Here is a 72,089-nt window from a genome sequence, read left to right as displayed (position 1 = left end):
ACAAAGGTTTATGCAAAAACATTTTCTGTTCTTGTTCAATTGTTTCTTGCAAAATGAGGCACCAACAGCCGTTATACGTTTGCTAAAGGTCCTATATTTTCGCCCTATATTCCGATACACGTCTTCATGAGAGTTTTGAGCACCGCGCATTTTCGTCAGAAAGAGCTTGGTAATTGGAACAGATCGACCCCAGTATTTGTGTGATACACGATGTCCATTTGACATGTCGCGTAGTTGTGGCACCATTGAAGGGTTAGCAGCTTGGTTGATGGTTGTTATTTCAGGCTTCCACTAAATGCACGGCACATTCATCGTGCATCACATGATATTGATCTACATTTCGTGTTTTTTTTTTCGCAGCACTTCACATTATGGTTCGGGCAGAGTTTAAACCATGGCACCAGATATTTAAAAAAAAATCTGTTGGGGGATTTGAGCATGTCTTGGAAAACGGGATATATGTATTGCTGCGACAAATACACGCACTTGGTTCCCCCGCTGCGATTGTAATCTGGATAATATACGAGCGTGATTTACCGAAATTTTTGGATAAATATAGTAATGCTTTTACTGCCACTAATGTAAACAGGATATCTGTTCAGGCCTGCCAAAGTCATTGACGGCGTGAAGGAAAAAGATCAGAAGGAGAGTATATGCCATCACTGCGAGGATATCTAAGATGTAACACGCAGTGTATACGCTACCTGCGTTACATTCTGGCATATACCAGGTGTCCCAGCTAAATGTAACCAAGCTTTTAAAAAACACGGGGTGTCCTAGCCGTCTGAAACCAAATTATGGTTGTTTAGAGTCGCGTGACCTAGTCTGCAGTATTTTTTTCGTTCTTCAAGGTTGACTAATTAGTCGAGCTTAATTAACTAACTGTTTAATTATTGACTTGAGGAACAAAGTGTCAATGGAAAAGTTGTAGATCGCTTTGAGAAACAGCTTACTGAGACATTTGCAGCAAATTAATATTTACGTAGCTTTTTTACCGACCTTTAACCATAACCCCCACAATAAGAAAAAGCTTCCACCTGACAACTGTGCCACTTCAACGTCCCAAGACGCGCCTTAAAGAATAAAATCCGTTTCTTCTGAAGTCCTCTCCTCGATGAGATTTTGGGTGCACATTGGGGCAGAGAAGTGAGCGAGTATCTGGTCACGTGACAACTTTCTTTTAAGGCCAATAAATGAAGCTACGTAAATCGTAACTTGACGGAAACAGCACCACCAGCGGATTTTCGAGGTGATCTAAAACTTTTGCATTGACACTTTCTTCCTGAAGTCAATAATTAAAAAGTTAGCTAATTAAACTTAACTAATGAATTAACTTTGAAGAGCGAAAAAAAACATACTCAAGACTAGGCCACGCGACTATGAACAACCCTCAGTTGGTTTCACTGGACTAGGACACTTCGCCTTTTTTAAAAGTTTGGTTACATTTAGCTGGGACACCCGGTATATAAAACATCCTTTCTTTTTTTCTTGGGAGTCGGAAGCTAGCTTAAATGAAAAGTGCTCTCAAGATACGTCACATATCGAAGATGATACTGAAGACGACAAATGCGCGTTTTATGTCGCTGAGAAGGCTCATGTTGTTGGCAAATAACATGCCCACGCGATCGGTTCCGTCGGCTTTCAACGACAGCAAATATTTGACAACCATAGTCATTTTGTCATTTTTTTCTAAGATATCATACAAAGAAAAATAACTACATTTTAAGCTCTCATGTAAAACGCGATATGAGGCCCCATCTGCAGCCGGTGTGACGTCATCACGTGACGTCATGTCACGTGACCCCACTTCAGGGTCAATGGTGGCCACCGCCGGGCGTCGCGCGAAGGCCCGAAACCTACGTTAATATGCTTCGCATAATAATTAAGGTGTTCTGAAGACATGCTGCCTGCTAACACATGTAGCATATCAGTACCTTACTACTGAGAAGCTTTCCTACATAATTTCTTTTCTTGTCGCGTACCTCTCCGCAGCGTCGTCATTGGTCAGAAGCGCTGATGTCGCTTGCGCTGCCGCTGGGATGAAATTACAATCACTCTGGTCGCTCGAGCCACCGTGACTGCTCGGAACAGGTTTTTGCATTGCTGCAGCAGAAATCGGCAGCGATTTCATTTGCTGTGATACGAACACGGGTATGCAGCGTTTCAAAGGAAGTTTTTTTTTTTTTTTTTTAACCATAATGCATGAGGAAATGGACCGACACAAGATATCTTCGAAGATGTCACTGAAAAAGCGAAATCGAGCAGGGAATTCGTGGAATTTCTTGGAATCTGTTTTAGAATAAGTCAGTTCAATACTGATTGTACCGATGCGGCCGAACGTCATTCTTGTTCCCTATTATATAACACGCTGAATTGTTAATTCTAATTCGTTCAAACTAAGCATATTATGATTTTAATGTGAGGAGATGGGTCCACACAAAATATCTTCGAAGATGACAATAAAGGGTGAGAACACGAGAGAATTCAGAAGAATTCATCTGGAAATAGCACAATTCGAGATAAATTGCACAGACGCGAACGAACGTCGAACATGTTCCCTGGAATTCACAAAATGTTGAGTTCCTAATGCTGATGCGCTCAAACTGTGCATATTATGTGCGGCAACATTAGTGCCGTACGGGTGCAGCTTTCTAGGTCGTTTATTAATTTATGTGTCTGTTAGAAGGTTTCGCATTACTCTGATCGTATTTTCTGTACCAGTAAGACTTAACTGTAATATGTATCGATAAAACAGTACACGTGAAAACGGGAACCACGGCATTAGCCTGCGTCAGGCCTAGAAGCCCCTTTTTCGTGTTTTAATTTTTCTTCAACAGGAACGTAGATAAGTCATCCAGAAAATAAAGAATCGACCTTGCCATCTGTTCGTCGTACATGCACCCAAATTTAATGGAACTTTCTGCTTGTTCCGGCTATTATCCTAGTTTATTGTCTATTAACGGGCGATGTCGTCGCAGCATCATACCTATAGTAGTGTTTATTCAAGTTTCAGCTGTGCCCATCAGAGCTGCTTCCTGTTTTTATAAGCTTAGCCGAAGAGTCCTTAAAATTATTATTCCAATTAATTGCAGTAAAAACCAGGGGCATTGCTCGCATCAGTATTTTGTAGAAAAATAACGTGGTATATTCGCTGACGACGATTACAATTCCACGTGGCATTATAATCATAATCGTGGAATGCGAACTACGTCGGGCAGGAGCAAAGACATCGACCTTGGGCAACTTGGGATTATTCAGTCAGCACTGAAGCCTCTCACAAGGCTTTTGATTTCCACCAGTCGGTGATTGGGAATTTTATAGCACTTGCTGTGCGCGGGATGTGGGACTGTTTTACGATGCTCATGGTTCGCACATGTGCTCCCCGGCAGGATAACCTCACGTGCAACGAAGTCGTTGTGCTTCCCGCGCGATTCACGCTATCCCTTGATACAGAGCCGATCAATGGCTTCATGACAGCACTGGCATAATACCCAAGGCTGTAATGAACTAGCGGTGATTTTGCAATAATTTTAGTGGCTCTATCGGAGCCATTTTGAAGCGAGAAGCTGTCAGTGTCGTCAGTTCGCTAAGGGGCCGAGGAAGGAGAGAAACGTTATGAAGCACTGATTGTGTGATGCACTGAGCAGTGAAAAGGGAAAGAATCAAAGCAATGTCACCACTCACCACAACAACAAACTTTGTGCGTGCCGGTGTCTTTCCTGTCCGTGTACAGATTTCTCATCTGACACAAAAACCCAACAGCCAAAGCAGGCAACAAACTTTTTTAGCATTGGCATGGCCACTCAGTGTCATGCTTTTCCATTAAGCGGCAGCGGCACTGACGTACTGATTGTAAAACATTTTATTCGTTGAATAGAGCTTAGTGCTAAGAGGTCGCGTTAAGTGTTCGAGAGTGCATAGCCCTCGACGACTTTGTTCGCCCACTCCACTGCCAGAACTTGCGTTCTGCTCGAACTTGCGCTCGAGCGAAGGAGCGGTAACTACGTCACTCGGAGGTGGCTCTATTTTGCAATCCCATAGGATATAATCGTAGTTGACTCGCTGGTCGCAGTGTTTACAGTTCGGGTTTTATAGCTCAGGATAAATGTGCGTGAGGAGTGATGAGGTGCGTATCGATCTCGTCTGTAGACGACGCCACGTAAACTCTTATTCGTTAGTCAGGCTTTTGTGCGGAGGGGGAAAAGTTCTCCTCTCTAGTTTAAAGTGGTTGGTTAGATCATGATATGTGACCAAAGAGTCCTTCGTGAAATTCAGGGAGCCAGACCACTGCCCAGTCGACGAAACCTCGGGCTTTATTGTGGGCTGCCTCGTTCCCTGGACTCCCCATGTGGGCTGTGGCCCATATCAGTTCAGAAACACCTATCTTAGAATCCTTAACGCCACCAAATTCTCACCAAATTAATCCGAACTGCCGCACTGGACTTCGCTGTGGCAGTAGTTTCAAAAGTTCCGCTGCGAAAGACCTTGTTTCGCTACCGCGACAGCCACAGAGAGCGCAGCGGTAGGCTGATGACGGTGGTTTCTGTTAGATGGCGACACCATAAATTAAGTTCTTCTTGACGAACGCTAGATGGCAGCACCATCGGCTTTCCTGCCCCGTTTCGGCGGTGGATGCGCATGGTGACTAGAAATTCAGTGAAGTTTGCTGCGTTGAGGCCGACCCGCAGCAGTTGGCTTGCAATTGTGCGGATGATCGTGCGGAACGCTACGCGTGAGATGCTCTGGAGTACACGCCGGGACAGCATGCGAGCAGCGCCGGTGTCGTCCCACTGAGGAGCACAGCGGCCGCCGTGGGGATTTCGCCCGTCGCTTCACGGTGAGCAGCACTCGTGGTTTGCTGTTTTGACACATGATCGGCGAGCCCCCGCTACTGCCGGCGCGGGGGGGGAGGAAGTGTCTTGCGGGTGACCTCCATTTGCGAAATGCCACCGTACGCTTTCACCTGCGTGCACTGTCCCCTTTGGGCTGCGCCGCAGCGCAGGGCGCGCTGTTGAAATCCGCTGGTTTTACCTTCAGCACAAGAGTTTCCTTAAGCCTACAGGCCCTGCTCCTGCGAGGAACGTTGCTGGGTCGCTGGCTAGCGAGGGCGCTCGTATGATTATCTCGCTCGGGGTATCGCCGCTTGCTGAGTGAATTTTGTCTGATCGCGCAGGATAGTTTCGCTTGGGACGTCGCCGTGATTATCATGTCGTCGTAGTGTGTGATGCGTCTTCGCATACGAACCGGTGCATAATGCTTAGTATCGCTCTCCGTACACCGTTATAAGTAGCCGTTTTACTTTGCCAGCAGGGATGGTGATTTTTGTCAGTCACTAGGTCATTTTACTTTCGTTTCGTGCATTCATCTGCTGTAAAATATGCGCAGGAATGAAACTTTTCCTTACATCTTTCAGTACATATCTCACAGCATTTCTAAAGCTCGTTACAGCTTGTACGACGCTTAACTTTTTTTCCATACCCTGTGTGAAGCCGCCAACAACTTTCGTTTTCGATGACCCGTCGCACGTCGCAGTCCAGTGTTCGGCGGCGAGCAGGTCGTTTTATAGCGTGAATCTTTCAGATTTTCCAGTCGTTAAAATCTGCTGGCTTCAACGAATACAGATGACTTGCCGGTGAGAACTTTCCATACACGAATAATCTTGAAGCCGCGCTGGAGTCCGCCTGGCAAGTTAAGTGCTCGGTTCTGTGCACGGCCGTAAGAATCGGGCACTGTTGCTTCATTTCAATCTCAGAATTCGAAGCCGCAGTCGTTGCTTAATATCGCTGGCGAGTTGCTCTCGTGCTCGTAACATGGTTGTCTGGACGGTCTTTGCCCGCATAGTCTACGTAATCTGCCCGTTCGAACCGATAGGACAGAGAGGGAGAAAAAAAAAAACTGTCCGCAGAAAGAATTGTGGCGAAAACATGCCCCGACTGCACCGGAGTTGGCTACTTTCGGTTATTCTGCCTTCTCTCACTCTCGCCCCCCCCCCCCCCCCCTTCGTTTTTTTTTTGTTTACGTGTATGTCCTGTCTGGGGAACTGGTTCTTCTCCTTGGCGAGCTTTTCTGTCTTCATTGATCGCGTTGGCCTAGAAAAGGGGCTGGTTCTGTGGCTTTTGCGGGACGAGCTTTTCGAGAGAGTGGCGGCGACGGGAGTATTGCTGCTGGTGTCTACTAACTCGTGGCCCTCTTTTGTGTCGGCGCCGCAGTGGCATGTCGGTACTTTCACATAACCCCGCCATCCACCCGGCACTTTTTTCCCTTCTGCTTTTCTTTCTTTTTTTTTTTTTCGGAAGCCAGTGCGCGATTGCCCGAGTCGTCAACCATTTTCCAACTGTGGGAAGAAGGTCTCAACTGAAGGCGCTGGCGAAGAAAATCTCCCCGTTTTTTGGTGTCTCTACCGACGTGATAAATGGGTTCTGTGCTCGTCTTTACAATTGCCACGCCGTGGAAAAAGCTCGTTGTCGGAAGCTTTGGGATTGCTCTTCCCAGTGTCACAACTTTCGGATTGGGATGGGCTTTATGCATGCGTTGTAGCGGTTAAAAGGGGAAAAGGACCCCTCTGTGTTCATTGTGCTGGGCTGCAGTGCAGCTTGTAGGTCTATTTTAAGGGTTTCTGGACTGTCGCCGTTGTTGTGCTGCCTGGCGGGAATGACACTTTTGCTGATGGCAAGACTGTCATCACGGTTGGCACTTCGCAAAAACGAAATCCTGGCGATTGTTGTGCGCTGCAGAAACCGCAACCGCAGCGACAGCAATTTTGTACTATGATGTAAGGACAACAGAAAAAAACGAGAAAAGTTAACAGAAGACGGCCAAGATTTGTGTCAATCTGAGCATAACAACGGTCTTACGCTTCTGTAGTTGTGTGACCGTGCTCGACTAACTGGCGCGGTGGCGGTTTCTTTCCCCTCTTTGTCGCTTATCGCTGTATGTCAGATGCGCCTTGGAGTAGTTTTCAAAAGTTTGTCGTGGGAATGAGGGAATTGTTATCCGCGTGGAAATCAACAGTATAATTAAAGCGAATTCTGGGCACGGCCTCTTTGTAGACCTGCACGAAGAAAAAAAGCAGTAGAGTGACAATGCCCTCAGTTTGCGTATGCCGTTAGGTCATAAGGATATGGTCAGTGTTCGAAAAGGATTTGCGGTAACCGGATTTGCTTACTGGTCTGAAAGACTGCTTGCCGTGATCGCCTGAAGTGTCTAGCCAGTAACTTCCTTCTGTACAGTTTCATAAGTTACTGACCACTGCCATTGGAAAAATTGCCGTTTCGGGAGCGTTGCGGCTCCCTTGTTCACAGTGATGTTCAATGTGAATATCAAACGTGGAGGCTTAGAACTGCTGAAACGTAAGTCATTCATTTATGACGCTGGTCAGTGACGTACGAAAGTCTGCTGTTTCCAGACAGGGCGCTCAGCAGTCAGTCCGTCAGCTACAACTTTCTTCTATGAATGTCATCGGGTGGGCCGGTAACTGTAAAAGCGCCACGTTGTTTTAGTGTCTAATAGCGTTCGCATACCTACACGACAAGGTGGTCTGACTTTGTGCCAAAACAAAGTTCAACAAAATAGCACCTGCTATAAGTGAAAGAAAACTTCAAATGTTTGTAGTCGGATGCAATACTGAGAGGGGACTATCTCGACCATGGATAGAGGGGTCTGTCCCCTTTCATCTTCCACTTCCTGCAGTGTCAGTACTCTAGCAGGTTCATAAGAACCGGCCGACGCCTTTGGCTGGAAGGGTGGCCATTGACGGGTAAAAGCGGCTTCGTTCTTCAGTTGTATCCGACTATAGTAGATGCGCACTCCAACAGCAGAACGCAGCATTCATTCCGGCAATGCAGCTGATTTGTTAGGCATCGTTTTGTCCGAATTTCATCTTTTCTCGCTACACTGACTCGCCGCCGGCAGGTGCAAGTGCCAACTTTGGTACGATCGTTTTTTAACTGCCGGCACACCATTTGACGGGCACGAAATCCTCCCTGTCGCGTACATAAGTTTCTATATGCGCTGCATCAGCATCAGCTTTGTTGGACATAAATAGAACGGTATCAACATAGCGCGTTTAGGCGTTCGTTGACCTCCTACCTCCGTCTATCGTACGTCGACCTCGCACCCAATCTCTCCACTTCTTTCTAATCTCTTTTCCCCCTTGTTTTCGTTAGTTGATTTGGTTCCGGGCAGGATAATTGGCATCCTCTTTCATAGCATCGCATGATTTCAGCTGCAGGAATTGTGTGAAAGAGCCGCTTTATAAGTTGCGCTTGTCGTTCAAAGAGTAATAGTCGAAAGAGAAGTTGTTTTGCCGTCTGTTCGTACCCTTTGTAAAGGTCTATACTACAGAGTGTAGGTTGAGGTCGATAGAAGACCTCGCCCGCACCACTTATGTATCGTAGGCTGTAAATGTCTGCAGTCGGATGCTACTCAGGAAAGAAGCGGCAAGCGCCTCTCAAAAGAGGCCCTGCAGCCAGTGGCGTCCACCTGTGGTAATGACGTCACAATCAACCGCCTTGCACCAGTAGACATGAACGCTTGCGGGCATGGCGTATATGCACGGCTGTTGACCGCTGCTTTGTGAGCACACATGTCGACGGCATTGGTTGCTGGACCTCTTTTGAAGGGCGCTTGCCGATTTGGTCTTAGAGTAGTGTCCGACTATAACGCTGCAGCGTATATGGAACGCAAAACATCAAGAAAATAGCTTTCTTTCAGCTGTGTGCACTACTCGCTTCCTCGGCTTCACCAGTTTCTTTCGATACAGTGCTTCTCATGAGCGAAAACAAAAAATTGAATTCTGGAATCGAATCTAAAGTACCGCAGGAGCTTGAGCCCGGCGTCGCATTCTATATATGTCACGCCGATGGCATATTTCTCTTCTGTTTGGGTGTTCCTTTCGTACAGCAAAATGAAAATAAAAATAACGCGTTCCCGACGCAGAAATTCTTCTGGTCTGTTAGCAGCACTGTTTCACCGCTGTCGTTTCTGTTGTCATCGCATCCAGCGGTCTTGGTCTTGGCGGCGCGTGGCTGGAACTCTTAACTGCCTGGCTACGCGTCTCACGTAATTGCGTCACGCATAATGCTTTTACTACTGACTGACTTTAATAGCGATATGCTGCGGAGTGCAGTTGCTCTCTAGGAACGATAAACTCGTTTAAAAGTACGTGGCCTCATTCGTCGCAGGTTTCTAAATGTCTTTATAAAAGCCTTAGCGTTACAAAACACGTGCCTGTACGTATTTATTGTTGCTTTCGCGCCATGGGAAGCCGCGTCGTTATAACTCAGTGTGTTAATCCTATTTGAGTGCCCGAAGAATTGCTCGACAGGAATGTCGTAAAGACTCCTGCCGGTTCCGCGGTGTCTTTGTTCGCTGAGTGGTTTAAACTCCTTTTGACACCTTTCAGCATGTACACTTTTGTGAAGGCACGCTACACGCTCTAATTAAACTGTCGTGTTTTTCCGTTGCACGTTTTGAGAAGGTATAACAAGTCAGGCACGCGCCGCAAATCTGTTTATCACTGCAGCGGTTAATGAATTTAAATCACTGCTTTGTTACCGGTTGTCGTGAGCTGTGTCCCTTTCAAACGCCGCTCGTCGTACCTGTTAAAAAATAATAATTTTCCTGCCTGTATAGTAGTCTATGAGCGGGTCTAAGTGTAGAAGGCAGTTAGTTGCAACACGAGACAGCATGCTGTTAATTTTATAGTAGCCTATGCGAACTTTTCTGAGCGGTGCAGTGCTTTTAAATCGTGACATTGGAGTGGCAGGATTTGTCGGGTAAGCGTTTGTGGATCATGATATCGCCTTTTTATTTCCTCTTACGCACGTAACGTTACAAGTCCAGAAGGAAGTGGTTCTATGACAGCCACATTTGTCATAATCTACCTGCGTGACTACTTCCCTCATTTGCGCCGAGCCGCAACGCATACGATTTAAACAAGCGAGGGTTAAGTATCACTAACCCGTTTTTCATTTTCTTCTCCGGTGAAAAGAGTACCTTCTCAGCCTTCGCGTCGTTCACCATTTTTTATTAGAGAGGGCCGGGTAAACACTCCACTCGACGTTACCGAATGTCTATCTCGTCTTGCATCTTACTTTCGAAGCGCCGAGTCCGGGACGTCTGTCGTTCGTTCGCGTGATGTGCGAGATTACGTGCCAGCCGGTTGTCCCCGCTTTGAAGTGTTTGGGTCGGTCACTATTTCAATCGGCGGCACGCGCATGCGCAGTGTGTTTCATCCACGGGCTACAATACATGTACTACGGTTTGACTCCGCTACGCACCAAGATGCATGGAATACGTCCGGTAGCGGGTGAGTGTCTTAGGTGTTCTGACAGAGGAACGAGAGGGTCTGATCACATTTTTTTTACAGCTTTTGTCTCTTAGAACATTTAGCCTGAAATGATCCGTACGGGCGAACGCGATTTCGCGCCTACCAAATCTCTGGCAGTTTCTCTTCCACGCATGCACCGTCTCGTGAACTAAGCGGCAACCCTTCGAAGCAGGCCCTGTATCTAGTAGCGTCGACAGCTTGTCGTGGTGTCCCGGTTGATCCGGTTATTTTATGGTTAATCCGCTCGCTCCTGTAACCCCTTCCCCTGCAAACCACCTGTGATACCACCCTATAGCATGCGCTAGCAGATTAACCACGGCGTCATGAGAATTGGTTCGACGCCATTGACTCCGCTACTTCGTTGTTGAGCTGTACCCGACTGTACTATATAGGGATTGCTGGGACACATTTTTTCTTTTTTCTAGTCCCAATATAATCTATGTACTATATAGGGCAGGACAGTTTCGAGGACTCCGTCTACGTGTGTTCAGTCACATCGCCGCTTTGAATTCGATTGTATGCTACAAACCGAGTCTCCGGTGAGTACCTCTTATGATCCTATTTCCTTAACTCTTTATCTTGCTGCTAGTTCCATAGTTTTCTAGTGATTTATAACTATTTTGGGACGCCTACACTAATTAAATTTGCATAAATTACGCCGTACCGATCCATTTGATGCTCCTATGTTTTAGCAGTGCACTTAAAGGTGCTAAATTTTGTTTCTATTTTTCACTCATTCTGTTCTTTGTCCCGTGAATTCGCTCATGAGTGTGCTCATTCATCCGCTGCTCTTCCTTTTTTTTTTTCATTGCCGTTTTCTCTTAGCATAGAGTTGCTCAAACTATGTAACAAAAGGGACGACACAAGACGACAAGCGCAAACTTTCAACTAAAACTTATATTCACCGCTGCGTGTGTTTATAAGCTACCTACCTCTTCTCTAGCTCTAACAGTCTCAATTAGGCCTTGACGTTAAAGTACCAACGTGCGGTAGTACTTTGTTGGCCTTACAGCGCGTGTCACATGACTACTTTTAATTTAGCCCGCGATAAGCTGCAGTGACGCTATTAACACAAATCTTTGCCTGTCAGCGAAGCTAAGCGTCTCGTCACGCTTACGAACAGCCGCAGACGGGAGCCAAATAGGGGAAAAGAAATGTAATTTATTTGCCATTCTTTGTTTTATACATGCGATAAGATGAAGCGACAGCGCGATCCGCAATGTTATTTTTAATGAACTTACCGACAAACTCACTTACAGGATGAATTCAATTCGAAGCGCGAGACCCGTGCCTCAGATAGCGTCGCTAAGTTGGCAGCTTTGATTTATGCTTGTGTCCGCACGAACCCGTAAACTAACTTAACTAGGTATCAAATAACGCATTGTGCAAGCGGGCATGCGAAGCGCGGTTTTATTTAGAGCGCGCGCAACAGCTTTGCGCGGCAAATGGTCTGGAAAATCGAATGACATGCGAAGCTTGTGTGAATGGCGTTGCAAAACAGCTTTGCATTATAGGCGCTGACATATGTTCAGCCATCGTTCAGCGCGCCGCGCTAGTTTTCACTATGTGTCCGTGTGTGCGTGCGTGCGTGTGAGAGAGAGAGTCAAGAAGATGCGCTTCGACATTGACGGGCGCTAAAGCTCTTCGCTGTATACACCGCTTGCAAACGCGCGTGGAATAATTCAATTGAGCGGCAGTAAGATTCTATTGAACGACTTCCGCTTATGGTTGTCAGGTTTTTGAGTAACAGGTGGCAGCCAGTTTTCGTGAAATGTGCCGTGATTTCCAGCATACAGTCCGCACGCGGTGTACATACAGACCGCAGGCGTCATTTTCTCGTTCCAAAACAATTTTTGTTTTACCAGACGGCCCGTACCCGGTACATATATTCTGGAGGGACCGAGCGCAGTCCACGTAGTTCATAAGGGCCGCGGAGTGTCAGTGTTACCTTTTTTTTTTATCGTGTGCGTCCTTTGTTCTCTGGTAATCCCTACAAAAAAAAAAAAAAAAAATTACGTGGTCTCAGAATCCTTCATGGTCAGCATTGCAAAATGTAGTGCTGCTCAAAGGTCTATCACTTTTATATAAACTTTATATCACTTTCATAGCGCAACAAACTCGCCGCCAAGTGAAGCGCGAACCACGGTGGTCACGCTGATTGAAAATGGCGCCTTTTCTGACGAAGCACTGAAAGCGCCCCTGGCGAGCAGTGATGGTAGCGGCGCGGCTTCGCTGGACCCGACAATAAGGCGAGCATCAGATCATCGAGATGGGTCAGCCGGGATGTGTCGACGCACCCTCGCTCTTTGCTGGACATCTGCTGATAAAGCGCGCTGGCATGCAGTTTTGGCAAGTTTGGCCACCGCTCGCGTTTTCCGTTTTACTTTTGGTGCACCTGTATACGTTTGTGGCCCGAGCTGTCAGCTGGGCTGCGGTGATCAGCTTTCCAAGTCCGAGCTGTACAATGCGTCTCTAACTCGCTGCTATTTGCGTTTGGTATGGAGATGGCCGTACCATTAAACGTGCACTGAAGAGGAATCTGAACTCGTCTTTTTGCCTCGGAAACGCGGTGTACACGTTCCAAGCATTCTTAGAAACTTCGATTTATTGCCCTGTGCGGCCGATTTTCCTAATTTAAATTGGATTAACGTCCGGCTGCCGCCTTTTATTTTTTATTTTTTTTTAATTCCCCGCAGACGGTGGGAGAAGTCAACCAACGCATAAAGTGCCTTTCAGGCAGTCGCGTGGCGGCTTTGCTTTCGCTTTTATTTTTTCTTTAAGGTTTCCGTGAATAGACAGATACAGTCAGAGGCTACATAGCTGCAAATTAGGTCCACGGAAAAAAAATACGCGTGGACTCTTTGCTTTCGCCGATCGCCACGTATCATTCCGCCGATGGCAGGGCGGCAAGCCGCCACGGGACTGGCTGAAAGGTTGGTTCACTTCTTTCGCCGTCTACGGGGAATTAAAAAAAAAGGCGGGAGCCGGGACGTTAATTGGATTTAAATGAGGGAAATCGGCCACACAGGGCCATAATTCTACGTTTCTAAGAACGCTTGTAACGTGTAGATCGAGTTCCGGCGGTAAAAAGTACGATTTCAGATTCCTATTCAGTGCATCTTTAACTTCAGAACCTTCTTTCCAAGCCGCCGCGGTGGCTCAGTGGTTATGGTGCTCGGCTGCTGACCCGAAAGACGCGGGTTTGATCCCGGCCGCGGCGGCTGGAATTTCTTCGGAGGAAAAATTCTAGAGGCCCGTGTACTGTGCGACGTCAGTGCACGTTAAAGAACCCCAGGTGGTCGAAATTTCCGGAGCCCTTCACTACGGCGTCTCTCATAGCCTGAGTCGCTTTGGGACGTTAGACACCATAAACCAAACCAAACCAGAACCTTCTTTCCTGTGCTGTGACGCACATGGCGGCCCATTCCTTTGACCTCTGGTTATACGGATAGCGAGCCAACGCGCATTCCTTATGAAGCGAGGCGCTGATATCAGCCACGCGATCTTTATTTATTCTCTTTCAGTGTTGGTTATCGGAAGAGGACCTGCAATGTTCTTCGATTGGCAGCTGCTGGTACCAGTAATCACGCCTAGAACTAGTAAACTTCGCGATGCCAGGAATTAAACGTGAGCACAACGCAAGCGTGACAGCGAAGAACATCACGCAGGCGGTGCGTTGGACATGACAGGTTGTAACAGGCGATTTTGAAAAGTAAACAGTGGTCTGAGCAGCATAAAATGTTAATGTTTAAGCATGTTTAGTCGGCGGACTGTATCCTATGGAGGTAACGGTATGTGCTGCGCAGTTTGTGTCGCCGGAAGTTGTGCCGCTCGTAACAGTCGACGTTGATTTCGCGGGCGTCAGCGAGGGGAACAGACGAAGTGCATGATTAATTTCTGCGTGGTTGATGTACTGACTCACGTATGTGTGGCGCCGTATCGCGCGCCTTTTTTTTCTTTCTGTTTTTTTTTTTTTTTTTACGCTTTAACGAAATGTTAGTTCGACTAGCCAGCGTTTCCAGGTCTCATCGGCAGCGGTTGCTCAGCAGAGCATTTTTCCCTTGCTGACATATATATATATTTTTTTTCACTCTTTGCGCACACTGACAGCTCGCACTTACTCCCAATGCGTGAGTCACAAGTTGATTACAGTTTGCTGGTCGCACGTCTAGCTCTTGAGAAAAGAGAGAACAGAGCTCGCTCCCCGGCGATTACAAAAGTCCGCGGATGCTTGTGGACGGACACTGTGAGTGCTGCTTAAGGCACTATCTATCATTAAGACGTTTTGTGCAACTATCGCATGAGGAGCTAACTTCGAGTTTTGTGCAAAGTTCTAGTAAAAAAAAAGAAAAAAAAAACGTGTTGTGTAATGACGTCTACAATATAACCAACGCATTTGTCGCCTCTGCGTCACGCTGAACTTATCGCAGTTCTCCAACTCACGTACTGTTCCCCGTCGTTTCTCTCAGATGATTGCATTTTTTTTGTCCTGTTGCTGCCAAATTCCTTTACCTTTTCCTTATAGTGTGGCTTAGTGAATTTGCTTAGTAAATAACTAAGCAAATAAATCTGCGTGGCTTCATTAATTAATGAGTACAGTTTTCTCGAGTTAAGCCTAAGAACACTGCCTCCAGAAATAAAAGGGACAGTCTGTTTCTGGAAACAATTAAGTGCTGCACATTCTTCTGGATGCTTTTGTATATATGGAGGACAATAAGAAGCTTACAGCTCGCGGTTTTGGCTGGAATTTATATTTGAAATTCGCAAGGAAAATCAGGTCAGAGACAGTGGTAGTGTCATGCTGTGATCATACTTTGGGTGCTATGCCTGGATTTGCGTGGTAGTCGGTCTTGAGTTGATATATACTACATTTTATGAATAGCAGCTGACAGAAGGCTTATTTTTATTGAAAGAAGCTCCAAGCGCCTTGATTTTTTTTTCTCTTACGCCAAGTCATCGTTTCTATGACAGTTTAACTCTGTTTTATGATCACCCCTGGAATTGGTTTGAAAAAGCAGACTTACAATAAGCGAGCAGTGGAGCCGCCATCGGCAACGCTTCGAGGGGCAAAAAGGCGTTTGCGGGTATATGCGATTGATATCGTCACTCTTCTTTTATGACCCCACCATGGTGGCTCTGGCTTTAGCGTTAGTTCAGCTGCTCATCTCAAGGTCGCTGGTTCGATCCGAGCCAATGTGGCCGTATTTCGATGGAGGCGAAATAGTCAAACGTCCGGCCATTTGCTGTGGGTTGCCAGCGCACGTTAAAGAACTCCAGGTGGTCTAAATTAATCAGGAGCCCTCCACTGCTGCGTTCCTCATATAGCCCGTGTGTCGCTTCGGGACTTCGAACCCCACAACTCGCATATCTGATTTTATGGGTTGTTTTTAAATTGCCGCAGTGCCTTCAAGTATGTATTTAATGAAGCCTATGCTGCTCAGTTAATTTGTAGCGATGCAACACTAGGCTAGCCCAAGCGCATTTCGCGGTGCCTGTCAAAGGTCACTACTGCGCATGCGCCGTTACCAAGGCAACCAGTACCATGGCGCCGCCGCGCCGCACTGCGCATGCCCAGAGTCGCGCCGCGCAGCTGGGATAAAAAAAGGTTGCGGGTCGTCTTTCACGCGTCTGTAACGACGGAGTTTAAGCGACATTATCATACGTTTACACTTTAATTCGTTCTTTCCTATTTATCAGCCCGACAGCCGAGGTATGCGTTTATTCTGCTAAAGGGCTGACGCGCGCCGCTCCCCGAGTGAAGTGCGGCGCATTCTTGCCATGTAGGGTACAGGACGCAACAGGGGTTACAAGGTGCTCGACACAAGCCCCCCCGCCTCCCCACCGCATCGCGTTTGTCGGCGTTTTCGCTACTTTCGAAATGTCAGGTCTGCAACAGCTGCTAGACACACCGATCGGGGGCGAAAACTGCTGCCTGTGTGTTGCCTTGGCAAGAATCGCTACTGCTGCTGCTGCTGCAGCTGCAGCCGTTCTGCGAAGCGGCACATTTGAACGGTGCCACGAAGGGTGGAAACACGAAAATGGTTTTTGGGTGTACGTGTAAAAGAGAGGCCAGCCCTCCGGAGATTTTGCTCTGAAAGCCTTTCGGTGTATCCTGGGATTATCAGCTGCCGGGCTTGCTGTCTGTTCGTGTCGCGTGATTGTTTCAAGACAGAGTGGCTCCAATCGTTTGGAAAGCGATTTCCGAGTCTGTCGTCTAACGGTTCCTTTATACTGTGACTGCATTGCTAAACTACCAGTTGGTTACACACTGTGCTGCTGGCATGGCCCGTCCTTTTTTCATAACCAGAAGGCTTCCACCTCCTCTTGTCTCGTATACGTTACGGTAGACCCAGGTTCTTTCTTGCACCGGCCTCCTCTGTATGTTTTTTTTTTTTTTTTTTGAGGCACTCTAAGCTCACACGTTTCTCGCGGCGTAAAGCTCGCGCAAATTGCATATCGGTGCGAAGCGTTTCGCGTTGCTGGCGGTTCGCCTACTTCTTTCGTTATGCGTTTTTTTTTTTTTTGCATTCTCCTCTCGATCCGCGACTGTCATGGTGGCCCGTTTTCCGGTAGAAAAACCAGTTTTCCTGTCGCAACGCAGCGCTCTTTCTCCGTCCTTCTCGTCCGCGCCACCACGAAGCGGGCGGCATGAGCAGCTTGCCTTTTTATTTTTTTGTTTTACTCTCACCGTGTTTCTTCATTCCGGGCGCGCGCGCGCACGCGTTCGCTGTCTGTCCGACGGCGAAATATTTTAACCGCGCGGCGCTACTTGCCTTTGTGTAATCTGTGCGCAGCGTTGAATACGTGCCCGCAGCGAGGGCACGCAAGAGTACGGCGCATGATGTCCCCCTCCCCCTCTCTCCAGTCGTTGCTTTGGCGGGCCCACGACTGTGCCGCCCCCTGTGACGCACGTCGTACCCGCTCCTGCGCCATTGTTTGCCCTCTGGCCTTCCCGTAGTGGTAGTGCACGGCAGCGCGGAAGAGCGCCCGCTTGGCCGACCGTCGTCCGCATGTTTACGTCGATTCCCCGTTGCCCGGCGTGCGTGCCTGTCTTACGCCCTTCGTGCTCAGCTACTGCAGCTGCCTGATCAACGGTGCAGTGCCGATGTTAGAAGTGCGCGCATCGCGGTTGTGATGTAGAATTTGTAGGCCGGGCGCGGCATGTAACCCTCGAGAACGTCACGCATTTCTAAAGTCTGGCGTCCGCGCTGACCTTGTGTTTGGCGCATCATAACCTCAGCTGCTTGTGTGCCATTTAACCCAGCACAGCACAGTCCAACGCAACTCTACACGCTTCACGGCCTTCATTTGTGCGTTGCGTCCGTGGCTGAGGTTGAGCTGCACGGGGCTACGCCGCGGTGGCTCAGTGGAAGCGCCCCTTCTGGTCTTTTGGTATCCGGGAACAGTATATGGGACTAAATTTTCTCCCCATTCACCCCCCCCCCCCTACACACACACACGCACACACACATTTTTGCATGCCTGTGGTAAGCAGAGAAAGTTTTAATCGGCGGTTAAAAGTGTGCACCGTTTTAATCTAACCGCAAGAGTTTTACTTTCGAAATTAATGAAATGGTGCTCTCTTTCTTTGTTCCTGATGATGATGATGAAAACTTTATTTGTAACAAGGGAGTTTTGGACACGTCGGTCCTTGGGCCCCCGCACGGCCCCACTGCACTCAAACGTTCATGTCCCGGAGGCTCATGACGCTGGCAGCCCGGCCGGTGGCGATGGCTTGCTTGGCCGGGTCCTCGGAGCGCAGTAGGGTCTCCCAAGCCTCCCATGAGGTAAGGTGCTCCAGGCCCCGCGGGGGAGGATCCGCCGGGCAGAGGAAAAGAATATGGTCGAGGGTGGCTTTGGGGTGGTGGCAGAGGGTACAGGAAGGGTTCGTGTGGACTGGGTGATATCGCGAGCGTATATAAGGGGAGGGCAAAGTGCGTGTTTGGAGCCGCCTCCAAAGTGTCTGATGGTAATTGTCGAGGGAAGGATGAGGTGGGGGGTAGAGCCGACGCTCGGCTTTGTAGGCCTGCGTCATTTCACTGAATGAGTGCATGCGCTCCCGCGAGAACCCCAGGTCGGAGGCCGCCGGTGCCCGGTTGAGAGAAGCTCGGGCTAAAGCGTTGGCGGCCTCGTTTCCGGGATTCCCGGAGTGGGCAGGCACCCATATCAGCTCCACATGGCGGGGCGGGTGCGCGGCGAGGGAGTCCAGTATGCGAAATGCAGGGACGTGAACTCTCCCGCGAGCAAAATTTAGTATGGCAGTTTTGGAATCTGACAGTATATATCGCGCCTCCGTGCGGGTGATGGCCAGGGCAATGGCGGCCTCTTCGGCCTCTTCCGAAGTGGCAGTAGGGGTTATGTGAAGTGTGGCAATGGGTTGGAGGGAGGGGTTCGTGATGGCGACAACCGCGTCCTCGCCCGTGCATGCGGCATCCACCCAAACGGCATACGGTTCCGTGCCATAGTATTTGTGGAGTGCCCGTGCGCGAGCTCTGCGGCGGGGTTCGTGGTAGGTGGGATGCATGTTTTTGGGGGGAGGTTTAATAAATAAATCGCGGTGAATGAGGCGGGGTACCTGGAGCTGTGTGGGATCGGTAGCTGGTAGGCGTATACCGAGGGTGTGTAGGATGTGTCTCCCGGTGGTGGTTCTCGCGAGACGTATGTATTGTGTCTGTCGGTGGGCCTCAATAAGCTCCCCTATCGTATTGTGCAGGCCTAGTTGAAAGAGTTTTTCGGTTGAGGTATTTTGGGGTAGGTGTAATGCTGTCTTAAATGCTGTTCGAATCATGGCATCCAGGGTGGAGATTTCCCTGGCCTGGAGTTTCAGGTAGGGGAGCGTGAAGATAAAGCGGCTGAGGACGAAGGCATGAATGAGACGACATAGGTCATGCTCCTTCATGCCCCGGTGGTGTGCAGAAACGCGGCGGATTAGGTGTGATATCGACACAGTTGTCTGCTTGAGTTTCCGTATGGTGAGTGTGTTTTTCCCGTTGTTCTGGATGTGGAGGCCAAGTACCCGGAGAGTGTTTACCTCCGGGATGGGCCGGTTTTCCAGTGTCACGGTGATGGGGGCTGTGGGACAGTTTCGTGTTGTGGGGCGGATTATGAGGAGCTCCGACTTCTCCGGTGAGCAGGAGAGTCCGATACTCCGCGCATGCGTTTGGGTGAGGATAGCCGCGGACTGTAGGGTGTTCTCTATGTCTCCATCACTGCCATGGGTGGTCCATAGCGTGATATCATCGGCATAGAGTGTATGCCGAAGGTGAGGGATGGTTTGTAGCTTGTGGGCAAGGGGAATGAGAGTGACATTGAAGAGGAAAGGGGAGAGGACGGACCCCTGGGGGGTTCCGACCCCACTAAGGGTGTATGGGGGGGAGATGTGGGGACCGAAGTGAATTTCGGCCGTGCGGTTAGTAAGGAATGTTTGAATATAGGTGTACATACGTTCACCTATGTTCAAGGGGGAGAGAGCCGCCATGATCGCTTGATGGTCCAGGCGATCAAAGGCCTTGGAGAGATCCAAGGCTAAGACAGCTTTTGTGTGACCCGAAATGAGGGGGTCGAAAATGTCCTGCGTGAGTTGGAGCATGGCGTCCTGTGCTGACAGATGGGGACGGAAGCCCACCATGCTGTGCGGGTAGAGGTCTTGCTCCGCCATGTGTTGGGTGAGTCGAGCGAGTGCGACGTGTTCGAAAAGCTTGCCTAGGCATGAGGTTAGTGAAATGGGACGGAGATTTGAGGGTGTAAGTGGTTTGTGGGGCTTTGGTATGAATATGATTTTGGCGTGACGCCATGATTGGGGAAGAGTGCCCTCCTGCCAGCATTTGTTGAAGTACTCCGTGAGCTGGGCGATCGATTGATCGTCCAAATTGCGGAGCATGGCATTAGAGATCCGGTCAACTCCTGGGGTGGAGTTAGAACGGAGAGTCAGGAGGGCCGCTCTGACTTCTGTCTCCGTGATCTCTGCGTCGAGGTTAGCATTCGGGGCGCCTGTATAGGGGGGCAGGGGGTTTGAGGTTACTTGAGTTGTATGTGTGTTTCTAAGTATATTAATGAGTGCGTCAGGAGAAAGGCCGGTCTTGTGTATAAGGCGTGTGACGTGGTGTTGTGTGGCTGTTTTGGATTGCGTGGGGTCAATTAGGTGACGGAGGAGTTGCCAGCTACGTTTGGAGGACAGATTGCCAGCCAAACTGTCGCAAATCTGTCCCCAGTTTGATCGGCAGAGCTCCTCAGCGTGCTCAGTAATTTGTGTTTGCAGCGCGGCCAGCCGCTTTTTAAGGGTCCGATTGAGCTTTTGCCCCTTCCAGCGCTCTAGGATGCTATGGTGGGCCTCCCAAAGGTGGGCCAGGCGAGTGTCGAGTGTCTTTGTTCCTCGTGCTTCTGTAGAGCGGGGGTTCTCAACGTTCCCCGAGACAAGAGGCTTAGGCAGGACGTCATTACACTGTTTGCTACTCCGCTGAGCAGTGGTACAGACAGAGACATGGGAGCCCGGAGTGCTGTTTGCAAACGCCGGTAATGGCTTTATGCGCGAAAACGTCCACACGCAGTTACAATCTACCGAGAACGTGGAAAGTGGCACGCGCGGAATGCGTGGGCATGCCGTTACGAATGCGCGCCCAGAGACGAAGGGATGGCTGGCGGTAGCGAATTTGCGCCTGTGCTTACTCTTGTTGTTTATGTCTAAAAAGAAAAGGAAAAGAAGAACGGGGACCCGGAAAGACGTGTCTAAAACAGAGAACGAGGCGCCAGGTGGCTTGTGTGATGCCAAACTGTTCTTCCTTACTCTCTCTCTCTCTCTTTTCGCCTCTTTTTTTTTGTGAATAACCGGAACACAATGCTCTTAGATGTGGACATGCACTAGAGTGCGGGAAAGCATCTCCGGGAACGGCTAACACGCAGTCGAGGAGGTCCCAAACGGGCAGCACCGGCCATGTTTAATGCATAAGCTGGCGACAGACAGGGTAAACCTCTGAGCGACGTCGCTATCGCGAGGTGCATTAGCGGGCTGCATGCCCGAAGCCCTCCGTCGTCTTTCCTCCTCCTGATGCATGCATATATACGTAGTGGTGTGAAAATGCGGGTGGCAGGCAGTCTCGGCGATGACGAGGGCCTTCGTAACGAGGCTTGAAGGCGTGGACGGAGGGAAAATGTGTGCACAGTGTTGGGTCCCGCTGCTGCTGTTTTTGATGGCCTGCGTCGACACGTGCGCGAGGAAACATGCGAGGCCGCTTCCATGGTACGGGGGCCAGGCACCCCAGTCTTCTATGGTCGGCCCAAATGCACGCGACTGCTCACCTGGGCTTTGTACGGCACCATTAGGGAGACAGCACTCGTCCTCGGCTCATTCTGTGGCAAACTAATCTTCTCTTCTGCGCTTCTCTGTTCATACTTTTTGAAGCAAAGTTTTTTTTTGTCTCTCTCTCTCTACTTTCTTCCTACATCGCTTGGTAACTGAAAGGGTTACAAGACCAATCTTTCTCTCTCCTCGAAATCTCCAGGTCAGCATATAGCCAGCTCGAGAGCATAGTTATAATTTTCACCGCTGAGAACGAGTGAAAGTTTTTCTTCCTGAAAGTTCCTGCAGCGCGCTTCGCCGTAGAAACTAATGACAGCACCCACTGAATACGTGAAGAATCACGGTGTACGACAATGGTGTCGTGGCGATTATCTGGCCCTGTCCGGTCTCCTTTTGATGGGCCTGACTTTGACGCCCATTTGCACGCGAACTATATATATATATATATATATATATATATATATATATAATATTAGTCCGCATACGTGCGCTACAAATAAGCATAAACAAAGTAAAGCGCATGAAATCTCCCGCAAAGCGTCCGTGCTCTGCTCCAGCATTTCTCGTGCCCTTTCGGTCGCAGTTGCCTGGGCGGATCCGGTCTGGTTGCGTTGGCCTAGGTTTCGTCCTGCCGTCTTGCGTGGAAGGAGAGCGCAGCGGCCGGCAAGGTTGATGCGGCCCGGCTATTTTGGGGCCGCTCTCGGCGCGCGGGCCGGCAGCGAATTGTTGCGTGTGGCTGGCCGCGCCCTAAACCTGACCGGGCGCTGGCGAGTGCTGCGTGCCCGTGTTCCGTTATTGTGCAGCTATAAGCGGCACATGCACCTTTGTATGTATACACACTTTGGATGTGGGGCTGACGCCAAGAACGGCCTTTGTTCTGAAGGCTCGCATCTGCCCCGTGGGAAAGCAGTGCCGTCACGATCCAGAGTCGTCAAGAGTGTAGTACGTGGATTGCCTGCAAGCGGGAAGGCGTTGCTGCCAGTAGCGAGGCGGTCACTGGTCAATGTCTTAAGGCTTAGCTGGTCGTATTTATAGCGGCGGCGATCCGCGCTATGCAGTGTAGTGCGTGTGCGGCAGTTTTTATTGGACCGGAGCTGCGGGGAGCTGGGCCTTCCGTGCACTTTTCGGGACTCGAGGACAGAGAGCCAGTTGTCTCAAAACATCTCGGTTGATTTCAGGAACAGAAGTGAGCTTTTGATGCGGTGGGTCGTAGCCCATTTAGAGAGAGAATTAAGACAGTAAGTATGAGCATGAGTTTACTTTAAAACAGTAACAAAACACCAGCACTGCACTTATATTACCCACCGCATGGCGCGGGTCTCTGGCGCCCACCATGGTATAAAGGTCACGGTTAATTGCGTGACCTCTCCTCCCTGTCGTAGCTGGGTTTAGCGCCTAGTTGAAAACCTGGGAAGGCTTCCCGATCATAACAGCTGTTAGCATTTTTCACTAACGCTCCTTCGTCGTATAAGAAACCGTTTAAATCGGTTCCGAGTCATTGTGTGTCTCATGCCACTAAAAGCAGTGCGTGTGTGCGCAACGACTCACATGCCGCTATCAAATCAAATCATTTTAATTAATTCATCTTCATTTGGTACATGAGTTTTCATTTCCTGTTCAATCTAAACACAGAGTGCTTGTTGGTTGTCTGGACAGCATGGACAGCATTGAATTTTTACTATGAGCGAATTTTATCTGCACGTTGATACGGGCGTTATTCAGAAACTTGTGCACATTGTTTTAGCCTTATGGTGTAGGCAAAGCTTTTTGTGGCGTGGACCCGGGCCCGCCGAAAGTTCAAATTTCGAGCTCCGACGGTGCTGTGTCAATCCTCAACACCGAGTACTTGGTTGTTTGTTTGTTCCGGAATCTGTTCGAATCTTGCGTATCCGCGTTCTTGTTTATGTCAAAACTAAGCGAGAAGCTACTTCCATCGTCGGTCTTTTCTGTTGTATGTTTCGGGTCTCGAGGGGTCAGTGCGTCGCCGCCGTTTAAACGGCGGCACCCGTTCATAAGAGCCACCAAACGACCGGGCTTTGTATCCACCGGTAATCAGGATCGATGCCGTTCAAAGCCCAGTGAAGCGCACCCCTGTATTGGGCGAGCAGATCAGCGTTCCTTTCACTTCACTCCCGCTCGGATAGTTACGCGGAGTTCGACGTTGTTCGGCAGTGCACCCATGAACGCCTTCCCGTTGGTTCGGCCCGGTTTTCCCCCCTTGGCTTCTCCGAGCCTATATCGTTCATTCCCCACACGTGAGGGCCAAGTCGTTTTCGGCCGAACTGCGTCTGTTTAACGACCGCGCGGCGGATATATCGTGTCGGCCCAGGCTTGAAGTGCCCTTTCCCTCGTCATGCGGCCGCTATCTCCTACACCCACTCGGGTGTTATTGTCTGCCCTAGTTTTCCGCACTCCTATAGCTACCTCTACCCTTTATTAGGGTTCGGAATCGTACTCCGTTGGCAAGCACGTTTTTAAGGCGGAAGCCTTTAATGCCTCATCGTTGTAAGCAGGAGTTGTCGACAGAAAATGTCACGCTTTTCAATTGGTCGAAATGCTCGTGACGTCACAGTGCGCGAATTTCAAATGGGGCCAATTGTACTTTGGCTAGTAACCATGCAACCAATCAAAGGGATCGTATAGTGATGCTCCAACTAAGTTGGACTGAGTTTAGTTAATTGCTTAATTAATCAATTAGCCTAATTAAGATAGAGGAGAATGAAGAGGTCATAAGAAAGAGGAAAAGAAAAGAAAAGAAAGACGCCCGCCGCAGCGACAACACCGTCCGCGGAAGAAGACGCTGCTGAAAAAAACAGATAAGTACGAAGCCGCGTTCGCTCTACCACCACACACTTCCCCACTCAGTTCGACGTTGCTCGTTTCATATACGTTGTGTCGAACATCCTAGGCAGTTCCAACAATTGACAGGTGAATGACAGAACACGATGGATAGAAATACAATAATATAAATATGAAATAGCCTAATTAACCTTTCTAGTTAGACCGCATAAATCAATAAAACCGAGAACGAAATTGGTCGAGTTGGGGAATCGAACCAGGGTCTCCGGAGTGCGATACGAGCACGCTAGCCACTCCATAATGCCAGCTGAATGGTTTGGAATGAACAAAGGCGCGTATAGCTAATACGGCGTCTTCGTTCACTCCCATCTTCCCCCTTTCCCTTACGGCGAGGTGCAGGTGTCCACCCAGATATGCGAGAGAGATACATTTCCTTTCCTCAAAAAATAAATTTACCGTCCAGCAAGGCGTACAGCCGAATTGGCGATGGCGTTCTGTGGACTCCCTGGCAGCGTTGCAAGACGCTGTCGCGTTCCACTCTTACAGGCGAAGCTTAACATATTAACCACACATCAGTAACACACGCAGACAGCCAATGGACGCGTCATTCGCTGGCAGCACTTGAATCATCATTCACAACCACATTCGTGACAGAATGCTGTACTAAGGCTTTCGCCTTGCACCACTTTAGTCGCCAAAGTGACTCCTAATTTTTTTTTTCGATCCAGCCTTTTCTGAGCAGGATAAGTATGGATGAGTTTGTGCAGGGGTAACAATAGAATAGCAGTGTACCGTATTTTCCGGTGTACAAGACGCACCCTTGTATAAGACGCACCCGCCATATATGCAGGCTGTCATTGAAAAAATTGGTATATAAGACGCACCCGTGTATAAGACGCACCCCAATTTGCCCAGTTAGGCTAGTGAGGCTTAATTAAACATGCTTATGCGACCATCGCAAAATGCACCGTGCGTGTGAGAAGTTCTTAAGCAACGCTAAGTTTAAGATCCCGGAAGTGGTCAACCCCGCCGTTTCATGATAAAGTTCACCTAAAAAAGTTACGCACGGCGGTCCCCGTAATGAAGTATTAACCATGTTACAACCGCGTTATTGGTAGTAAAATTTTTTCGGTGAAAAAAGCTTGAACATGAACCTGAGTAATTTCTGAACTCGCAAAAAAAAACACGAAAAATTCGCATATAAAACGCACCGTTGTATAGGACGCACAAGCAAGATTTTGAAAAAAACCCGCGTCTTATACACCGGAAAATACGGTATATACTCTGTATACCAGGCGTTATTGTGCTGGAATTTTTTTTTTCCGGGCCTGTTGCTGCTACGCTGATTCGTATACTGCTTTTGGGATTAGAACATCCAGCCTTTCTTTCATTTGTATTTAAAATGTATTTGTAGCGGGGATGTCACCTCGGTTGGGTGCGGGGAGCAAGCACGTGTGTGCTTCATGGACGAACCGATGTTTGTGCCCTATACCGGGTGTCCCAGCTAAATGTAACCAAACTTTTAAAAAAAGTCGAAGTGTCCTAGTCAAGTGAAACCAACTCAGGGTTGTTCATAGTCGCGTGGCCTAATCTTGAGTATTTTTTCGCTCTTCACAGGTAATTAATTAGTTATTTTTAATTAGCTAACTTTTTAATTATTAACTTCAGGAAGAAAGTGTCAATGCAAAAGTTTTCGATCACCTCGAAAAACCGCTAGTAGTGCTGTTTCCGTCAAGTTACGATTTACGTAGCTTCATTTATTGGCCTGAAAAAAAAGTTGTCACGTGACCAGCTGCTCGCTCACTTCTCTGCCCCAGTGTGCACCCAAAGTCTCACCGAGGAGAGGACTTCAGAAAAAATGGATTTTATTCTTTAAGGCGCGTCTTGGGACGTTAAAGTGGCAGAGTTGTCATGTGGAAGCTTTTTTCTTATTGTGCGGGTTATGGTTAAAGGCCGGTATAAAAACTACTTTACGTAAATATTGCTTTGCTGCAAATGTCTCAGTAAGGTGTTTCCCAAAGCGATCTACAACTTTTCCATTGACATTTTGTTCCTCAAGTCAATAATTAAAAAGTTAATTAATTAAGCTTAACTAATTAGTCAACCTTGAAGAACGAAAAAAACGCTGCAGACTAGGTCACGCGACTCTAAACAACCCTCATTTGGTTTCAGACGGCTAGGACACCCCGTGTTTTTTAAAAGCTTGGTTACATTTAGCTGGGACACCTGGTATATACGCTGTTCGCTTCGCGTGTTCCCATCTTTGTGCGCGCTCATGCGCGAAGGCCACTATACAGCTGCGCGGCGCATGTGCTTGGAGTTTGATGATTTTGACCTTTATACCACCTTGCTCAAATGTGGGCGGAGGAAGTAAAAAAAAAGAAGATATTTTTCATTCACCACAGAAGCCGAACACCAAACCCGAGCCTTGACCTGACCTGCAGCTCGGTCGCGCTCTTTGGCATGAAAATAATAATGCAGTCGAGCCTAGCTATAACGAAACGGTTTATAACGAAATTATGGATATAATGAAGGAATGACGATTCCCCTTGGAAGGTCGGTCAACACTCGCTATAACGAAGCTACGTCTATAACGAGGTAATCGACGGGCCCCCTCAACTTCGTTATAACGGGGTTCAACTGTGATAATAATAATAATAGCAGTAATAATAATAATCGCCATGCTGTCAGCTAACGCCGTAGTTTTTTGTGTGTACCAGGTGTGTTGAGATAGTATTTAAAAAAAAAAAAATTCAGCGGGGCACTTTGTTGACCTAAAGTGCGGTGAGGCGAAAGCCTTTAGCGCGGTGTTGCTGCATGTGTCACTGATATGTGGTTTAGATGTTAATTAAGTACACATTTCTTTGTGAATGTGAAATCCTGGAGACACTGGAGGGCGTTTGGGAGGCATCCGTCTGATTCGACGCCTTTCTGCAAACACTTTCCAGCGTCCTAGACAAGGAGAACTACATATGCGTTGGCAGGAAGTACACCGTTGCCACTAGCACGTTCGGCTGCGGAACGGAAGGATGGTGGTTCGAATCCCATCGTACACAAAGCTTTTTTCTGGTCTGACTAGAAAAAGCGTGACACCTCTGCTGACAACTTCTGTCGACAACGATGCGGCATTAAAGGCTTCCGCCTTGAAACCGAACACGGGGATAGTGTTAGGCGCTTGAAGCTGACATCACTGAGGTGTGTAGCGCCTCGAACAGTGCAAAGGCGCCAGGGATCGACGGCGATCAATGGAGCACGGGCGCGCAGTTTCGGAATTACCGCGGGATGTCGTGTCGTCGCTAGACGGCTTTGCATGCAAATTGTCCGCTCCGTATAATTGGCCCGTGTCGTGAAAGGAGTCGCTGTGTGCTTGCTCGGCTTGGCTCTTGCACAGATATCGACCGCCCCTCACTCCGATTCGTTTCGCTTCGTATCTCCTTTCGTAATCGCACGTGGTATCGTTTCCCCCCCCCCCCCCCCCCCCCCCCCTGTATCTCTGCATGCATAAACGGTGAGCCCGTTGTAACTTTTGGGTACCCGAGCGTGCCCAACACCGAAAAGCAGGCGGGCTTATAGCTTGCTGTTTTGGTTGGCACGTGTGGTTTAATGGCACCGAGTGGCGCGCGGGGTCTGTGGGCGTCATAGAACCGAGGGTCCGGATTAATTTCGACCATCTAAGATCAACTGGCATCGACATTACGAAGCAGGAATTCTAACCTGTGATGTCGTTAACGCTGTGGTATGGAAATTTAGCACAGCATGCATGGTCTAGATCTTATTTTTGTGGGATATACGCAGCTCCAGAATAGGACGCAAAAGCCTTGAGTCTGGGCTGGTTTCGCCCGGCAAGCAAGGACAGATATAAAAAGGCTGTTGTTTTAGAATAAAGGTCTACAGCGTATGTGTTGTCTTCCCGCTTCGGCGGCAACTGTGTTGGAAACCGAAACGAATGATAACGGAGACTCGCGGAATCCCCGCTCTTTATGCTGGCATCACGCACAATTGACAAATAATAAGAAATGCGCAACTTATTACGGCAATAGTGGAGTTGTTGCGACGTTGTTTTTTATGTTCGCTCTAGCCAGGAGTGGCTGTTTAAATGTATCATGCCCATATAGCGACCGAATTCCGCTTTTCTGGTTAGCCTTAGGGAGCAAAGGAAAAAAAAAAACGGGTCTTAACTATAGCTTCCTTTTAGCGCTCAATACCTTATAGTGTGCCCTAGTCGCGATTAGAGCAAACGAAACCCACGGTGCAATTGCGTATATATAAATAGAAGCTCGATCATTTGTTCCTTTGTTGATCCTTGTTTCTCTTTGACCGGCGTTTTACATAGGGGGGGAAGCAGAGCGAATTCATTGCGGAACACGTGGCTGCTGCTCCGATCGGCGCGCCACCGTGGGAACGGAAGTTTTACTATAAACGATTCCTGCGGGATCTCTAAATGCTCTCGATAGCTTTCTATACCTGGCCTCGGTGTGGCGCGCTATTTATGGGCCGTTCGTGTTGAGGGCGGCCGCGCGACCAACACCACCTAGACTGGCGGGGTTCAGCCAGCATCACTTAGTCTATAGTTGGTGTTGGCTAAATTCCGCCAGTAAAACAAATCCGCTTGTCGAGACGTTGGTCCGCGAACTGGGTCTCCCCTCCCAACACTCTTTCACGTTTTTTGCCCCAGAGTGGACTATATGACACTCCACAGCGGAGAGCTCTGGGTTATCTTGACCATCCGGGGTTCTTGAACTGTGCACGCGCGTAAATTTCGGTACATGGGCTATAGGTCCTGCACCACTGTCGCTCTCCGGTCTGAAATTTTGCTGCCGTCAGCTCCTTAAACTATTCTGGCAAACTATAGTTACGCTGTATAAGCTAAAAGAGAAGCAATGGAAACGACAGAAATGAAGGCTTGCACGTACTTTAAAGTTGCGTGTCTTCAAACAGCATTCAACCACCTTGAGCCTTTATTAATCCTGATTAATCGGAAGTTAGCGGACAACTTGCTTTCAAGTGTCAGGTAATCAGGCGCATTGAATTCCTCTCATCACCTCGCGCCATGTTTTCAGACCGGCAGCTCAGATAGTGCATACCATTTGTGCGTGGTTCTCTCTTTCGCACGATCGTCAGTTTTTTTTTTTTTTCGCTTTTTAGGTCAGTAGTTCGCCCGCTACGTAATCCTGTGTCGCTTGTGCTCTCGCACGCTTGCGCATAAAGGCAGCGAACCTTTCTATATCCGTTGCAAAACGCTAGTTCAGGAGTTTGAACGGCGAAGCCCGCGCCGTATTATTCTGACCGCGTGCGACTGCACTATCTATATTCGCGATACAACTTGTCTGCAGAATTGTCTGCAGAAATTCAGAACCGCCGCACGATATTCCTCCACGACGTAAAAGTAGTCCGTTGTTAAAACTCCTCTCCTCACCATTGTTTGGTGAGAAGCTAATCGTAAGAAAAAGAATATAAGGCCTAGAGTTTTGGTTTCTGGCTTGTTTAATGTAGTCCAGTATTAAAAAGCTGATCTCATTTACTGCTGTAATTGGCCAGCGGATTAAAACAGGACACCGCAGACCGTGGCCCATTGTTAATTGATTTTTTTTTTTAAGTTGTATCCTAGTATAGTCCCTCTTTCATTTAAAAGCTGTTTGGTGTGCCTTTCATATTACCGCCTTCCTATCCCTAAATTCTTTGAAACGCAAGTGTAGCATGTCGATGCATTTTTCTTGTCTCCAAATTTAAACAGCGCTAAGTTTTCATACGAATACACAGATAGACATGACACCCTGACATGACATTTCTACTCTGGCTAGATTCTTCCTGTTTTATTTTTTTTTTCATTGCAGAGCCTTTCTCTCTCTCTCTCTCTCTCTCTCTCTCATCCTGTCGCCTTCGGTTCGCACTATTGCTGCCTTGCTGCTTTGCAGCAGTTCATTTGCCAGGTTACAGCAGAAGAAAAAAAATAAAGGTCCATCAAGGAGGGCCAGGTGCGTCGCGACTGTCAGCACCCTGTACTCTTCGGCGGCGCGCCGCGAGACGACGTGTTTCTCGTCCTTGGCGCGTCCCGTCGAAATCGGAATGTCGACATGTGCCGGCGACCTCCGCTCCGTCGCGCGTCCCCATTATTCGTCGCCGCCGGGGCTTGGCGGATCCCACGCCTAGCGCACCCCCCGTCAATCGTGGCTCGATACCCGTCGTCCACGTCGCGTCCCTGATTCGGCAACGACGGCGACACAAGCGGCGGGGCGTTGAACTACGCGACGCCGCCTATTATTATTATGCGCACGGAGGACTGAGTGGCCTGCGAGAGGGTATTAGCCTGTTTTTCTCTGTCTTTCTCCCCTGTCTGTGTCGTGATAACTTCCTTTGATGGATGGTTGCCGAGTACGTGTATTAGGGCGCAGTCGTATATGTGTGACCCGTTTCTGTTTCGTTCGATGGGTGTATTCGCTTTCATGCCACAGGAGACTGGCCTGTCTGATGGGTTATTAGTGCTTGAATTCAGCGTATCACCCTGCTGTCAAATCTGCGTGCTTTCTCTAATGGAGGATTGTTTTACGGGTCTGTCACGGAAGGTTGGCTGCTTTTTGTTCCGTTGGTGGCTCGGTACCGAGTTTTTGGTTGCGTAATTTCTGCATTCAAGCTTTTGTGGGTTTGGGGGGATTTAACGTCCCAGAGCGACTGAGGCTATGAGAGACGCCGTAGTGGAGGGCTCCGGAAATTTCGACCACCTGGGGTTCTTTAACGTGCACTGACATCGCACAGCGCACGGGCCTCTAGAATTTCGCTTCCATCAAAATTCCTTTTATTGTATTCGGAGAACCAAAGCGCCTTTGGTAATCACGGCGCCTGACATGCAAGCTTCAGATACGATTCATATTCGAATTTATGCGCTGTAGTTTTTTTTTTTTTCCGCGTGTTGGTTTGGGTTTCTGTCGCCGTGTGTCCGGCAATGATGGCAGTCGTGTTGCTCCTGTCGGATGTCATTGATCGTCTGGAAATGGGTACACGTCATAATCTCGCAAGGCTCATTATTTGGAGCGTGCAACTTTTGATTGTACGTAAACGTGTAGGGCGTTGGGTTTCATAACTTCAAAAACCGAAACTGAATTTTGGATCGAGCCCGTTTAGAAGTTGCTATATATGAAGTGAAGTGAAGTTTATTTTGACATCGATTTGTCAGAGGTGACGGGACAAAAGGCAATTCATTTTTTGCCTGACGTGGCCCCGTCACCCGTTACATTGCTCAGGGGGGTGGCAAATTACACAGTAAAGTACACAAAGCAAAAAACAAGAAAAGTAACAGCATCGCACACGTACTACATGAATTACATGTAACGATCAATGAGTTACACATAATTAACAGATGCAATGAAAAATGAAGGAAACAACAACGCATAGCTAAAATGTCTCTAGGACAAAACAAAAAAATTGAAATAGCAAACAATGAGATACACAGAATTAACATACAGGCAAGGGGAGAAATAGCACGCAAACCAAAAACAATGAAAACTGCATCGCATGCCTCCTACGTCTTTAGGACAACAAAACCAAAAATAGCGAACCTGGACATACACCCACTGAGTAAAAAAACAAACAAAAAAACTAGAAACTATATCAGCGCAGTGTGCGAATACGGTTTCAAAGAAAATCGCGGATATACTTCGACGGGAGGGCTTGGTGGAACGACTTTTCCGAAAACTAAAAAAGTGAATATAGAATAAAAATGACAGTCGATTACTTACGTTTTGCTGCTGTTTCGTACTGCCAGAGTGCAAAAAACACTTTTGAGTGATTTTCGTCTCTGATATCACGCGGCGATGACGTCAGGCAGTCAGAATTGGGGACGAAGGCTTCGGTATAGCAAACGGATTGTGGGGGAACATATGCCCTCAACGAAACACTCGGCGACAACGACAGTGACACGCGCACTTATGACACATTCGGGACCATGTGTGACCGCGGCTCTCAAAGTGTGACGCGGTACTTTCCACATGACAGGGCTGCAGTAATATAAGGATACTATTGCAGTTCTATTATTTTTCGACCTTCGTAACTAGGGGAAGCCCCGCATCACCCCCGTTATCGCCGGATGATGAGCCGCTCACTGCGGGGAGATTGCATCGATGAAGTAAATCCCAGTAAATAGACTTTTATACCATACTGACGCTAACGTCCATTAATTGTTAAACACTATCGTAAGCATCGTAGAAAGGCACACGTGTGCTCCCGGTCGTTCGAGAGGAAACTACGGACGCGTTGCGGGACTTTCTTCATGAAGCACGACTGAAAACAATGACGTCGTGCTCCTGTTGTAGTAATGGAACAAGGCCAGTTGAAATGCGCGCCTATAACTAATCCTAGCTTCGAGCACTCATCTGGCGGAAAAGGATATTTTCACGAAAGATACAAGCGGTGAAGAAAGAGGTTGCTCGTTTTTTTTTTTTCCTAAAATGAAGGTATATATATGTATGTATGTGCTATGATTAGCGTTTTATTGTGATTGTGGAGTATAGTGTATGTTTCAGCGTCAGCGTGATCGCCTGGATCGGGTGGCCTATTACATATAGAATAAATTCAAACAAATGCAACATTCACGCAAAGTTTCATGCCTTCGTTGGGGACAAAGCTTTTAAAGCTGGCGCCTGTACGCGCTGTCGGGCTGTCGGGGATATATGGGCCTCCTTACGGCCCATTGTTGCGCTCGGTACGCGTGACAGTTCGTCAGCTGTGCGATTGTATCGGCAGCCCGGCCCGAGCGACGGGCCCGTGTAGTGGTGGCTGGGGCCGTGTGCGCCTGGATCGGCGAGGTCGGACGGGGCCCGCCCTTGCGGTGGCCTCCGCACGTGCGTCTGTAGCGCCAGCGAGTCGGCGCTTTGTGCTGCGAAAGTCGGTCAATATCTCTCGATGCTCTTTGTTGCTTTCCTCTCTGAACGGGAGCAGCGGCGTGTGGTAGTTTCGTTGTCTGTGCTCCGCTGTTACGGTCTCGAAAAGGAGGTGGTGCCGCTTGATGTCATGCCGTCGAGACGAAGCCTGCTACTGGGGCGCAGTTGGCGCAACGGAGCTGCAGGTACGCTTTTCACGTGTCTCAAGGCGCTTTGCTTCGGAGGAGCTGCAGGGGAATTCGTACGTACCGTCTCTCATAAGCGCAGTGCTTCTTCTCACAGCGGGTAGCAATGAAACGGGCACGCATGATGTGGGCATTTAGGTGTCAGTAGTATGTAGTGTTCAACATCGCAAAGTTGCACTTCGTCTTGTAGACAATGCAGTGGAGGATTCGAGATTAACGGAGACTCTTAGAATACAGGGACCGTACTAGTTAGGGGGATGAGGTCCCTTATAAAAATTTCTATAGAAAGTCCATAGACTGTCTATAGACTTTAGTCTATGAAGTCTATAGACTGTCTATAGACAAATCCTTTAGACTGGTCTATAGACAGTCTATAGATTTATGGCCATACACTTTTAGTAGACTTTTGTCTATAGACAGTCTATAGACAAATGTCTACTGAAAGTCTATAGATCTATAGGAAGTCTATAGACACATGTCTATAGACAGTCTATAGACGATCTATAGACTTATGGTCATACATTTCCTATAGAGTTGTCTATAGACCGTCTATAGACACTTGTCTATAGACGGACTATAGACGACCTATAGACTTATGGCCATGGACTTCCTGTAGATTACTGTCTATAGACAGTCTACAGACAAAAGTCTACTGGTCCAGTAGACATATGTCTATAGACTGTCTATAGACATTCCATAGGTGTGTGGCCTGGCAGTGCTGTAACTTTTGTCTATAGACAGTCTATAGACCTCTGTCTACTAAACTATTAGTAGACCGTTATCTATAAACCGCCTATAGACAGTCTACAACCACTGAAAAAAGTCACCAGAGTTCACAAATGACAATCAATATAGTTACAAATTTAGTTTTATTTCCAAGCTATCCAGGCCGGGAATATGCAATACATGGACCATAAGAATGCACAATAACATAAATGTTGAAAGTAACAGTCCCGCTAGTTTCCTCAGAAGCATTCTTGCGGCCTGTTGTCTGCAGTCAATCATCCGGGCATGTTCACCTGTACAGCACGAAGGAAAAAAATAACAGAGGAACTGAAAAAAAAAATTCCCATACCATCTCTACTCATGTGCTTTACAATGAAAGGCATATCCTGGCTATGCCATTCTAGAAAGGCAATCTTGATCTTTTGGTTTGGTTTTATGGGGTTCAAAGACCCAAGGCGACACAGGCTACAAGACGCTGAAGTGAAAGGCTGCGGAATAATTTCGGCCAACTCTGCAGAGTACACAGGCCTTTAGCATTTTGCCTCTATTAAAATGCGACCGCATAGGCCGGAATCGAACCTGCATCTTTCAGGTCGCCAGACGAACATGATAGCCACTGAGCTATCACGCCGGCGCAATCATTTCAGTAAATACACGACAGATTATAAGTGTCTTCATAAAACATTGTAACAAAGACCCGTAATCGATCCCTGGAGTACTCTACTCTGAATCCAGTACTGATACTGATTTCTGTATGGCAATCCTTTTACATTATTTGTAACAGAAGACATTGAACAATTGTGCCACATATCTGCATTGACTCGCAAGGAGGTGTTAAGAATGCCACCTCCATAATATGCAGATTCAGCGCACCTTACACATGGATCCAAAAAGAAGAATATTGCAGCATTTATTCTTAATAAGGGAGTAATTACTCATTGGCATCCACCCAAGCGCAGCCATACGGCTACAAAGGAAAGCTATACAGCTTTCTCAGAAACTTCGTAGTTAAAGAAAAGTTCGTCCTGGTCCGGGGTTCGAACCCGGAACCACCGCCACACCGGAGCAGTCGCTCTACCAATTGAGCTAACCGGGACGGCAAGCTTATGGTAGGGCGAGAGCGAATTGATCAGTAACTCGAAGTGGGAAGAGTGTTGGTCAAATGTTTAGGGGAATCCCCCAAGGTGGAGTAGATTTCTAATAAGGGAGTAATTACTCATTGGCATCCACCCAAGCGCAGCCATACGGCTACAAAGGAAAGCTATACAGCTTTCTCAGAAACTTCGTAGTTAAAGAAAAATTCGTCCTGGTCCGGGGTTCGAACCCGGAACCACCGCCACACCGGAGCAGTCGCTCTACCAATTGAGCTAACCGGGACGGCAAGCTTATGGTAGGGCGAGAGCGAATTGATCAGTAACTCGAAGTGGGAAGAGTGTTGGTCAAATGTTTAGGGGAATCCCCGAAGGTGGAGTAGATTTCTAATAAGGGAGTAATTACTCATTGGCATCCACCCAAGCGCAGCCATACGGCTACAAAGGAAAGCTATACAGCTTTCTCAGAAACTTCGTAGTTAAAGAAAAATTCGTCCTGGTCCGGGGTTCGAACCCGGAACCACCGCCACACCGGAGCAGTCGCTCTACCAATTGAGCTAACCGGGACGGCAAGCTTATGGTAGGGCGAGAGCGAATTGATCAGTAACTCGAAGTGGGAAGAGTGTTGGTCAAATGTTTAGGGGAATCCCCCAAGGTGCCGTCCCGGTTAGCTCAATTGGTAGAGCGACTGCTCCGGTGTGGCGGTGGTTCCGGGTTCGAACCCCGGACCAGGACGAATTTTTCTTTAACTACGAAGTTTCTGAGAAAGCTGTATAGCTTTCCTTTGTAGCCGTATGGCTGCGCTTGGGTGGATGCCAATGAGTAATTACTCCCTTATTAGAAATCTACTCCACCTTGGGGGATTCCCCTAAACATTTGACCAACACTCTTCCCACTTCGAGTTACTGATCAATTCGCTCTCGCCCTACCATAAGCTTGCCGTCCCGGTTAGCTCAATTGGTAGAGCGACTGCTCCGGTGTGGCGGTGGTTCCGGGTTCGAACCCCGGACCAGGACGAATTTTTCTTTAACTACGAAGTTTCTGAGAAAGCTGTATAGCTTTCCTTTGTAGCCGTATGGCTGCGCTTGGGTGGATGCCAATGAGTAATTACTCCCTTATTAGAAATCTACTCCACCTTGGGGGATTCCCCTAAACATTTGACCAGCATTTATTCTTATAACCGCTATAGAAGAAGCGCTTCAAAATACCCTGCGTGAAGCCTGGTATACCCGGCCAAATTTTTAACTGGCTCTGGTGTTGCATCGCTAAATGCACCTTGTAAAAAAGGTGCCTTTTAGCTACACTGCTGGCATATTCATGCTGTAATTTGACGAGTGAAATGTCATTTCGTGGTTCCTTTTTGTCCATATAATGTTTGAGTGCAGCACTTGCGTGTTTAGATCGACGTTATCAGAAATATTCGTCTGCCACTACAACAGCTGAAACAAGCGGCAGACGCAGCAATGAATCTGGTCCATATGGCCTCATCCTCTGGGTAAACTACCACTCCTTTCATGGCGGACAAGTCGTTTACCTAGAGTAAGTGCAAATGCGCCACCAGAACCATTGGTGCGTATTCCGCTTGTTTCGGCTGTTCGTAGCAGCAGACGATGAATATTTCTGATAACTTTGATCGAAACACGCAAGTACTCCACTCAAACGTTATATTAACAAAAAGAAACTATGAAATGCCATCTCACGTGTCAAATTACAACATGAATATGCCAGCAGTGTAGCCAAAAGGCACCTTTTTTACAAGGTTCATTTATCGATGCAACACCAGAGCCAGTTAAAGATTTGGCCGGGTGTACGTAAGCCGATACTCAAACGGGCACAAGCTATACAAAACCAGCAGGCAGAAGCGACCAGTTCACCACAGATTTGCGCCTATAACTTGAAGCACAAAGACGGAACAGCATACTCATACATCTGCGCGTGCTTTTAGAAATAAGCGGGTTGCAGCGCTTCCATGCCGCGCTCATTATTCAGAAAACCCATACTGCACACAGAGGCTGCAGCTGCGCCGTTTCAAAAGCAGTCGCGAGTTTAAGACAACAAATTACTGTCACGATAAAATACCGTCTGAAATTCAATTAATTTTTCCTTCAAGTGCAGCCCCAACAGCGCCGTAAAGAGGTTTGTTTCTTGCATGGAGGTAGCCTAACCCAACGCTGCTAGAAAAATCAACGAAAGCATTGAACGCGCTCAAAGTAGGAAGTATTTAAATGAAACAATTAACGCTTTCAACAGGTGCAGCTATAATAACACGAGAGCTTAATTTAATTTTAGGCGCAAATAAGCGGCGAATTACATCGGCGCTTTCGTAAGTTAGCAGTCTGAAATCAGAAACACATACTTTGCCTCTCGCGCAAATGGTATTAGAGAAATCTGTGCACGCGTGAGCGGGATTCATGAACGAACCACTCGGAAAGAAATGTAAGCCACCTCTTGTCGAGCCGACCTTTACCCAGCTTTCAAAATGAAGTGCCCGCAGGCGAGCGGGGGCGGCCAACGGCTCTGATGACAGACATGGAGGAATCCGTACGTGTGCAACGACGGGGAGACGGCATGGAGCTCGTGGGTTCTTCGCACGCCGGCCAATCGCGCGGGCAATGAATTTTATACCATCACACTAAAAGCATTCCTTCAGCGCTGCTTAACTACAACTTTGACAAACGTCTCGCGCTCCAGTCTGTAGCGTTACAAGACACCTTTGCTGAAACGTCGGCGCCCACGACGCGCACCGAGCGAGCGTCCATACGTAGGAAGGAAATGCACACCTCAAAAAGAACAGCACTCCAAGGTCCAGACAGGCGATAACACAAAGATTAGAAAATAAATGTAATCTACCACAGAACGAGAGTGTATGTAAGTACGTTTTCGGAGGTGCAAAGTAAATTGAGCTCACACGGCGCTAACTACCGCACAGTTCCATTTCGGCCGTCATTCACAGGCTAAACGACATTTCTGGCCGCGCGTCTACCTTGAAACACGAAAACTCTAGTAGACAGCTCGCGAGGAGCGGCTTATCATCAAGGGCATCGCACAGACTGCCTTTCCGCGCGTTAGTAAAGACAGCGGCACAGAGACAAGCGGCATTAGTCGAGAACCCGATGGCTTCCGCCTCAGAAACGAAGATAGGACGTTTGTCACTGCGCACATAATCTGTTCTGCACACACAGCTCTGCTTAGAGTGGTTTAGGAGACCAAATGAATAAAATATAAACGTATAGACTTACCGTAAGCGGACGATGCAGCTGGATTTTGAAGAAAACGTAATCCGCGAAAAAAACGCTGACGCCACCGATACAGCCACGCACAGGGTTGTTTGCAGCCCGAATGATTTTCCGCCGTCTCGCGGTAAAACGGTAAAACGTGAAACAGAAACCCATTTCACGGTCGTATCTTTATCGCTCGCAATCTTGCCGTGTGCAGCTTGATCTGATATCTAAGACCACAGAAGGCAACTGGTTTATAAGCGTAAATTCTTCGCATACCCTCTAAAAACCTTATTGGTTTCGTGAAAAGAGAACCGAAAGAGAAGCGGTGGCTCAGCGGTTATGGTGCTCGGCTGCTGACCCAAAAGACGCGGGTTCGATCCCGGCCGCGGCGGCTAGAATTTCTTTGGAGGAGAAATTCTAGAGGCCCGTGTACTGTGCGATGTCAGTGCACGTTAAAGAACCCCAGGTGGTCGAAATTTCCGGAGCCCTCCACTACGGCGTCTCTCATAGCCTTAGTCGCTTTGGGACGTTAAACCCCATAAACCAAACCAAACCAAACCGAAATCTAACTGCTTGACTGTATACGCGCCGCATCTCCCACCGAATAGTATGTGGTACAATTCTCAAATAATAATTATAATGTTGCATAGCATAACGTCTTTTTTGCGTGTGTTCGTGTTTAGAAAACTGATATGCTCGACATCAGCGTGTCATCGGCTCCGAAGCAACAGGTGCAAGGGTAGGAACGAAAAAATACTGCCTTTCTGATTGTTGCGTCGGTGAACTTATTCACGTGAATACAAACTGCAAAGGTATAAATGGGAGATGTTAATCGCACAGAGGACCAGGCTCTTTGAGACTATTCTGAGGTGTTTCTAAGCGATGGGCGCTTCCTTGAATTCTCACACCCGTCTTTCCCCCTTTATTTTCAGGACGTTTTAAAGAGAAATGTAGAAGCGTTGATGAAATGTGTCTGATTTCAGCGCCTTGGACAGTAACGATCGAAAGATGGAATGGAACTGTGTCGAGCGATTCCTTTAAGGGACAGCGTATTCATTCGATGTAGTACAGTTTGCGGCGCCCTTACTTCAAGAACGGCTGCCTTTCCGTGGCTTACTTGTTAGCATTAAATATTTAATTGTATTGACAATATACGTCACGATATAACGAAAAGGAGCTTGTCAAAGGTCCTGAAAATAGACAGGTGGGTGTTGTAATGTCCTCACGCAATACTTTTTTAATTTCCGTAATAGCGAAGGAGGTGGAGGACTCCCGACATAGTTGCGGTCACCAGATGCAGGTCCCCGCAGCATGCAGTGCAAAAATAAATTGACATTGTTCTATACTTAGTCGAAAGTCAGTGTATCGAACATTGTTAGATAAAATTAGGATTGTTATAGACTGGTCTATAGACAGCAGACTATCTATAGTGTACAGTGCATAGACGAAAGGAAATTGAGGTATTTGTAGACTGTAGTCTATAGAGAGTCTATAGACCGACTATAGACGAAAGGAAATTGAAGCAGCTATAGACCGTAGTCTATAGAGAGTCTATAGACCGTCTACAGACGAAAGCAAATTGAGGCTATAGACCTTAGTCAATAGACAGTCTATAGACCATCTATAGACGAAAGAAAATTGAGCCAGCTATAGACTTTAGTCTATAGAACGTCTATAGACAAAAAGAAATTGAGGCAACTATAGACCTTGGTCTATAGAGAGTCTATAGACCGTCTATAGACAAAAGGAAATGGTGACAGCTATAGACCTTAGTCTATATCGAGTCTATAGACCGTCTATAGACAAAAGGAAATTGAAGCAATTATAGACTTTAGTCTATAGAGAGTCTATAGACAAATGGAAATTGAGGCAGCTATAGACCTTAGGTTATAGCGAGTCTATAGACTGTCTATAGACGAAAGGAAATTGAGGTAGTTATAGACCTAAGTCTATAGGGAGTCTATAGACCGTCTATAGACGAAAGGAAATTGAGACAGCTATAGACCTTAGTCTATAGGGAGTCTATAGACCGTCTATAGACGAAAGGAAATTGAGACAGCTATAGACCTTAGTCTATAGATAGTCTATAGACCGTCTATAGACAAAAGGAAATTGAGGTAGTTATAGACTTAAGTCTATAGAGAATCTATAGACCGTCTATAGACTAAAGGAAATTGAGGCTGCTATAGACTTTAGTCTATAGAGAGTCTATAGACAGTCTATGGACAAAAGGAAATTGAGACAGCTATAGACTTTAGTCTATAGATTTTCTATAGACTGTCTACAGACAAAAGTAAAAGTCTATAGGATGTCTATAGAGTCTATAAAAAGTCTATAGAAAGTCTATAGACCATTTTTATAAGGGGTAATAGCGGGGCGCTAGTGCGCAGGACAATAACGCCCCTTGAGTTATTGTTCTGCACATGCGCATTGGCGCTATTCACTTATCCCCCTAACCGATAGGGTCCCTCTTTCCTAAAGGTCTCTATGTAGACCCTCTTGCAGTTCTTTAACTTGCGGTCACATAGCGCGGACGACGGGCGGTTTTGCGTTACGCCTCCGTCGAAATGTGGCCGCCGCGGCCGGGGTACGATCCCGCGTCCTTGGTCTCAGCAGCCTAACGCCGAAGGCACTGAGCCATTGCGGCGGGTGGGCGTATTTAGGTTCATTGTGCTACCAAAGCTTCTTTTATGGGCTCTGCCGGTCCGTGGCACGCGTTTATAGCTGCTAATGTGAACTTAACGGTGGTAACTGCGTACAGAATAAAATGCTATAGGTGTGTATAATGTTGTCATACATGCAGTTTACACACACGCACGCACACACGCACACATTAGCGTCAATACGGTATATCGCAACCGAACAATCACTCGTTAACCTGTTGAAAAATGCGAATGTTTGGCGAATGAGCCGTGTTACCGAACAAAGACGTGTAATGTGTCTGGTGTACAGAGACTGCATGATAACCTGGCGCATACTTCGTGCACCCCTGCTCTTGCGACGGCTTGTTCTCTTCGCCATAGTTTCCCCACACCACTATTTCTTTCTCTATAAAGGCTGGTTGACGTGCAAGCGATTGAGCGATTGAGTGGGTCGTCGCGGAGAAAAATTTCATATTTGGAAACCCTTCTACTGTTGCGGCGGTTCGAGCGACCAGAGCGAAGTCGCGAGCGTTTTCGCTTGCATGTAAAACAGGTTTAACGATACGGAGTGTGTCTCGGCCCGAAAAAACAGTGACAGAAAGAAAACTTGGTGCAGGTGTTCCTTTTCCTGCGCGCACATTAGAGTCTGTTTCCGGCGCCTACATACCCGTGAGTTATCATTCGGCAAAAATTAGAACAGACGAATGGATCGAAACTGAAAAGAAAACTAAGAGACCCAGCTTGCTTAAGAACTGCGTCGGTGGTGCCATCGCTGTCGCGTTGCATATGTGTAATCTTTCTTAAAAGATGCACAGCCCAGCAGGTTTTTATTCTTTTTTTTTCTGGGCTATGGAATGTGGCACGTTTGTGCATCGTCAGCATTCCAAACCTAAGAAGAGATATTTTGCGAGCTAGTTTGTATCCCATGTTGCGCTACCATGTGTAGGCTATACAGGGTGTTTCACCTAAGACTTTCTGCAATTTTTAAAATTAAGGTATTTGAATTAGATGCGCGCTTTTTCTGTCATAGCATTGTCAGTGTACATCATAATTCAACTAATACGTGCTAACTAGCAGGCTTGTTAACCAATATTTAATAGTTAACTTTTAAACTATTACCGTTGGGCTCCTTAATTATTGAGAGGCATGCAGCCCACCGTAAGTAATGTCCATATCCGTTTTTAGAATTACGAGAACGCGATTATCCTCGGCGCTGTGGCCCAACAAATTTCGCCTACATCGCGCCAAAATACATGCGGTTTGAGAAGCTTGCAGGCAAAGCAACCTCTCCAGTGAACGTAACTCGTCGAAATAGCCAAAATTTGTAGGGCCACAGCGCCTAGGATAATCGCGTTCTCGAAATTCTAAAAACGGATATGGACATTACTTACGGTGGGCTGCATGCCTGTCAATAATTAAGGAGCCCAACGGTAATAGTTTAAAAGTTAACTATTAAATATTGGTTAACAAGCCTGCTAATTAGCACGTCTTAGTTGAATTATGATGTACTACACCACTGACAATGCTATGCCAGAAAAAGCGCGCATCTAATTCAAATAGCTTATTTTTAAAAATTGCAGAAAGTCTTAGGTGAAACACCCTGTATAAGAACGTATGCGGACGCTATAACGTATGCGGACGCTATAATGTAAGGCTTTAGAGCAGCAACACATGGTTTAAATTGCCTGTCCTTAAGTTTTGCGCTACCGCCCGTGTTGGTGGTGTTGTAGTCCGCCAGCTGCCCTCTATGTCGATGTGTTCTAAATCTTTAGAAGGTGAGAAATCCGGGTCTTCGTTAACACACGTGGTCGAACGAGGTTGTTCGGCATTTTTTCTGGTGCCTCTTCGTTAAAAGATCTAGTCCGCACCCACCTCCATGTACAGTCTTTGTCAAAAGTAACCAGGCTGCATGGTTTTGCTTCTCACTCGTATATTCAAAACTATTATGCCAGCCTTCAAGCTCTAAATCTCTGTATGGTAAGAAGAACCCCTGTCCTCACCTTCAAAGAACTTTTCGACCTTAATTAAGGAAAACCGTAAAGGCTCTACTATACAAACGAGAAGCAAACTATGCAGCCTGTTTACTTTTGACAAAGACTGTACTTAGGGAAACTTCCAGGGTCGTATAGAGCTGTACTGCACGGTTTAGAAACTATTAGAAACAAGCCTCATGGACTATGCATTCATATAGAGGCGTCGTACGTCAACGTCGCGTTACTAGCAGCGACATCAACGGTAGTCGAAAGCCAAGGCGGTGACGAGACGGCGGCCTTCATTTTTTTTCTTTAATTTTCACCCCCAACCTTTGTTAAGGCCGCCGGTCGGGCGCATAATTAGCGTCGTTCATCTTCTTCCTCCCCTCTGCCCACTTATGTCCGTCTCTTGTCACGAGAAAAGTGAGGCCGAAAGGGAGCCGCTGACGGGTAATTGCCAGCGCGCAGAAACAGCTGCGAATAATAGCGACGCCATTTACGACTTCGCCGTGCGTGCGTTTTATAGGCCTCCCCCGCCGCCTTCTTCCTCATTGTGTTGCCGCAGTGAAAAAAAATGAATGGGAGCCGATGCCTTTTGTGCGCGGCTGCTGCTACTCGTAGTTGGCGACCTTGTCCTTCCTTCGATTCATTTTCTTCGGGGCCGCGTACGGATCGCCCCTCTCTTTCTCTCCGCTGCTTTGTTGTGTGTTACGCAAGCGCTTTCTTCGATGAATGGGTCAAGGTCTAGCTGATTGACGGTTTGACGTTACTTGTAGCGCGTTTTCCTTCCCCCGTTGATTTCCCTTCCTTCTCCGTTGTTACTTAAGGTGAGGACTGTGGGGCTAATTGCAGTGGCACAGTGGCGATCATTTCAATCCGATAGCATTTTAAAGGTGCAGTGAAGAGAAATCTGAACTCGTCTTTTTGCCGCGGGAACTCAATCCACACGTTCCGAGCATTCTTAGAAACTTTGATTTATTGCCCTGTGTGGCCGATTTCCCTAATTAAATTGAATTAACGTCCGGCTTCTGCCTTTTTTTTTTTTTGAATTCTCCCCGTACGGTGGGCGGAGTCGACCAACGCGTGGAGTGCCTTTCACCCAGTCCCGTGGCGGCTTGCCGCTCTGTCATCGGCGGAGTGATACGTAGTGATCGGCGAAAGCAAAGAGTCCGCGCGCATTTTTATTTCCGTGGGCCTAATTTGCGGCTATGTAGTCTCTGAATAGACCTATTTATTCACGGAAACCTAAAAGAAACAAAATAAAAGCGAAAGCAAAGTCGCCATGCGACTGCCTGAAAGGCTCTCGATGTGTTTGTTGGTCGACCCCTCCTACCGTACGCGGGGAATTAAAAAAAGAAAGGCGGGAGCCGGACGTTAATTTGATTTAATTAGGGCAATCGGCCACACAGGGCAATAAGTCGAAGTTTCTAAGAATGCTCGGAACGTGTAGATTTAGTTCTGCGGCAAAAAGACGAGTTCAGATTCCTCTTCAGTGCAATTTTAAGGATCTCGTGTCGCACAAAATCCGGTGTCGTGGACCGCGAACGAGAAATACCCGAAAAATCCCCTCAGAAGCAACCTAGCAAGCGGGTGGGCCACCTAAGTCGCGTGACCTTGCGGCGGCATCACAACCTGCCCACCCTGGCAGGTGGCAGTTAAATTAATGATTGATCGCACGAGAAGAGCAACCCGGGTCGCACAGGGCCTGCCTCTGGCAGCACCTTCCATCCCCGGGGCAGTGGCGCATCGCTTAACCGCTGCAGCACTGCGCCAGGAAGGGCTATGAGGACTCCCAGGGATCCATGAATGTAATGTAGAGAATGACCAACTCTGCGTATATGGGCATTAACCCACTACGCTATCGCGTCACCCTTATAAAAATGGTCTATAGACAGTCTATAGACTTCTTATTGACTCTATTGACTTCCTATAGATATTGCTTTTTGTGTATTCATAGCCTATAGACTGTTCATAGACAAGTCTACTAAAAGTGTATGGCCATAAATCTATAGATTGTATTGCCTATAGACTTTTCTCTATAGACAGTCTATAGACTTTATAGACAGAAGTCTATAGACACTCTATAGAATATCTAAAACTTTTTTTGTAAGGGCATGCCACTTAAGTGTCCCCACCTTGTTTTTTTTCTTTTGCAAGCTGGCAGGCCAGTTTACTGTCTGAAATGGCGCAGGTCAGGTGGACTGTTTATTTGTTCACTCAATCGGTGCGCAATACCCAGAATCTTCGCAGGCGCTTGAAAGAGAACGATATTGAGTCGGGGAATGGCGAACTCTGCTGCAATAGGCGCACCTCTCCAAGGGGGAAATTGAACTTCGGGAAACTCTGTAGGGAGCTCGACGCATTACTTCTTCATTTGTGTTACAATGGATCCTCCTGGTTTTAATGTGGGGCGAGACTTTGTAAGTATAGTGATCAGAAAATATTTCATAGCTGTGGCAATGGTGCAATCAAAGTTATGCGTTCCTGGAACTTGGAATATGTGACGCACAGCAAGCTGTCTTTGCGAGAAAGGTTAAAATTTGACGAAAAAGTTTTACATTTTTATTTCAATTTCTAATTTTTCTTCTTTACACTTTTGTGCCTTTTTCTCGGAAGGGGCCTAAAACACAGCGCTGAAATTAGCCGCGCGGGAAGGCTCATATGTGTTAGGGAAGTGGTACCAGAATTATAAGCTCGGAATAAAGACTACATTTTCTCAAATTTTTTATTTGCCTTCATTAAGAGAATTCGCTCCATAATGTTCACTCCGGGACTGGTCCCGTGTCCCCGGCCAGTGAGGTGTAGCTACATTTAGAGAAATATATTCCTGCAATGGATTTTCAGTTGCCCGACTGAAACGTAATGTCGAGGGAGTTTTCCGCCATCTTGGGCTGTGACATTGGGAATCGAGGGCCGAACTACTGTCATTTGGCCCCGCCACGGTGGCTCAGTGGTTTACGGCGCTCGGCTGCTGACCCGAAAGACGCGGGTTCGATCCCGACCGCGGCGGCTGAATTTCGATGAAGGCGAAATTCTAGAGGCCCATGTGCTGTGCGATGTCAGTACACGTTAAAGAACCCCAGGTGGTCGAAATTTCCGGAGTCCTTCACTACGGCGTCCCTCATAGCCTGAGTTGCTTCGGGACGTTAAACCCCAATAAACCAAAACTAAGTCATTTGACAGATGTTAGGTTTCGTAACTTGTTCCGGTGAGCCACTTCTGAGCCGGGCTCATAAAATAATTGGGTAGTTTTGTTCCAAAATTAATGCGAAGCATTATGTGACACATCGGCAACGAAACCGGGCGTCGGCGTTCACCAGCAGCAGCGATTCCAAAAAATGCAAGATGGCGTCACCGTGATGTCAAAGAAAAACTGAATTTCTTTCGAAGGTGCGGGGAATTGATACCGGTACTCTCAGACTGCGAGGCTAGCAAGCAACCCATAGGGCATAAAACCGTCCTGTTTATTGAAAAGAAGAAGATAATTAAAAAAGAGTTGCATTCGAAGCACGTAAGTAGTCTTCATTACATTTCTTCTATTTCGGGGCCCATCGCTTCTGTTGCCACACTACTCCATCGGTCTCATTTGTGCCTGATGTGTATGCAGGAGACGAGGCCGGAACAGCACTAGGTTCGTGCGTTTAGACGTAATGCGTCCTGTTCATGCGGCAGCTATACGTAGAAACTCCACCTGCAACGTGGCGTGCTATATGAATCGGGACGCGAGTCACCAGACGTGCGCCGCCAGACTTCCCGGTGGCTTGCCCGGCGGGCAGCTTCCGACCTTGGCTGGTTAGCCACCGCGTCGTCCTTCGTGGAGCTCCCCAGGAAGACGGCGACGCGTTACGTGCTTCGCGTTTCGCTGTGTATATACCGTGCGAGCGGGGAGTAATTGTCGGGACCCGCTTGGTCGCGCACGTGGCGAAGAAGGCAGCGGTTGCGTCACTGGATCGGCCGCAGGCGCTGGGGCGTGAGACGTCTTCACTATGGTGTCCCTTTCTTCGATTCTCTGCTGCGCCGGTTACGTGGGCGGAATGGTGGTGTATACTCCGTTGAAGTGACTTTCTTTGCTGGGCACCGTCGATGCGATATTTTCACGCGAAAGTGTAAAAGTTCCGTGTCTCAGTAAAGTCAGTGTCGGCGTTGCCGTCGGCGTGCCGGAAAAATTGGGACTAGTCGATTACAAGAGGCTCCCATAGATGGCGCCAGTCGCACCAGCGGCGCATCGGAAACTGGGCCTCTAGACACGCTACGCCACCCAGACACGTTCGTACGGCTTGTTTGAAGTGGGCTTTAAATGTTTTTCGTTGTTTCATTCACATAATGATCGTGAAAGAGGAAACATTGTCCGCATATGCATGGGCAAGAGAAACCGCTATCGCGTCCCCCAGTTTTCAACTTGTGATAGTTTTATTCAAAGAAGCACCATTTAAAGATGCACTGTTTTCCGACCAAGTGCATTTATTTTCTTCGCACGTTTCCATCTTCACTTGTACCCACTCTCGCGCTGTGCATCGCACACCGTCTTCGTCGACGAATACTGTCCCTGCTTTCGTACTGCAATCTGGTTAGGCACGTTATAACCCTGACAATTTTTTTCATCCGGAAGTCTCGTAAAAGCTACACGTCGATGGTTGCTTAGCGCATACAGCTTATGCATTGACGTAGCTATCCACTTCATGGCTCTGGAGTTCGGTTTCGGCGGTTCTGGGCGGTTCCGGGCGGTGTAAGAGCTCCCCTCCGTTAGTGGCGTGCTTTGTAGTAACAATACGAGAATGTTGTACGGCTGCTGAGGTAACGACAGCCCTCTAGAGGCTCTGTTGCCCTGAAAAACATCAATTCAAGCGAGCCAGCCAAGTCGTGCTTCTAGTAATGCTCTCAGAAATCGCTTGTTTCCGATTTTCCACCTGCTGCAGTGAAACGGAGCCGCAGCCGACGAAAGCGGCGCTGCTTTATCTGAACAGCCGCTATTACGTTGCAACTTTATCGGATCACATTCCGCGTTTCCTAGTGCTTATACTCCGTCTCTAGCCCTGCTGCGCATGTCATTGGTCCGCATAACTTAAATCACCGCACATCCGTTTCCATTTTCGTAGCGCATGTGCACTGGCGTTCCGTTTCTCCACGAACGTTGTTTCCCTTGCAAATGGTATACGCTGCACTCTCGGTTGGAACAAAAAAAAAAGCGTACGAAAGGAGGAATCAAATTCGGCTTCCATCTCATCGAGTTGCTACGGTGAAGAGGGCGAACTTGGGCGTGAAACCCTGCTATGTATGCAGAAAAAAATATCTATAGTTCTTGCTCCGAATCGCCCCCTTGAGTCGCGAACTCCGAAGCGCAAGGCTGAGAGAAAATCCCCTTTGATTCCTCTTCCCCGCCCTTTCGTCGTCTCCGCCAGCGGCGCGAACACGCACGCATGCACGCGGCGGCAATTTCCTTTCGGTTTCAATACCACGGGACATTTGTTGCTTCGGGCGGCGGAAATACGACGACGACCACGACGACCCTTACGCAATAAAATTTGCCGCTGACTCACGTTTTCCACATTTCTCGCCTCAGCTACCGGTTTGGTCTCTTTTACTCTTTTTCCAGTTATTTCCTTATCGATTTGTCTTCTTCTTTTCTGCTTTGTGTAACGCATTCGCTTTTCGGACGCGCGGCTGTGTCGAACGCGCGCTCCGGTGATAAAAACAAGACTGGGAAGTTGAAACCCGGTTCCCTCTGTGCGGGGGAACGAGAGGCGTATCTGCTATCGCCTTGAAATTGCTTGCTGCGAGACGGCGGAAACGTGATGCTGCTGGCTCAACTGTGTAGCAAGAGAGGATTCTTTCTTTGTGTCTGGACTTCGAAGACGGAACTGCGGCGAAGGCGTCGACTTTGAATCAGAGGCTATGTTCGGCGTGTCAGTTTTTTTCACCGGCAGTTCCCACGCAACGGGTAGTTTTCCGTCGACGGTGGAAAATATGTGTGTGCGCGCGCGCGCGTGTGTGCACGTGCAAGCGCGGGCGTGTGTGTGTGTGCGTGTGCGCGTGCGTGCGTGCGTGCGTGCGTGCGCGCGCTGTCAATCCAGTTTTTGTTCCTTATGTCATACTCACGAGACCCTATATATTTCATGGCTGTTATGTCTGGTGGCTGTACAGACTTCGGGGGAACGGTGTTTTTCGCGCGCATCAGACCTCTGAGTGTTGTTCTGGAGTCGCGCGAAATAATCTCTGGGTTTCAGAGTAGAAGGCTGGGAAACTTCTGCCAAATATCGTTCAAGCCTCCTAAGAGGGGTCCTATTGTGTGTAGTTATTTTGTTGTCTCTTGTACAGTTTGCACTTCCTTAGCTCTCGCCGCGGCTGTTGGCATAGAAGCGCGTTAAAACTTCGGCCGGTCACCGCGTGAGCGTAAAGCGCTGCAGACAGATCGCCAAGCTTGCCAGCATTCGAAAAGTTGCAAAGCCAGCTCAGTTATTGTTACCCAGTGTAACTAAGCTTGCCATTTTTTCTTTTTTGTTCCAGTAGTTTGTTGCATTGAATTATTTTGATCTTCTTGTCATTTAAAATTAAAAACGTAACCACTGGGGAGCGTCCCAACACGACAGGAACGAATCCGGCACGGACGGTATTTACATGCATGGGCATACGCAGGCACAGTCGTGACTCGTGAGATGCTTTTTACGGACTTACGTGTAAAGACTATACGTAGAAGGAGCACGCAGGCACGCACGCAGAGGCTCGCGATTGTGCTATAAATGTCGTACTCGCTTGTGGAATGGGAGAAAATTTCGGCCGATGCTAGCCTAACATATATGCAGGCTATTTGTGTTGTGCATTACCTGGCTCGCTTTTCTTTCTGTCCGTAAACATGAACTGACCACTTGTGATTGTAGGCTTTTGCGGAAAATCTAATCACTCCTTCCTGGAGTTCGGAATATGGTGATGGTGGGAAGGGAAGAGTATATACGGTCTTCCAGACTCATGCGGGTGCGCCTTGCCATTGAAGCAGTTTGGTTCGGTTTGTGTGGGTTTAACGTCCCAAAGCGGCTCAGGCGATGAGGGACGCCGTAGTGGAGGGCTCCGGATAATTTAGACCACCTGGGATTCTTTAACGTCCGCTGATACTGCACAGTACACGGGCCTCTTGAATTTAGCCTCCATCGAAATTCGACCGCCGCGGCCGGGATCGAACCCGTGTCTTTCGGGTCAGCAGCCGAGCACCATAACCACTAGACCACCGCGGTGGACCAGTGCCGAACGGGTTATCAGTCGAACGAACACGCCGCTTCGTCGGAAAGGGCGAAAGCAGTTACCCGATTTGAGCACCGGAGGCTTCGCGCAGACAGCCTATCAAGGTCTTCGGTTTCCGGTCAGCGGAACGTTACGAAACCTTGTTCAATGCGACACATTGCACTTTTCGTTTGACTCAAGCGCATCTTAACTGTTTAACTCGCGCCGTGCTAATCTTCTCGGCGAGATAGCTCTGCTATCTCAGTTTCAGCTTTAGCTTTACACTTTATATTCCTTCTTGCGTCGCCGTAGATAAGTGCTATCAAAGAGGAAGCGAGGTTCAAGGCTCGCGGTTGCAGTTGCGCTTCAACGATATATGTGTTTCCCTTTCGCGCGTATTCCGTCCTAAAGCGTCGTCGTGTCGTACCGGCAACCAACCACGGCGGAGTCATACTGGGAGACTCTCCTGGCCAGCTCCGCTGCTGCTGACCAGCGCCGGATAATTACCGACGCCTTGAAGCGGATAGGCCTCCAAGGACTGTCCTTTGCCCTTTAAGGGCAACCCGGTAAGGGTTGCCTCGTGCCACTTAAGGGGAGGCAGGGTTTGCCCCCTTTGCATTGCTTGGAAATGTTTTCATCACCACCACCAGTGGCGCACGAGACAGAAGCTGCGTTGACATGAATGCGACAGAAGTCGACTCCAGTCTTCTTTTTGAGGGAAAGAACAGGTTTTGAGAATGTAAAGGCGTGACTCGTCCTGTACTCTCTTCCTCGATGAAAATTTTTGCACTTCCCTAAAAAGTTGGGCTGAGTCGACTCTGTCGCATTCATGTAAACGCGGCTATAAGTAGAGCCGCAGCGTCCCGGCAGAAGCCGGTCGCGCGCCGAGGCACGCGCACGCTGTGGTTGTCGACTGCCGTTTTTGTTTTTATTTTCCCTCCTTTTAACAGCTCCTCGCGCTCAAGAGCGATGCAGCGGAGCGACCGGGCAGCAGCCGGTCTCTTTGCCCGTTTTCCTTGATCTCTAACACCGCGCGACCTGAAGGAAAGGGGAAAAGGAAAATACCAAGAGGACATGGAGAGAGAGAGAGAGAGAGAGAATCCAGGCCGCCTCCGGGGAGGCCCCTTCGTCGAGGCGCGCCACTGACGAAGCCAAGTAGTCGCCGTTCTTCCGTGCTGCCCACAGCGCACCGTTTGCGCGCGTTTCTCTCGCATTACATTCGGCACTGCCGAGGTTAAGTGTACAGAGCGGTGTTGCCGTGTCTGTAGGCAACAGCACATTTAAGGCACCCTTGAGACTTCTTTACGTTACTGAGAGAGGCAGTCGAGCACAGCAGTGGGGCATCCCGCCAGTAACGAAGGAGGAAGTAAAGATAGCCTTGGGAGCAATGAAATGGGGGAAAGCAGCTGGTGAGGATCTGGTAACAGCAGATTTCTTGAAGAACGGAGGAGAGACTGTGCTAGAAAAACTAGCCACTCTCTATACGCAATGCCTTGCGACCTCGAGCGTATCAGGAGCTTGGAAGAACGCTACCATTATCTTAATTCGTAAGAAAGGAGACGTCAACGACTTGGAAAAATTACAGACCGACTAGCTTACTGTCAGTTGCCTACAAGGTATTTACCAAGGTAATCCCTAATAGAGTCAGGACAACCCTAGACTTCAATCAACCAAATGGTCAGGCAGGCTTTCGTAAAGGATACTCGACAATATACCATAATAACGATATCAATCAGGTGATAGAGAAATGCGCAGAATATAACCAGCCCCTATATACAGCGCTCATTGATTACGAGAAAGCATTCCACTCAGTAGAAACGTCAGCTGTCATGCAAGCGTTGCGGAATCAGGGTGTAGAAGAGTGTTATGTGAAAATATTGAAAGATATTTCTAACGATTCGACAGCTACCATAGTCGTCCATAAAGTCGGCAATAAAATTCCAGTAAGGAATGGTGTCGGGCAGGGAGACATGATCTCGCCAATGCTATTCACCGCCTGTTTACAGGAGGTATTCCGGGGCCTGAAATGGGAACAGTTGGCGATAAGAGTTAATGTAGAATGCCTAGGTAATTTGCGATTCGCTGATTACATTGCCTTGATAAGTCACTCACGACATGAACTGCAAAGCATGATCAATGAGTTAGGATGAGCAGAACGGTGGGTTAAAAACTAACATGCAGAAAACCATAGTAATGTTCAACAGTCTAGCAATGGAACAGCAGTTCGCAGTTGGTGGCGAGGTGATGGAAGTAGTAAGAGAATATGCCTATTTAGTGCAGGTAGTGACCGCTGATCTGGATCATGAGAGGGAAATAACTAGAAGAATAAGAATGGGGTGGAGCGAATATAGCAGGTTCTCTCGGATCATGATTGGCAGTTTACCAGTATCCCTCAAGAGAAATGTCTACAACAGCTGTATCTTACCGGTACTCACCTATGGGGCAGAAACTTGGAGGCTATCATAGAGGGTTCAGCTTAAGTTAAGTTCAACGCAGCGAGCTATAGAAAGAAAAATAATAGGTATAATGTTAAAGGGACCATGAAAAGAATTAAAAGCCGCTTGCAAATGTTAGAAGTGATGCTCAGAAGCATTGACACCAAGTATGAGTCTTCGGAACTCAGCCGGCAATTTATTATGAATTTTTAAAAACCGTGTTTTTTAAAATTCGCGGGCCGCTTGGTGTCTTCGTAGGGAGCAATTCTGAAACCAAAACCGGGAAGATAGACGTCACTAGTCCCATGACGTCGGCAGGCCACCACACGCTCTCATTCGCTAGAGCCGCCGCAGCTTCGACGTCACGGGCACACTTCCGGTAGCGGTGAAAATCGTCTGCTCGAGCTGCCGCCACTGCCGCGCGACCCCCTGGGGCAAGCGCGAGCGAGGGCATTGCCTTCGCGCATATGGTTTTAATTTACCTCTGCCGCCTCTTTCTGTCGCGAGTTCGGGAGCCACTAGCAGTGCCTTTTTCGACCGCTCAAGATGAATACGCCTTGCTGTGTCGTCGGCTGCAAACCCAGTGACTGGCGAGGTGTTGAACTCAGGCATGTTACTCCTAGAGACGTGCGTGAGCGAGCAGCCTGGATGGAGCGCATAGGACTGCCAGCGTCGCACGCACGCCGAAGACTCCGCGTTTGCGGTCGACACTTCGCACCTGACGCTTACTACTATAACCCAGCGCTCGTTCGATAGTCAGGCATGAATGTCAAGCAGCTGAACCTTCGACCGAAGTCGCTGCCGACACTGTTTCTTCCCGCCGGGAAGGTGAGTTTCCAGCTTACAGCGATCGGTATGGACGTTTACACGATATGATCTGCGATGGAAGACAATTTTATCTACGAGAACTTAAAGAAAGGTGCCGCATTTACTTAGGGCACAGGACGAATTCGAAGCGTTAGCTGTCGCGGAGGGCCTTGGCCTGACGGCCACGTACTGCTGCTGTTCACATTCGGCTGCTGCTTCGACATGCAGACTCGGTCCCGACCTTCTTTGACTCTCCCGTCCGTTTTACGACCGTAATACCGTATGTTCCTTGTGTTCTAAGTCGGGCGGCGCGATTTTGCGATCCCGCAGCCGGGTGTCCAACATCATTCGAGAGCTAGGCTCAGTATATGCACGGTGTTTCACACCAAGACTTGGCAGCATCGGTGTGACGGCCGAACCAGCGCACAAAAAAATAAAACACTGTGTGAGCCGGGAACAGGTCCGGGTCCATTCTGCCAACTAGCAAAGAAACCCGACGCGCGCCGCAATCCAAGAAAGCGCCGAGACCGGAGAGACGCTGCCGACGCACGCTGCTCCTCGCGAGTGCGACAACCGGAAGTTGTAAACCGAACGTCAGCGAATGACGTTTTCATGGGCGGAGCCCAGTCCCGGAGCTGTTTTCTTTATTCTTTTATGGTGCCCCGCGCGTACGAGTTGAGGGGGGAGAGGAGGAGGGTGATTTTTAATCGCCTATAACTTCGTTGTTATTGATGCTAGCTCAAAAATTCTTGCGCTGGAGTGACGAGTGATGGATTGCCTATCTTTACATAATCTCAATAAATTTGTTTCATAGTCCCTTTAAGATATCGGAAGCGGGCCGAGTGCGTGAGGGAATAAACGCGGATTAATGACATCCTAGTAGAAATCAAGAGGAGGAAATGGGCTTGGGCAGGGCATGTAATGCGAAGGCAAGATAACCGCTGGTCCTTAAGGGTAACGGAGGGGAATCCAAGAGAAGGCAAGCATAGCAGAGGCGGCAGAAATTTAGGTGGGCGGATGAGATTATTTTGCGGGGATACGGTGGCCGCAACTGGCAAAGGACAGGTTTAATTGGAGAGACATGGGAGAGGACTTTGTCCTGCAGTGGGAGTAGTCAGGCTGCTGATGATGATGATGAAGATTACTTTCGCAGCATTCTTTTTATTAAAAAATCAGCAACGAAGACTTGCCCCGGGGGAATCGCTAACTGCAAGGACGTGTGCGGAATGTTTAGACCAAGAACGAGGACACACACGCCCAAGGTACGAGCTACGCGTCGCTGGGCGTAAGTCGTCGCGAAGGCCACAATCCCCGCTTTACTCAAGTGATGTAATGCCGGGGCTGCAGCTCTGAACGCCGGCTTGCGCAAGGGCGTTCTATGTGTCCATGCTAAACCCTGCGAACCGATTCCGCTGGCACCTGACGTTCTTCACCAGCACATTGCCGTATATGGCGAATTTGAATATCCTACCGGCTCACCCGTCTTCCTTGACCGTTCTGGGGACGCGAGCACAGCCTCGACGCATCTGCAGCCTTTGCCGTTAAACTTCTTGTTTTGGGGCTAGTTTGGTGCATGGTGTTACTGAAGGAAATTGGCGCAAAGCGTACTGGCTGGCACATTCAGAAGTCAGGGCGAGCGTCTTCGCCTGCGTCCTTTGTTCTGGACGACCTCCTTCTCTTTTGCGGTTGATTTTGGCGGTATTTTCCACGTAACGAACTTACCTGCTGCAGGCGAACAGGCTCGTCGGTCTTCCTGTCGAGACTGCAGAACGAATCCGATTCGCCGTGGGTCACGCTGTGTACGCGTCCCGAGAGACTTCCTTGCAGGCACCAACTTATCCCCCAGGGCGTTGCCCTTCACGTGTGACACTTCTTCCCTTCCCCGCGATTGTGAAGAAACTGTGGTGGATCAGTGGTTGTGGCGCTCGGCTGCTGACCCGAAAGACGCGGGTTCGATCCCGGCAGCGGCGGTCTCATTTAGGTGGGAGGCGAAATGCTGTGCAGGCCCGCGCACTGTGCGATGTCAGTGCGCGGTATGATAAAATGCGTGACATGATAAAATGACCAGAAATTGAAAAACATAACAAGATTTAATTCACGACGTTTCGGCTGGAGGACCAGCCTTTTTCGAGTGTATTACAGTATTTGAAAGAAGCAGCTTTTATAGCATCCGCGAGGTACAGAAAAAAGTAAAAACGTTTTACACTTTTTTTCTGTACCTCGCGGATGCTATAAAAGCTGCTTGTTTCAAATACTGTGATACACTCGCGAAAAAGGCTGGTCCTCCAGCCGAAACGTCGTGAATTAAATCTTATGTTTTTCAATTTCTGGTGACTTTATATATATATATATATATATATTCGGAGGTCGTGGGTTCGGATCCCACCGGCGGCATGTGGTTGTTTTTTCTTCTGCTTTTCTAATGAATTAGCTTTAAGCGATATTATATTCTGTAATATTCTAAATTGGTCAACAGCACAAAATAAATAAATTTAAAAAAATACCCTGTGCCCCTTGGTTTCTGTGGCTTTTGGCTTCTGTCATATATATATATATATATATATATATATATATATATATATATATATATATATATGACAGAAGCCAACAGCCACAGAAACCAAGGGGCACAGGGGATTTTTTTTATATATATATATATATATATATATATATATATATATATATATATATATATATATATATATATATATATATATATATAATGTTCCACCATTTCCTGTGGCGGCTTGAGACCGTGTTCTACAGCACCCTGTTTCCTATAGAGATCAATCGCTGCCCCCGTTCCCGTCTCGTCCGTTCCTCGTGTGCCGGCCGCCACGCGCGTCAAACGGATTAAACTACATAGGAACGTGCACCCTCGACGGCGCCGGCACTCTGGCGCTCGCCCAGCCTCGCGGCGGCACCGGGCAGCTGGCGGTTGGCCTCTTCGAGCACGCTCGTGACCCTCCTGTCTCGAGTGGGCATGCCGCGTTCCTCCTACCGAGAGGTGCTTGTACGGCGGCCTGCTCGTGCAGCGTGTGTACGCCCAGACTGAGGCAGCCGCTTCCCCCCACTCTCTTTCTTCCTTGTCGCCGGAACCGCCGCACAACAGGCTTCGCTCTTCGTCCGCTCGGCGGGCTGGCAGCCAAGACCCCTTTCTCCGAGACCGGGCCCTGTAGTAAACTCGTCTTGTGTACATCCACTTGAACGCCCGCCAGAGAAGCCGACGCTCTCGCCGCCATTTTGTTTATTGCTTGACTCACCCATGTCCTGTCCATCGCTCTTCGGTTCTGGAGGGTTATCTAAAATTGTTGCTTGCGACCGCGAGCTGCCCGGTGCGCTGGCCTAGATGCTGCACTTCCCCTTCGAACACGTATACTTCGGACTCTTTTTTTTGTATTTTTCTTGCCTTTTTTCTTATTTCACGCCGGTGCCTGTCTGTCTGTCGCCTGTGGTCGCGGGCAAGCGGAGTGGAAAAGTTTGTGGGGAGAAACGCGGTAGCTCAGTTGGTCAGGAAAAGGAAGCGCGGTCGTGTCATTTGGACGGAAAGGCGTAGCTTCCGTTGGCGTAAGCATTCGCTGCTGGTTTTCTTTTTTGTTTGCTTCTCGACACGTGCAACAAACAAGAAAAACAAAATGCGCTAAAGAGAGGCAGAGACGAGGCACGCCACATTGCACTGTGTGGGCCGCTCTCTGCGGTCTTGCCCTTCCGTTCGTTTTCCTGCTGTCGAGAATGCATCCTTAGCTAGTCTTTTAAGTGCCCTGAGATGTGCCGTGGAGAACATGCCAGTCTGGTCCGTTTCTCCGGAGCCGCATCTGTGAATCGCAGCCATTGTTGCCCGGTAGGCAAACTGAGTTTCTGGCCATGGGCCAAGATAGCGCGCACAGTAGCCGTACAAGGGGTCTCTGTCGATATATACCGGGCTGCAGGGACCCGCCTTGTTCTTTCCTTCATGTTTTTCGCGCGATGCAGGTGCCAGTTATTTGCGAAACGTGACAGAAGTCGCATACAGTGGTACTGGGGTGTCTGCGTTCCTGTTGGGATGAACTATGGCTGCGTTACTGGTGCTGCTTTGTGGCTTGCTCCTCTTTTTGTTGGCAGGCGTGTCAGAGGCCCAGGTTCCGCGTAGTGGTTCTGTATAACAGTGGCGTGTGCTATTAATAAGCAGTGACTGTGTGGAGAAAATATAGGGTCATCGCTTATTCGCGTGATCGATGTTGTGCACGGGTAATGGTTGCACCTATAATATATTTCCTTTTAGCGAAACCAATGAGTCGGCAGTCAGCGCTCGTCTTGTCTATATACGTGTTCCTTTTCGTCGTCCTCGTCTTCTTTGCGCTGTTTCTAACAGGTTCAGCTATCTTACAGCGTTTTCTTTTTGAGGCTGTATATGCTGCTTCTCGGCAAAAACTCGTGCACCTAATCCCCTCCACGGGCAGTCTCGCTGTATTTATTGCCCCTTAGACGTTATTTGTAGAACACACTATAAGGAAAGTGGATGGCCGCATGATGTCGTACCCAACAATTCTGGACAAACACATTTTTGAGCGGGAGATCGTTTATGAACGCAATTTTTTCATGCAGTATAAGATTTCACTATAACAGTCAATATATCCGCAGATCATCCGGCGGTAGTGTTACATTTTTTTCTATTAACATTTTTGCTATCGTCAAAAGCGTTCCTCGTTGGTTTTCTATGCCAGCCTTAACTGCTTGATGTGATCGATGGAAACACTTAACGAAAAAGATTTTGCTGAATATCAGAAGAATTGACCAGTGCCTTCAAAATCTCCATAAGAGTGTCTTACAATTATCCAGTTTTCAAAATTTTTGTCCCAGGAAGTTCGACATGTACTACCGGCCAGGGTTCAAGTACGCATGCTGTTCCTAAGAGAAGGCAAACGTAGCAGGGCCCGGGGCGGCAGAAAGTTAGGTAGATAGATGAGATTAAGAAGTCTGCGGGTATACGATGGCCGCAACTGGCGAAGGACAGGGTTAATTGGACATGCATGGGAGAGGCCCTGCAGTGGGCGTAGTCAGGCTGATGGTGATGATGATGACTGTTCTTAAAGGCTCGCTCACTGACCTCACCTCACCTCACTTACTCGCTCACCTAACTCACCCTCTCTCTCTAACTCACAGGCGCGCCCACTGTGAAAGGAGAGATCAGAATCTAGCCCTTCTAGCTGGCTTTTCAGCCTGTTCACCTCCGCCCTGCGTCCATTGTTTCTCCCCCGCAGACAGTGGCTTGCGCGTGGGCCTTTGTGGCCGTTTCCACGCTCTGGGCAGCCAGCGGTGTTCAGGCAGCGGCGTTCCGCATTGTTGACTCGGCCGCTGACGCACATCTTGCGTGACGAACCCGCCAAAGTGCACGCTTTCTCCAACGCGTTTAGCGCGGGCACAACAAAGCGTGCGCGCCTACGACAACGGTCTGTACATGGTAGCTGCGCAAAGTGGCGGCGGAGGAATTAAAGAAAACAATGGAAGGCTGGTGTTTTACTTCCTTTTTTTGGCCCTCGTGCTCGCTCTGTATCGATTGTGGGCCCCCGTCGCACCAGCGTGGCGCTCTCGTTGATTGATTCCCTGTCGCTGTCAAGGTCGCCGGCTCGCGTGGCTTCTCATCGTAGATTGCCCCCGGTTCTGCCCGGTACACCCCCGCGCTCGCGCACGGCCGCGTATGCGTATACGTGCATCGCCCGTGGAGACAGGTCCGTTGATTGGCCCTGGCCCCATGCGGCCTTGATGTACGCGCGCGTCTCTCCCGACTGTACTACAATATCGATTTTAAACGAGCCAATCCTTTCAGTAGAGATGGATGCACGTGGATCGGCATTATTGGAAAAAAAAAAAAATAGTCGTTTGCCTCCTGCCTCGTGTGTCGCAACCGAATTTCTGTAGCGTTCATATGCTGGCCAACGAGAATTTTATTCATTGGAAGCTGGGGAATTGTAAGAGCAAGCAGCGGACGCATCCGAAGGCGTACTGTTCGATTATGCACATGGGCTTGAGACTCGGTGAGTAAGGGGAGTGGAATGTGTCTTCCTCACCCACGCACTCACGAATGCCCCTATATGGTAGTTGAAAAGGAGTAAGCTGTTCTTAGCGCACCGAGTGCGCTTCTTTCTTTCTTTCTTTCTTTCTTTCTTTCTTTCTTTCTTTCTTTCTTTCTTTCTTTCTTTCTTTCTTTCTTTCTTTCTTTCTTTCTTTCTTTCTTTCTTTCTTTCTTTCTTTCTTTCTTTCTTTCTTTCTTTCTTTCTTTCTCTTTTTTCTTTCTCTCTTTCTCTTTTTTCTTTCTCTCTTTCTCTTTTTTCTTTCTCTCTTTTTATTTTTTCTTTCTCTCTTTTTATTTTTTCTTTCTCTCTTTCTTTCTTTCTTTCTTCCTCTTTGTTTCTTTTCTTTCTTTCTTTCTTTCACTTACTTTCCTTCTCTTTCTTTCCTTCTCTTTCGTTCCTTCTTTCTTTCACTTTCTTTCCTTCTCTTTCTTTCCTTCACTTTCCTTCTCTTTCTTTCTTGTGATATCGCCAGTGGCTCCGCCGCCGGTTGTTTCAGTGTGTCCTGTAGGCCACCTTTCAATGCGGTAGTAGTTGTTCATTTATTTTTATATTATTTGCATGCAGCCGTATTGATTTTTGGACGTTATTTATGCGTCCTCGAGGGACGAGACGTGGCAACTTTTAAATGGTATATATATCCAAACGATTGGGGCTCCGTACCTTGAGTGGCCTGTGTGAGTAACGAAACGGCCACTGTTTTTCCGCCGCAGAAAGCCGTGGGGCAGCAGTGTATTTGCTTTTTGCGGTCGATGTACAGGCGGCGATACAGCAACAGCGCTCTCGCGTTGCCCCATTTGCGGAAGGGAACGAGTCGATGGGAGACCAGTAGCTCCGAACAAAAGCGCGCAGTGGGGAGGGTACGTCTCTCATTTCGTTGAAAGAACGCTGAATATTTGATTGTCAGAGTTTGCCCCGCGCACCGTGTTTCGCTCACATCGAACGCTTTGGCTCGGCGGAGACTGCGCTTGTCCGTCGGTGGTTCATGAATGTACAATGACCGAGGCAGCAGCAGGTCAGATTCACATACACGCCAAGGGGGCGTGCGGAATCAAAAGCACTTGAACCTGATACTATACAGGGTCTGTTCTGAAAGTAGTAGGACTGGTTTTTTCCTGGGCGAACGGGCGGACGAGAGGCTGTCTGCGCGTGCAGGATAGTTGAAAGAGGATATTGGGAATGCTGGGGAAAACCGGCAGTCGGCTCTCGGCCGTTGAAACGAGGAGGTCGCTTGTACTGTGTACCCCTGTCGAAACGTCTCGTCACGCAGAATCATAGAGCGTTAACTGGATCAGTGATGCGCGTTCAAATTTTGTGTAAATCTTAGTAAAACGGGCAAAGAGACTCACGATCGACATTATTAGAGAGGCCTGCAGTGACGCTGCCATGGGTAGATCAGGTGTTTTTTGAGTGGCACAAGCTGTTCCGAGAAGGTCAGGAAAGAGTTAAAGACGACGACCGCTCCGGACGCCCTTCGACCAGCAAGCCCAACGAAAATGTGTAGCGAGTGAACCATTTACTGAACAGTGATTGTAGGATGAGTATCAGAATGATTGTTGATGACTTGAACATTCCTCAAACCCAAGTTTTTGAGATAGTGACAGAAAACTTAGCCATGATGAAAGTGTGCGTGAAGTTGGTGCCGGGACTGTTGTCAGAGGGGCCAACCGGAAAGTGATCTGCCAGGATCTTCATCATGTGAATGAGGACCCCGATTTTTTGCCGAGCACAAGGCGGCAACGCTGCCTCAGGCCCCCTACAGCCCCGACTTGGCCCCGCCAGACTTTTTTTCATTCCCGAGAATAAAATCGACGCTCAAGGGGAAACATCACGGATTGGTAGAGGTGGTTCAACAGGCCGCGACGAAGGAGCTAAACAGCATTCCGGTCCAGGCGTTCCTGGAGGCGTACGAAAACTGGAAAACTCATTAGCAGCAGCGTGTAGGTGCGGAAGGGTGCTACTTTGAAAAAATTCTAATCGTTTTTGCTACTCCCATGAATAAATTTTGTTTAAAAAAATGAGTCCTACTACTTTCAGAACAGACCATGTATATAGAATCACGTCCTAACCTAGTTGTCAGCCCTGCACGACTCGTTCTTGCTGTCTCTCTCTCTAAATCCTAGCCCAAGAATTCAGCCCGGTTCAAGTACGGGCAGTTCGACCGGCTTCTTGCGACCAGACTCGAACACGGTTGCTACGCGAAGGTCGACAACGCCATATCGCGCTCGGCCGCGTCGTATTTCAGCAATTGCTCCCAGTGGCTCTGGAATTGCCGTACAAGCTTGAGATCAGAGAACGAATCTCTGACTAAAGCTCATCCTACCGAAGCTTGCTACACTCTGTACACAATCGGACCCAAATCTGCTATGTCTTGTAGACTGCATGAGTTTATCAGTCTGCTGCATTTTTTGTTCGGTTCTATAAACCAATAGCCATGCACAGTCCTGTTTTCTTCACGCATTTGCGCGATCACCTATTCGTTTCGTGGCCCTGTAAGCAGTCTTGGGTGGGTGGCTGGAGCCCTCGATTTTTAAGCGCCTGTGTTTGTACTTAAGCTATACTTGACCCCCGCCGCGGTGGCTCATTGGTTATGGCGCTCAGCTGCTGACCCGAAAGACGCGGGTTCGATCCCTGCCGCGGCGGCCGAATTTCGATGAAGGCGAAATTCTAGAGGCCCGTGTACTGTGCGATGTCAGTGCACGTTAAAGAACCCCAGGTGGTCGAAATTTCCGGAGCCCTTCACTACGGCGTCCCTCATAGCCTGAGTTGCGCTGGGACGTTAAACCCCAATAAACCAACTTAACATAACCCGAAGCCTCGCCTAGCATCCTTAAATCCAAGCTAACCCTAAACCTAATCTCGAGCCCAGCCTGAGCTAATGTGTCAGGGTCGATGTTATAGAAATTTTCAAATAATTGGAAAGCCTCTGAGCTACGAGTTTCTTCCGGGTCAGCTCAGAATATAGGTGAGGTTTTGTCAGGCGCCCTGTCCAAGCTGAGAAAAGCCTCGGCTGAGGCTTTTTCAGTCGAAGTGGCAGTCGCCTCTCGCACTGACGAATAAAAGCCGCATTATGCGCGCGCCTTTCATCGTTAAGCTTGCACAGTATACCTGCGAGATATACGAATACGCCATTCTGCTCGGATTCTTCTGTTCTGTCGTGCCATTTATTGTATTTAAAGCATTTTATAGACTGTGGACCTTACTCAACGTCAGTCGCGCGTGTGCTTAACGCAACGCAGCAAAACGACGCATTGCGGGAGCCTAGGAAAAACCCCTGAAAATCGGGTGATTGCGACGACCCTTTTACTGCTCATTTGCCTCTGCGGCGAGGCCGGCTGAGAGTTTAACATTTTCTCGGCTGCGACGTCGTGTTAAGTCTCGCTGCCGCGCCTATACTGCATGCCCCAGTAACTCAATCACAACCCGTGATGGCTCAAAGGCTTCCACGTTCTCACACTCGGTGCGTTCACAGCGGGATGCGGCAAAACTGGCTTTCGTTGCGCTCTTCGCCTGAGTGATCACCGGCAAGGCTAATAGAAGCACTTTTGTCGCTTTGCAGATTAACCACTTTACCACCCAGAAGCACTTTATACGTATTTCTGGCGCTTTATAATTATGTTTACCCCTGAAATGCCTATTTTCTTTCGTTTTCACCAATCCGTATCTAGTGAAGCAGCGCAACGGCACAGGGCCAAAGGGAAGAAAGGGACGAACACAGCGTGTTCGTCCCTTTCTTCCTGTTGGCCCTGTGCCGTAGCGCTGCTTCACTAGATACGTCACACCAACTCGCCCACCAGTTCATGTTGTACACCAATCCGTGACTCACCCAGTTCTGGAATTTCATCCCCGCTGTTACGTAGGTGGTCACTCGTGGCTTCGTTAGTAGAGGGCTAAAGTTTCAGGTCTCCGGTGCTCTTACAAAAACGGAACGCGCAAGTCTCATAGCTCCGCCCTCGCAGTTGATGCCTGTCATTTGGAGCGGGCACCTGCAGGCTTGCAGTGCGCGGGCGGCAGTGAGCCCTCTATATATAGCACAGCCACCTCTCAGTCAGCCGTTCCTTTCGGCCCTGATCCGCTGGCAAGTTAAAGGGCAGGCCACGTTCGTCTCCCCCCGCTCTCCTTTTCCTTTCCCACTTAATACGTCCCCCGCGCGGACAGAAGCGCGACTGGCGCCCTTCGTCATCGTTCCCCCCCTCGGGGCTTTCGCTAATTGGGGCTGCTGCACTAATGGGCCCTAATGGCGGCGCGTCAGGGAGCGGCGCGACGGAAGGCGCGCTCTTTCGTTCCGAGACTCTGTCGGCGGCCGGACGGGCGGAGACATCTCTGGGGCCCAGGCACGCGGAGCAGTTCCGGAGGCGCGAATGCGAAAATGGTTGAGGAGAGAAAGAGAGAGAGGGTTATCTGGAGTGACTGCTGCATCCGGACACCTCTTCTCTCCTCCTCCTCTTCCTCCTCCGCATCTCTTTAAACCCCCCGGGGTCTCCGACGGCTCCGGGAGGAACGCGAGAAAGGTCATCGACGTGTGAAGCATGCCGCTGTCGTGTCCCTGGGTGGGTGACTCCTCCGCCGGATGCGTTTTGCGCTGCCCTCACGCTTTTTCGGTTATTTTCAATCCGCTTTTGTTGTCGTCGTTAACTCTGACTTGTTTTTTTTATTAGTTTTTTGACGGAGATGTTTGTCCGGTGCCTGGAGCTTGCGAAGAGCGTGGGTGGTGGTGGTGGTAGTGGTTTATTTAAAATAAAAAAGTGGAGCAAAAGAGTGTTGCCGGCCGCGGCAATTGCTATCTAATATCTTAAGCACCCGAGCTGCAGCCGGCGGAAATGAAAGGGAAAGGGAGAGGATAGTGAGGAGAAGTATAGACGGGAGCGACAGCAAGAAAGGACAGGGGAGAGCTTTGTACACTATTTACAAAATACAGAAGTAATCAAGTTCGCGCCGCTCGCGCGCTAATATCCAAGCATTGTCCGAAAATAAGTGCGCGCCAGCGGCCACTGCGCACAATCACTTACAAAAAAAGTAAACTCTATGTACATAGCCACGCGCACGTAGCGTCCTGTCTCGGACTAATACAGTGCTAAATATTCCTCGTAGTAATCGCCGCCCACGCACCTGTCTAGAGCGCTGGAACGGCGCACAGGGCAGTGCACTTGTCATTTACGAGTTAGCACGGCTCGAAACGTGGCCTTATCGTTCAAGCACATTCTTATGGATCGTGTTTAACTCCGCGTGTCATTAAAAGCTGCGTCGGGCCCGGCATGCAGCGGCGACTGTCATGAATGCGCTACAGTGCGCGCGGTTCTGGTGCTTTAGACAAGCGTTTGAACGACTGTACTGGCAGTTGCGATATAACTGCCCCCATCTGCAGAGGTGAAAAGGAAATTTTGCATTTTACGTTGCTGGCCCCCCACTGCGGTTCTGACGTCGGGTGGGCTGTCAAGTATCGGCGCACCGAGATGTTAACCCTGTAATGTAAGCAGTTTTCGTTTATGCTTGTAAATGTATATCTAATCCTCACGGTAATGCACAAGCGCACTTTTTGCCAGCGTATATATATAAAAGCAAAATATCTGCTGCCCGAGACATTGAGGGATTACAACAAGGTGCACACACTGCGAAAGCTAACCCCTACAGGCGATAAGAGACTGACTGAATTTTCGTTTTCATTCATTCCATGCGGATGTGTATGCAATATGTGTGCAGTATCTTTTCTAGAAGGTCGTAAGGTGTGCAAGTTATCTGGTTTTAGTATTGTTGTTAGATATTTTTTCTTACATAGTTTTTTTGTCTGTTTATGCACCATACGACTCAGTAACAATGAAATACTGCAAATGAACAACTTTAGCGGCGTTTTATGTTTTGGCGCATCACACAGTTAAGGGGGATGCGTGCCGTGAATATTAAAATTTGAACCACTTTTTCTGGTTTTATTCAAATTTTCAGGTTTTATGTTTATTAGCTGTGTCTAGATTTCTTCAAACTTGTATTAACCTCGCTCAGTTTCAAACTAGTTATAAATGATGTAATGAGAAAATGACTGTTGTAACGTACTTAAAAGAAAAAAAAAAGTTTACAGTGACACCTCGTGGCTGTCAGTGCTCCGTATTACTCAGCTAACCAATCAGACCAGCGAACGAAAGCAACTATTTAATCTACCACTGTGTTAAATAAGTCAGGGGCATTAGCATTCTTCCACTGATAGTTGTACCTATTCATTATTTTTTGTTACGAAAAAATCTTTATAACAACTATTTTCTTGGAAGGTAGTTTAACTGGAAACTAAAGTTATATTCCTGAAAGTACTAGAGTTCCTCATTTTTATGAAGCAATTCTTGGAAAGGTCTCGTATTGAAGTTTAGAGAACGTTTTGGAATTTCTGGTGAAGAAATATGAAGTCTTGCCCTTTGAAATGCCTCCTTCGCTTTTGTGGTATGAATATATACTCTTCAAACGTTAATTTTTGTTAAGAAGACGGCCAAAATTCCGAAAAGAAGCTCGCAGTTGAATACTTCACTTAATTTTAATCCAGAAGTTGCGTTCTAGTTGGGCTCTCCTTGTCTACAGGAGTGGCATTTACCATGGAAGGGCGGTATAGTTTAAAAACATGAACATGAATGGAAACACGAAGGTTCAAAAATCTGTAATTTCTTAATAAGTGCTTCTATTTACCGGAATATTTGAAATTCTCTGGAATTAAGTTTTTCATTCAGCATTTTCAACAAAATGTAACGTCTGAAAGATTATGTTGTCAGTATTTACTTTCGGAAACCATTAATTTTGTTTGACAGAGGTTCTTTACGGAAGTGCTTTAAGTGCTAAAGAGCACCGGTTTTGAAATTAAGTTACGTAACCAGGAGCACACATCGTTAAAGCACATTTTGGACTAGCAATTCAATAAGTAATGGTTCGTACCGATTAACCATATAATAAATGCATCGTAATCAGTCTGTGTCGAATTAAATCAACCATCCTTCATGCTTTGCAGCAGTGGTCACGTGCATTCGAAAGTATATAAAACGACGCTTCCAACGAGAGTAATCACTTAGTTCCAGCCGAGCGCCGTATAAGAGCACTTCAAAGAGGGAGTTCCAGACAAAGGAGCCATAACAAAGACATCCAACGCACGTTACTTAAACCGACAAGACGCCTCTTAGTGAATTAACCGCCGGAATATCTAGAAGGTATAAAAAAAAATGAGATTACAAATTTGCAAGGCCCGCTTTAGTTGGGCTCCCCAGCCAATAGCGGACGGCGGCGCCGCCCGACAGCGCCCGCAGCGGCGGCATTCCGCAGATACGGAATGCGGAAGTCTCCAGTGCGCTCCGATTACAAGTGCGCTTTGAAGTACACCGCTCTTGGTGGTCAGCGAACAACCAACCGGTCCAGGAAGTCAGGTCTAGTTTGCTAAGATGCGGGTGCCCAAGCGTTTCAGACAGCGCACTTTGAACTTCAGAACATAGCGGAGAAGCCTACAGCGCATTTCGTGGTATGTACGCTGTCAGGTCTTCTACTAGGCCCTGCGCTCAGCTTCAGAACGAAACTATGGTAAATGGTTTACATCGGAAAGTAACTGTCCAGTCGCCACGTTGCGTGACGAGCTTCGTGTTATTCAAAAAATAAATTACCGAGTTGCGCTTGCGCAGTCTGCGCTTCCATACGTAGACGTGATGTTTCTATTACCACAGGGCAAGCAGTGTAGTGAATTATGAATGGCTCAGTGATCATATGGACGTAATTTGGTGCGATCGCTCCATGGTCTGCACGAATTTACCATTCTTTGATGCGGAAAGGAATGCGTGGTTCTGCCTTTGGTGTTGGAATGGATAAGGGAAATTTGTAATATGTGGACATGGTCTGCATCCATATATCTATAGGTTCCGCGTTCCACCTAACGGCTTTCAAAAGCCGCATTTGAAGCGAAAGTGTTTGTACAGTCGTCTGCTTTCTTTATGTTCAAATCTGGTAGAGAGAAAGAAAAAAAAATGAGTGGCCTCCTTTCACGCTCGCTATCATTAATTCCTTATTTGTCGGTCGCTCAAGCTAACTTTATATCGCAGCTGAACCAGTATTTAACGACCTGTTCTGTGCGGAGGTTACGAAAACAAAAAAACTGCAATTTGCGTCGGCTGCAATGTAGTTCAGAGTAGTGAAGTGCATGCTCGCGCATGCACTGAAAAAGAAGCATTCTACGGTCTCGTTTAAAGGGGGCGCTGTATACGCGCGCCCTCATGCGCACACTCAGTGCGTCATCATCGCCGTCATTCCGGCGTCGGCAGAGCAAACTGGGCCGCGCCGTATTTCCCGCGAGGAACGATTTGGCGTGTTTCCTATATTAGCTCACCTTTGCGGCGCAGTGTAGCGGCTCGGCGTCTAAGCCCGGCCATCTGCGTACACGGGCTGAGGCACAGCGCTGCAGCACGCTAGGATGCGTGCGAAAGGGGAGGGCTGTTCGCGAACCCTAATTGAATGGCCCGTTGGCGGCCTTTTAGCGTGCCCTTTATCCTCGGTTCCTTTGTCGTCTGGCTGGCTCTCTTGGCGGTGGCGAGGCTGTTTCGCGCAGAGGTCGTTAACTCCGGCGCGGTTTATTAACCGGTCGCGGTCGATTTAACCTCTCTCTTCCCCTTCACTTTCTTTCGCCCCCTTCCCCCATCCTTTTTTTCTTTTTCTCTGCTCTTGAGCCTGCCTTCTATTCTGCCATCTGCTGTTTGCGTGCGTGTGTATAGTACTCACATATCTGTTCCCGTACGAGCTTTGTACTTCTGCCAGTCGAGTCCACGAGAAATCGTTTCCACTGTAACTGCTTTGCGGCCTATTAGTCTTACGTAGCACCTTGTTTGCTATGCTTTTTCGGTATGCCAGTTTAGTTATTACTTTAGTCATTTTGGTGAACACTGGCAGCTGGTTGACTGCTCAGTTTGTCGCGTGCGCAGGAGTCAAACGAAACTAGGTGCGCTTACCCACAGCGCCTTACGTATGGCGACCTCCATCGGCTGCAGCAGCAACTGTGTAGAAATTGACGCCATGGTTGCGGCAGTGTAACACGAAGTGCTGCGTTGGGGTATCGGAAACGCATCTGGCAGCGAAGATTAGCAAGCGGATGGAAATGCCTTGATTTCGCTGCAAAATCACACGCTATCACACGCAGAGCAGCTCTTTACCAAACGGTTTCCATCGTTAATTCCGTGTGAAAAGCCTTCGTGGCTGCTGCGGCTTTCGCTTCCCTCCGACGCCTCTTTGATTCGGCTTCTGTGGCCCGCACTGTGGGGACTTCATGCTACAGCCACATCGCCTGAATACGCGCCGCGGCATCTTCACGATGCATCCATCGTCTTTGCTGTGGCTTCAGAGACGCGCACAGCGAGGTCTCTACACCCGACGCCTGTTGCCCTCGCGTTCTGTGCTGCACGAAGTGCAGAACCCTGCCGGGCTCGCCGCTTCATTTCCCGTTCTTGGGCACGTCGCAGTGCTTGTTCTGATTGCCATTGGACACTAGGCGCCGAGCCAGGCAAGATACACGGAGAAATAGCGGACGAGAGAAATGGAATTCGCGCTCGTTTGTGCTGGCGCTCGTTTGGCAGCGTCTTCCGCTACACTCCTCGCCTCTTCTTGCCTCTTTCCACCGCTCGCCTTCCCTCCTCTCTGCGGACGCCGACAAGACCTTGACCTCGATTACCTGAGGCACTAACGGCTGTCATTGTCATCATCAGCCTGACTACGCCCACTGCAGGGCAAAGGCACCTCTCATGTCTCTCCAAATAAACCTGTCCTTTGCCAGTTGCAGCCACAGTATTCCCACAAACTTCTTATTCTCATCCGCCCCCCTAACCTTCTGCCGCCCCCCGCTACGCTGTCGTTGTATAACGCTCCAACCTCCTGAGGCCAGCGATGTGCCATGCCGTAACCATGGGAATCGAGAAACTGCCGATTTGGACACGTTTTTTTTTTTTTTTGGAAAAAATCCTTATTTTTTTCCTGCGTTATTTTATTGTATTGTTTCCTTAATTTCTTGCTCTTATTCGGAATTAGTGCAGGGGAAAGTACAGGTATTGGCCGTGTACACTCGAGCCTAGTTATAGTGAAATGGTTGATAACGAAATAATGGGTATAACGAAGGAATAAATCCCCTTTGGGGCTCCCGTGGCAGCCCATGTATTTTGTATCTCGTGTTTACGAAGTAAAATATTCCTGCAGTGGGATATAACGAACCCCAATCAACTGTATTGGCCATTTAGCGCTGAGTATCTAATTTTTGGTGGTGCCCGACGCTTCCATGGTGATAATGTGGCATCTGTAGCGAAAAGGAAACAAAAAAACACTGTCTGTGGTCAGATGTCGCCAGAACGCGTGATGATTTTCTCCAGCGGTTGCAACTTATGAGTGGTGGCCCAGGAAGGTCGGTAAGGGCCATTGCGAAGGAGCTCCAAGCCGTAGAATCGACTGCTAGGCTCGCTGTGCACTACGACTTGAGGTAACATTCCTAAGTCGTGAACAGGGCATTTAACGCCGGTTAAACTTGGGAAAATCGTCTACTCTGGTCCAAGCGCTTGGTTAGCGAGCTGAAGAAGCCCCAGGAGCGGGGAATGCTCTTTTTGTTTTAAGATGAAAAGAGCCTTGGCCAGGACCAAAAAGCTGCCTGTTGTAACGGCAGGTGGATCTGCGCAAGTGCTGATGAGGTGCCTATACACTTCACCGTCAGAGCGCATCAGTTGTTTTCGCACCTCGTAAACGAGAGCCTTCGCTGCGTTTAGAAAGGTGGCCATTTCCAAGTCGCTGTAGTGTGCGCCCTCAGTGGGACCGTCTCAATCTGCAAGCCTTGCCTGTCCCCTTGAGCAGCGCGTACTGCATCTACTATATATAACAACATTGCCGAAACTGTCGACGAAATAGGCCTTAAAAACGAACAGTTGCGTCTGTTGTAACGTTCTACTTACCTGCAAGTATATGGTTAGGATGTACGTTCTCTATTTTTCTCAAAATTATAAGTTTAAAGCGCCTCTATTGTGTTACAGTGTTCGGGTTACTGTCTGCCAACGGTGGGCGCTAGTTGCCAATCATCCAGTAAAGCTGGGCATGAAAGGAAAAGATGCCGTAGTGTAGGGCTCCGGAATATTTTCGACCGCTTACGGGCCTCTAACATGCACTGACATCGCGCAGCACACGGACGACTTGCGCGTTTCGCCTCCATGGAAACGCGGCCGCCGCGGTCGGGTTCGAACCCGGGTACTTCGGCTCGGTAGACGAGCGCACTAACCACAGAGCCACCGCAACGGGTGCCGTCAAGGAAGGAGTGAAGAAGGCAGCCAAGCGGGAAAGAGGCGCCGTGGTGAAAACAGAGATTGGGAGACAGCCAGGAGATTGCTGGTGATTGAGTACAGAACGCTTCCGCATAGCGCACACCTCTGTGACGAGCACGTGACACGGAAGACCTCCCGCACCTGCTGCTGGTGCATTACGTGGCCCGTTGTATATTACATCGCCTCGCCCACATATAATACTTCTTCCCTGACAGCCGGCTCTCGTCGGCTACGCGACGCCGTATCCACTTCTTTTATTTATTCCTTCTCTCTTTTCTGTTATTCCCCTTTCTCTTTATTTCTTCTTTTTTTTTTTTCGTTGTCTGTGGCACGCGCCGATCGGGTGCGTACGGCGTCTGTGCACGGGCGTTTGTTCAGACGGTTGGCCCCCTTTGTTCCCACTTCCGAACCGGCACCCGGCGTTCGCGTGCCGCCGCGCTCTCAACAGCGCGTGCCACTCTCTTTTCCGTCCTACCATTGTTCCCCGTCGGCGCCCTGTGCTCCATCGCTGCTTTCTCCTTGTCCCTGTCGGATATGTAGTTCGTGAGCCGATCACGACTCCAGCCGGCCCGAGCCTGCCTGTGATGATGCCGGGGTGGATCTTCCGCACGCGCCGCGCGCTCCCCCTGCTGGTGGTGTTGCGCAGTGAAGCTTCCATGCATATGTATGTGGCTTCCGCAGTCGTGCCTTCGGTAATGGGCAGCGCGTGGCGAGCTTTTGAAATGAGGATTCGCCGGGTGCTACTACTGTAGAGCGAACGTTTTAGATGTATGGTGTTCCAAAATTGCGTAATGGCGATGCCCGTCACGTGCGTGCGGTGGGTATGGAAGGGGGTGGGGGAGCAATAAATAATCACGCGGGGGAATGTTAAATAACTTTCTACTACATAGAAGCGTTGATTCGAATGTGTTTTTCGTGTTGCGTGTTGCCGCCGCGGTGGCTCAATGGTTATGGTGCTCGGCTGCTGACCCGAAAGACGAGGGTTCGATCCCGGCCGCGGCGGTTGAATTTCTTTGGAGGAGAAATTCTAGAGGCTCGTGTACTGTGCGATGTCAGTGCACGTTAAGGAACCCCAGGTGGTCGAAATTTCCGGAGCCCTCCACTACGGCGTCTCTCATAGCCTGAGTCGCTTTGGGACGTTAAACCCCATAAACCAAA

The 72,089-nt window shown here is 48.5% G+C and overlaps 1 long non-coding RNA gene across 1 annotated transcript; it reads right to left on the bottom strand.

Moving 5' to 3' along the window:
* Window positions 1-34,338: 34,338 nt before the first annotated feature.
* On the bottom strand, window positions 34,339-38,606 carry LOC149359557 (uncharacterized). The gene is made up of 2 exons (XR_016288280.1): window positions 38,540-38,606; window positions 34,339-34,502 (listed from the first exon to the last, which is right to left on the bottom strand). It is a non-coding gene; the product is annotated as an uncharacterized LOC149359557 (long non-coding RNA).
* Between the last annotated feature and the right edge of the window lie 33,483 nt (window positions 38,607-72,089).

This window comes from Amblyomma mixtum, chromosome 2 (assembly GCF_055824585.1).
Source record: "Amblyomma mixtum isolate Tamu chromosome 2, ASM5582458v1, whole genome shotgun sequence".
NCBI lineage: Eukaryota > Metazoa > Arthropoda > Arachnida > Ixodida > Ixodidae > Amblyomma > Amblyomma mixtum.
The sequence above is the reverse complement of the archived record's forward strand: the minus strand, read 5'-3'. Positions and strand labels throughout refer to the sequence as shown.